The 72,089-nt window shown below is 40.8% G+C and overlaps 1 protein-coding gene across 3 annotated transcripts; it reads right to left on the bottom strand.

The window, feature by feature from the left end:
* Nucleotides 1-20,530: 20,530 nt before the first annotated feature.
* On the bottom strand, nucleotides 20,531-49,501 carry RHOBTB3 (Rho related BTB domain containing 3). 3 transcript variants are annotated; one of them, XM_014262507.2, is made up of 12 exons: nucleotides 48,978-49,501; nucleotides 48,593-48,809; nucleotides 40,404-40,596; nucleotides 38,435-38,586; nucleotides 37,537-37,648; nucleotides 36,345-36,713; nucleotides 33,527-33,639; nucleotides 31,863-31,974; nucleotides 29,216-29,389; nucleotides 27,860-28,026; nucleotides 26,624-26,720; nucleotides 20,531-24,050 (listed from the first exon to the last, which is right to left on the bottom strand). In XM_014262507.2, coding segments are annotated over exons 1-12 (1,824 nt in total). In that variant the 5' UTR covers nucleotides 48,980-49,501; the 3' UTR covers nucleotides 20,531-23,934. The 3 variants fall into 3 exon arrangements, with proteins under 3 accessions (XP_014117982.1, XP_087910647.1, XP_087910648.1); XM_088054521.1 differs by lacking the exons at nucleotides 20,531-24,050; nucleotides 26,624-26,720 and adding an exon at nucleotides 27,306-27,403; XM_088054522.1 differs by lacking the exons at nucleotides 20,531-24,050; nucleotides 26,624-26,720; nucleotides 27,860-28,026; nucleotides 29,216-29,389 and adding an exon at nucleotides 30,880-31,332.
* Between the last annotated feature and the right edge of the window lie 22,588 nt (nucleotides 49,502-72,089).

Raw genomic sequence — 72,089 nt, 5'->3', positions numbered from 1 at the left:
TTCTTCTCGTCATTCCCAATAGAGTGACAGTCTGACAGCACGGGATTTGGAGACTTTGCTAGAAGAGGCATGGAGAATTTTTAGTAATTGCAAAGAAGAGTGTAAAGAAAGGATGAGAAAATTAGTAGCAGTAGTAAAGGAAGAAGAAAAAGGGAGGCGTGGACAAGGGTCATCAAAGCAAGAACCACCCTGGCTAAGGACAGATCAGTGTGCATACTGCAAGAAAACTGGACACTGGAAAAGCCAGTGTCCAGGATGAAGAAAAAGTGATGATCAAAGAACAGAAGATCAAAAAGGGAAGGCAGTAGTTACTCATGTTAAGGAAGACTGAGGTGGACTGGAGGATCTTACCCTAGGAGACACTCTGGTTATAATGAAACTAGGGAACAAAGAAAAAGAAATTGAGTTTTTGATAGACACAAGGGCAACATATTTGGTATTAAATCAAGCTGTAATTCCAATAATAGATGATTATGTTATGGTAAAGGGAACAACTGGCCAATCTGAAAGAGCCTATTTTTGCAGGCCTTTGAAATATAAACTTGGGAAACTGGGGAATTCAAAGGTTTTTATATATGCCCAATGCACCATCAGCACTTTGGGTAGAGATATATTAGAACTATTAGAGGCAAAAATAATATTTAAAAATGGGGAGTTTACTTTGGAGGATGAACCAACAATATGTGAAATAGTTAAGCTTGATGCTGATAATGAAGCTAAAATTGAAAGTGAAAGTGGGATTTATAAAAAAATAATAGATCAGGTATTTCCTGGGGTTTGGGTTTCTAACATACCAGGAAGAGCAAAGAATGCACCCGCAGTGCAAGTAAAACTTAAGGAAGGAAAACTGCTGGTTAAAGTTGGACAATATCCCTTAAAGAAAGAAGATATAGGAGGAATTAGTCCAGTGATTGAAATTTTTTTGCAAGTAGGGTTATTAAGAGAATGTCAGTCTGAGTTCAATACTCCTATACTACTCGTTAAAAACTCTGATGGGTCATATTGAATAGTACAAGATTTAAGAGCTGTTAATAAGATACCTGAAGATTTGCACATAGTGTTTGCCAAGCCCTACACTTTGTTAACACCTGAACTAACATGGTTTACTGTTTTATATTTAAAAGGCGCTTTCTTTTGCCTTCCTCTCCATGAGGCCAGACAGAAAATTTTTGCATTTAAATGGAAAAGTCCCAAAACTGGATGGAGGACTCATCTCACATGGTGCATACTCCTGCAGGGAGTACTAAAAGAACTTATCCACGATATTTAGAGAACAATTAGCAAAAGATCTGGAATCCTAGGAAGCTCCACCAGGAGAAGGATAGATACTACAGTATGTGGATGACCTCCGGATAGCTACCAAAACTCAAGAGGCATGTGTGGAGTGGATGTAGCCGCCTAAACATTTTGGGTTTACAAGGGTATTGAGTATCCCAGAAGAAAGCCCAGATGATGAAGCAAACAGTTATTTATTTGGGCTACGAGGTTAGTGCTGGACAAAGAACCTTAGGATGGGATGGTAAAGAAGCAATATGCCAGACCCCAAAACCCCAGACAGTTAAAGAACTGAGAACTCTTTTAGGCATGACAGGGTGGTGTAGACTGTGGATTTACAATTATAGGCTGTTAGTTAGACCCCTATATGCCGTGATTACAGAAGGAAACAGAAACCTCCAATGGACAAAAGAAGCAACGTGAGCCTTTGACCAACTAAAGAAGGCCCTCATGTCAGCTCCACTCCTGGGACTTCCAGATGTGAGTAAACCGTTCCTTTTGTTCTCTCATGAAAAGCAGGGGATTGCTGTGGGAATACTAGCACAAGATATGTATTGTAGGACAATCACCTACCCCTCCAAGCAGCTGGATGCAGCAGCTAAAGGGTGGCCGGGGTGTCTCAGAGCCATTGTGGCAGTGAACATCCAAAAAAAAGAAGCATGCGAATTCACCCTAGGCCAGAAGATGACTGTGCTAGTGTCCCATGCAGTGTCAGCGGTCCTGGAGGTAAAAGGTGGACACTTGGCTTTCCCTGCTGAGATTCCTGAAATATCAAGCCATTATGGTAGAACAAGATGATGTAGAAATTGTGGTAACTAATATTGTGAAGCCAGCTTCCTTTCCTCAGTGGTAGCATGGGAGAACTGGTGATCCATGATTGCCTGGAGACCATCCAAGCCACCTACTCCGGTCACCCAGATTTCAAGGACACTGAGACCTGGTTTACTGACGGAAGCAGTTATGTCATCAGTGGAAAAAGACACCAGGGTAAGCGGTTACCACGAGCCAAGATGTAATGGAGTGTGGACTATTACCAACTGTAGCAGTCTGGGCTGTGTTAGAACAAATTTGACCATAAAGAGAAACAGTTAAGAACAAGGGCAAGGGTATCAGACCGGGAAGGTACAGTCATGGTCAGCAAAAGAACACGAAGTAAGAGCAAAACAGGATGAGAAATAGAGAAATTGAACAAGCTGTGGTCCAATATACACAAATTTAATTATCCAATAAAAATGCTTATAAGGCCGTGTGAACAGCGCATACAGCCAATTGCAGAAGAGATACTCGCATGAAGAGATTTGTATATAATATAAATGTAACCAAACTTAGAGAATAAACGAATGATTTGATCATCATATTGGTGCTGTGTTGTTCTTGTTCCTGTATGAAGAAATGAAAACCCTGCCAAAGTGGAGACCCTGTGATGTGATAAAGCATAAGACTTGCAGATTAATACCTTTTTTCCAGAGAGAAGAAGAGAGTGATCAACAGGTAAAAAGACAACATAAACTATCAAAGACAATGAAGAAAGGTGTTGAGGGTTAGGTGTCCTTTTTTTTTTTGTTTTGTTTTGTGTTCTGGCCTGCCCGGGGAATTTTTACCCATTATGTGCTGGGACAACCTAACTACCAGTACTTAGGGGTACGGACAAAGAGTGGCCGGGCCCAGGGGGGGGATGAAGGGGGCAGAAAAGGAGGGTGGGGACAGGTTTTTAGCTGGCTTTCTTCGGCTTCGGGGAAGGACGTTCGTGTGCTGGGTCACGGAGCTGCTGCGGTGGAGAGAAGGGAATTTTGCCATCACCCAGACAGAGCTGCTGCTTCTTCTCCTTCTCCCCTCTTTGTTGGCAGCCTCTCACCCCCTGTCCTGCCGGGACGTGTGGCAGCCACCACCGCGGAGCTGCTGATACACCTCATCCACCAGCCCAGGATCTCAGCTCATCCCTGCTGTTTCCAGCCGACTGTTCCTTAGAGCCCTGCAGGAGCACCGGGACTGACTGCCTGAGGGGTTTATGAAAACAAAACCTCTCCTCCATCCCATCTCAGCCGAGAAAGCTGTCCCGGGGTCCCTGGTTCTGTTTTCTTGTTATTGCTGTAGTTATTGTTTGTTTGCCTGGTTATACTAGTAAAGAACTGTTATTCCTATCCCCAGATCTCTGCCTGAAAGCCCCTTGATTTCAAATTTATGATAATTCGGAGGGAGGGGGTCTACATTCTTTCATCCCAAGGGAGGCTCCTGCTCTCCCTAGCAGACACCTGTCTTCTAGAACCAAGACAAAAGGAATTAAGCTTCAGATGGGAGTGAGAAATAAGCTGAAATATTTTTTTAATAAGCTGAAATACTCTTTTGCTAAAACTAAAGAGATGGACAATAGTGCTCTGAAAAAACTCCTTTAATTCATGAAACAGTATTTTGGGGGGAATAGAGTATTTCAAAGTGTGGATTTAAGCAAATGGTGAAGTAGTTGTAATCCTATGAGATGCTGAAACAGAAAAAGAGAAGTGATAGTTGTTGAAAATTTATGGCCCTTAAGAAGCAAAGAGAAAACTTCTGTTTCCAGAAACGATCACAGAGACAGATGAAGAGAACTTTTGCCTTTGAATAACTCATCCTTAAAATGACACCTCATCTTGACTCATTGGCCCATAACACACCTCAGAGTAATGTGAAATGAGAGGAGAGAACTGATGGTAGAATCTTCCAGGCAGCTGGCATCAGAGAAAACCATAGGAAAATGGTTTTGTTCTGAAAAACTCCATAGATTAGCAGAAGAGAACTTTTTCTCTACAAAGACTGATGAAGAGACTATAGCAAAGTTGGGACTGTTTTAACCACTAAGGGTTTTTGTCTCTATGTTGTCATGTGAACAAGAAAATAGTTGAGTAGCAGAGAAAAAAGAGTTCTGGAAGTTTTATTCTGGTTTCTTATTCTTGTAGTTTTGCTAAAAATCTTTCTTTGTTCCTTTTAAGTTTTAAGCCTGTTTTGCTCTTGTTCTAATCTGTATCTCACAGCAAAAAATTAGTAAGTTTTCTAGTGATTTTTTAGCTAATGCTTTAAAACCATGACACTAGCCGCATGGCTTATGGTGGAAGCAATGAAAGGACGGGCTTGTGTTGCTGCTGCTGCTGCTCGATTGATCACAGCAGCTGAAAAGGATAGAGAAAATGACAAGGAAGAAGAAAATTATTTATTGGAAACCAATGATACTGAAACCCTGAAAACTGTGTGTCAGTATCCAAGACAGAGTTTTGGGGAGGAAGGGATATTGACATACATTCCTGGGTGCCTCAACCCTTTCCCTTGGCACCACCATTGCCTGGAGTAGCTGGTATGCCTGCACGTCCTTTACGTTCTCAGTCCCACCTGCCCCATCAGCAGAACAAACTGATCCACCTCAAGTACCACTCTCTATGGACATTGGTAAAACCAACCTGAGACACTTTACCTGAAACCTCAGTTTGAGCAACTTGTCAGTTTGTTACAAGAACAAGAAAAGGCAATGTCTGAGCTCTTGGATCATATACAAAGACTAGATAGGGGCTCCTCAAAACAGGCCATTCAGGATGCATACTGGAAAGCCCATCGAGCTATTAAGGATGGATTAAAAGCAGTTGAGGAAAATGTTTGTGGGCCAGAAAACAAAAGGTGCCTCTAGAGGGCAGAGAGAGTCTGAAAGAAATCCTTACAAGTCTCAAGTTATTGAGGAGATGCTGCAAATTAAAGAAAGATGAGCTAGAAAAAGGATAAAACAACTGTTAGAGGCAGGAGAAATGCACCCAGACGAAGCTGATAATTATCTACACAGTAAATTTGGATGAGGTTTGACTCAAGAAGAACATCATGTTTATGGAAAATTTAAGTCAGATCATGAAAAAAGATCACAGTAGAAACAGTAGAATCATAATGATTCTACTACTGCAACTCCACTTCAGAGGTTTGGTTACAATTGATTGGTTACAAAATAAGAAGGACCAAGGAAAGACAGAGTGTCCTCATGTCCCTTTGTCATTCCTCATGTCCCTTTGTCATCAGCCAATTCATTGATGGGTCCATCTCCATCTGGACCAGTTCCTCCTCCAGGTCCTCCTCCATAAGATCTTAATTATAAAGAAGGACAAAGATGGAGGGGAGTTATCAAACATGCAGTTATCGAAGGACAAATGTTACCATCTAGTACCACTGCCATACCAGTCTACTTACACAGTGATCAATGCTTTTGATTGGAAAACTGTTAGTCAATTGCAATGGACAGCAATGGATTTTGGCTATGATAATGAACAAGTTATGACTGTAATGCAGTCCTTTTTTCGAAATCAGGACCTTATGCGTACTGATATTAGAACACTTTTAGAAATTATTCTTCCTCCTACTGCATTTATGATGCAGTATGTTTCCAGGGAGGCTCACAGAGACAGATGAAGAGAACTTTTGCCTTTGAAGAACTCATCCTTAAAAATTACATCCCTAGACTCACTGACCAATAACACACCTCAGAGTGATGTGAAATGGGAGGAGACACCTGATGACAGATTTCTGGGCAGCTGGCATCAGAGAAATACGAAACTATAACAGAAATAGTTTTCTTGTGAGAAACTCCATAGATTAGCAGAAGAAGACTTCTGTTTCTCTACAAAGACTGATGAAAAGACTCTAGCAGGAATTGGGACTGTTTTAAACACCAAAGTTCCAAAGTTTTTTTGTCTCTATGTTGTCATGTAAACAAGGGAATGGCTGGGTAGTGGGCTTTCTGGAAGTTTTATTCTGGTTTTGTTATTCTTGTAGTTTGTTAATAAACTTTCTTTATTCCTTTTAAGTTTTAAGCCTGTTTTGCTCTTGTTCTAATCCTTATCTCACAGCAAGAAATAAGTAAGTTTTCTAGTGATTTTTTAGTTACTGCTTTAAAACCATGACACCATCTCCCACAAGGGATTAGCCCCAGTTAAATGGTAGAAGCATGTTCTAGACTGCCACAACTCATTGCAGAGCAAGAGAAAGCCAATATTCATGCAAAAGCTCTTGCAGCAGCTCTGTGTCCAGCAGTGATCCAAGGAAAAGGGGATTCAGGACCTAAGAGCATTAGGAAAAAGGAAGGCTGTTTCCTGTGTGGGAAGCTTGATCATTTTAAGAAACAGTGTCCACAAGCAAAGAAGAGTGCACCAGCTATCCCATTTGCTGGTATTTGCAATCATTGTAATAAGTTTGGGAAAAGGGCAAGTGATTGTCAATCCAGATACAAGAAGGATGGAACTCCTTTATCGGGAAACTCCCCACAGAACGCCTTGACGGGGGGCGCCAAGACATCAAAATTCCCCCAAGTGGTGGTTCCCTCAATGAGCTTTCGGCAGCCACCAGAGGAAGTGCAGACCTTGATTTGGCCATGGGAATAAACATGACAATAAAAGATGATTTGGTACAGGTAATTCCTTCCAGTCACACGACCTCTGGGGCATGGGTTAAGTGCATTATTGATAGGAGGATCATCAGCTTCAAAACAAGGATTGATAATCATCCTTGGATTAATTGATTGACTATACTAGACAAATTGGAATAATGTTAAGAGTATTGAACCCTCCAGTCACATTACAAAAGGGTGACTGCATTGCTCAATTGATTCCATTTCAAGCACAGGTTTTCAAGGTTCTAAACAAAGAACGAGGAGACTGAGGGTTCGGATCCACTGATGCTATGACTGTTGCCTTTACACAAATATTTAATAACAACAAACCAATAAGGTCAATAACACTGCAAGGCTCAGATGGACTTACAATTCAATGTAATCAAGTTACGCTTGACACTGGTGCAGATGTTACTGTTATAGCTTGAGCTGCAAGGTCACCTTCTTGGCCTTTAGCTCCAGCAGCCAACATGGTTGTGGGTCTTGGTGGAGCTTCACCTACGAAACAAAGTGCGCATTTTAGTACTGTTATTGATGACAAGGAAGGACTTAGAGCACAAATTAAACCATATGTACTACACACAACTTTGTGGTTGCTTGGTCGAGATGTTTTATCCCAATGGGGATGTGTACTTCATGCACCTTTTTAGAAGTGGCCATTGTGGCGAGCAACCCATACCTGACATTAAAGCTGAAATGGCTAACTGACACCCCTGTGTGGGTTGATCAACGGCCGCTACCAGAAGAGAAGCTCACTCATTTGAAAGAATTAATGTGGAAACAATTGACTGTGGAGCATCTTGTGCCATCTACCAGCCCATGGAACATGCCTGTGTTTACCATCAAGAAAAAATCAGGAAAATGGCGATAACTGTGAAACCCGCCTGCAGTCAATGCTGTCATGCAAGATATGGGAGCATTGCAGCCTGGACTACCCAATCCAGCCATGCTCCCTCAAGATTGGGACACTGTGATCATAGACCTCAAAGATTATTTTTTTGTTGTGGTGCATTGTTGTTCATTATATTTGATTCAATTGCACTCTTTATTGTTAAGTTGTACACCCCCCCGCCCCCCCCCCCCCCCCCCCCCCCCCCCATGTTAATACTTTGGTCCCAGTTGTGCCCTCCTACCCAGTTTGCCAATCCACCCTGATATTCCCCCTCCCATAAAGTTGTCAATCCTCCCTTGTGTCAACCCCCTGCCTGGACTGCCCCCTTTGGAATTCCCCTATTCTTCCAAGCCCCATTGGCCCATGTGCCCCACTCTCCTCCCCTTGGTTTTTGTATTATGTAACCCTGCCTTGTGTTCTTCCCCTAAGTCTTCCCTATTGGTTTATTATTTGTACATTCCCCTTGCTCGTCCCCCATGTATAAGTTGCTGTACCCCTGTATCTTTTGTCTTTCTTTCCTGGAACCTTCAAGAGAATAAATCCCTTTTGGAAGCCACATGGAAGACCTCTCCCTCATCCTTGCTCCTGCCCTCGACACTGGATAGCCTGTGCCCTAGAGCATAAGCCCTAAGCTTGCCCTGCTTTCCAGGAGCAGCCCACTCTTGGCTCAGTGCCAGGAGCTGGCTGGGGAAAAAATCCAGCACCATGTCAATGCAAGATATGGGAGCACTGGAGCCTGGACTACCCAATCCAGCTATGCTCCCTCAAGATTGGGACACTGTGGTCATAGATCTCAAAGATTGTTTTTTCACTATTCCTCTTCATCTGGATGATCATGAAAAGTTCTTTTTCTGTGCCTTCCATCAAGAGAGCAGAACCTGCCCAAAGGTATCATTGGGTTGTTTTACCACAACGAATGAAGAATTCACCCACCATTTGCCAATAGTATGTGGACTTGGCACTGTGACCATGCTGAAAAACTCATCCTGAGTGCATACTATACCATTATATGGATGACTTGCTTCTGTGCCAACAAACGATCATTTCTGATGATTTAATCAGTGAGTTAACAAAAGCATTGACAGTGATGGGATTAATTGTGGTCTCCGAAAAAGTACAAAGAACTGAGCCTTGGAAATATCTGGGAATGATGTTAGGCAGACAAATGGTTAGACCACAAAAGCTTTTGATATCAAAGGAAGTTAAAACACTGAACGATGTGCAGAAATTAGCTGCAGACAATCAATGGATTCGGCATATTTGTGGTATCACCAACAGTGATATGCAACTTCTGTTTCCATTATTGCAAGGAGGTCGTGATCCCCAGGAATCAAAGACCCTGACAAGTTCTGCTTTACAAGCTTTAGAAAAAATTTCACTAAAACTAAGTACTAGGACTGCAAATCGTATTGATCCTGATCAACCGTTACAACTTTTTGTGTATAATACTGAGTTAGAAGTTGCTGCCTTTTTAGGTCAATGGTGTAAATGGCAGTCTGATCCACTCAAAATCATTGAATGGCTATTTTTATCAGCCAGAGGACATGGAACAGTAACCCTTCATATGGAGGCTGTAGCAAGAGTCATTCAAAAGGGAGTACAACCAGCAGTTGGAATTGCTGGAAAAGAACCTGACAAAGTAATCATTCCATACCCTCTGGACTTGACTCAATGTTTGAATCCTCAATGACCTTTGCATTGGTCTGTTTAAATAGATCTTATCAGATTGATAATCACTACTCTAAAGATCCATTATTCAAAACTACTTTGACTATGGAATCAGTACCTGTCATTAGTCAACAACCACTACATGCTTTGACAGTGTTTACTGATGCAAGCAGTAAAACCAAGGCAGCTGGATTTGTTTGGCAAGAAGATGGAAAATGGCAGGCAGAATGTTTTTATTGCAATACATCAGTGCAAGTTCTAGAACTTAAGGCAGTAATTGCTGTGTTGAATCAATGGAATTCTCAAGATCTAAATATTGTGACTGATTCCCTTTATGTTGCCGGGGTGGTACAGAGTATAGAAGGGGCATTGCTGGGACGTGTAAATAATTCTGTACTTTTTCAAGGCTTCTTAGATTTAAGAAATCTTGTCAATCATTGAATACATTGACTTTTTATCATGCACTTGGAAAGTCATACTGGAGACCTTGTAGAAGGTAACACTCGAGCTGATCAATTAGTGACTGTGGTGGTTGATTAAGATCAGACTTTTCAAGAGGCGTACCATTCACATGCCTTCTTTCATCAATCTGCTGCTGCTCTTTGTAAACAATTTGGAATTCCGAAAACACAAGCTTGAGCGGTGGTTGCAGCATGTCCTGAGTGTCCTATACTTACACCACTGAAAGATGGAAGAGCTAATCCTCGAGGACTCTAGCCCCGTGAGATTTGGCAAACTAATGTTACAGAATTTTCATCTTTTGGACCATTGCGTTATGTGCATGTGTCAGTGGATACTTGCTCAGCATTTGTGCGGGCTTCTGCCCATTCACCTGCTTCAGCTGCTGTGGCTTGATAACACTGGACTCAAGCTTTTGCTGTGATGGGATGCCCCAAAAAGATCAAAACTGACAATAGTCCTGCATATTGAGTGGCTTCTACTGCTAATTTTTTACAACATTGGGGTATTTAACTTCTTCATGGAGTCCCATAAAACTCATCTGGCCAAGCGATCATTGAATGCACTCATTGCACTCTTAAAGATCACCTTACTACTTTGAAAAAACAAGGGGAAATAGGGGGTTCCCCCCATAAAATATTGGCACAACCATTATTTGTTATAAACTTGTTGAATATACATGGAGGACAAGACCATCCTCCTTCAATAATACACAAGCAAACAAACAAACATGTGGAGGAAGCCCAGTCCTATGACAGGCCTCCTCTCTGGAGATATGTCTGCTAAGACAAAACTGCTTAGTCACGATGACTAAACTGTGGAGCCTGTCCTGCTTCAGGACCCCATGTTATCACCCTGTTAACTATTGGTCATCTTATGCCTGTCTCAGACCATTGGTCCGCTTCCCAATTCTTCCTTTCCCTATAAAAACTCCAGCTGGGTTAAACCATGGTTACAGAAGAATAATGACATCAGCTCTGTGTCCCGAAACATGGAAGAGACATCAACATTGAATGAACTTGGCATTGACACCATTGCTGATTGTGCTGCACCCTGACAATAAGGATGCAGTTTGTTTTTTGCCAGACCTTACCGTATTTTACGTGGCTCTTTGCATGCAATCGGTTGACAAGAGACAATTAGATGCTCTTGAATGTGTTTGTAGAGAGCACAGGCTGGACTGTCGGTCCTGGGTATTGGTGTATTGTTCTTGTGTAAACAAGGTGTAAACAAGGGAGTTGGAGAGTCACTTGGGCACGTGAAATAGAGAAGGTGTATAAGTGTCAGCCATGTATCACATGGGTTATTACCTACCCTAGAGCACAGTGGTTGACTGACTTTGTTGGTATACCTTTAGATCAGCTGCCTGGAGCAAATGCTTCAAGGGGTGCAGTCAGAGTACTGCATGAACAACAATAGTTTCTAAACACATTAGAACTGATTGAAGATTTTGTACAGAAAGTATTAGCAGATATTAGCTTTGAGCTTCTTAAACACTTAGCATTATTAAGTATTAGGCAAGACAATAAGATAGTGAACAGAAAGTGTGGACTGGGTGTTGGCAAGTTTGTAGTAGTGGATGGGACAAGGCAGAAAGACGCAGGCAATGTGCACGCCCATGGTGATATGAATGTTTATTTTCTGGGGATTATCATTGTATGGTGAGAGGGTGTTTCTTGAAAAACCACAAACAAATGTTTGGGTAACCTGACACTAATGCGTCTGGTATTTAGGATTTTTGTCTCAGTTTACAGCATGTCGATGACCCTTTTCAAACTCCCTTAATTGGCATTCCCCTTCAGGAAAACGAAACAGACTTTTCCGGTTGGTGGAACCCTAAGATAGTAAATTTAACAAGTGGCAAAAGTGATGACTGCCTAAGTCCAAAGGGACAGTATACTTGGCCTTCTATGCGTAATGCAGCCTGGCAGAAAACAGTAATTGAAAATTTGAACCAATCATTTCCTATTCCATTTCAAGAATTAGATTTGTTAGCCAGTGTTTTCCCAACCTTGGATGTTAATGTTACTGTTTTGCATGGTTGTGACAGTATGACCCCACCATGGCAACCAGTTAATGGTACAGGAGTAGTTTGCTTTAGAGATCCCTGGTTTAGTTGCTTACAAAAGCAAGGAGAAAAAATATTTGAACATTATCAAAATGTTGCAGGACAATCTCCATGGAACAGATTAAAAACAGGGGATCTGACAGTAAAAACTTCTGGAAGGTGGGAACTCCCACTGGGAATATTTTTGATTTGTGGGAACTGAGCATTGCCTGGCATTCCAAGTATGGACTGAGCCAAGACAGCAAATGGACTTTTGGAAATGAAATGCTCACACCAAAGCGTACAACTTGTACTGAACATACTGTGACTACTGGTATTTCTGTCTAGTTCTATTACCATTTTGACACTTCTTTCTATACTTCTGCTACACCATGTAATAATTTTAACACTAATATCAAAAAAGGTGAAAGCAAGTGAAACATCACATGACAGCTCTTTCCTCAAGACTTAAAGCTCAGGTAGCGTAAAGACTGGCAAGAGTGGCTGAGTTTTAACACGACTACTGTGTGTATACAATGGCAATGGAAGCTAATAAGGAATATAAAGGATTGTGCGGTTTTTAAGCTTGCCACAAAAACCCCAAATGGAAAGCAGAGAGAGATTACCAAGATCCTCAGCGTTCCTTCCTGTTTCAGCTGACTTTTCCTTATGGCAGCTCTTTTTATTATCGTAATTCTTCAACATTTCTTCAGGAAGAGGGCATTGAGTTTATGTGTGCAGTGCTTCCAAAATGCCTTTGAAAAGAGTCAAAGAGCAATTTAAAAGTGCAGAGTTCTTTCCAACCCAACCTTGCTGTGTTAATGAGGAGCATTCAGTTTTGACTGCAGGTTATTTGAGCCTTAGTGCCGCTAACACCATAGAATGGAATTGGCTTTCCTTCTGACAAGAGTGCAGAAACTCATTCAAACTTTGGGCCTCTGGTAGTGGATGTAAAGTGGGGATAAAAACATGACATGAGAAGAACTTCAGCTTTCTTCTTTATTTCTTGTTAGAACCTCAACACTGATGTCTCTCTTTCTCCATCTGTCTCTCTCAAGCTGTTGTCTTTTGTGAAGCTCCATCTGTTGCTGCATGACTTAAATGGCTGTGCAGATGCCACCTCATGCCTTCAAATAAGAAAAGCTGAGGTGGGGCTAACACTGTGGTAATGCAGAACCTGAAGAACAAAAGAATAAAGTGGCCATACTCTCCTTCTAAACCCTGGGACTGGCTACTGTGGAGAAGGTCACATGTGCCCTATGATAAAATGTTGTAGCTTTTTCTGAGTAATTTGCTGTGAGAAGGAAGCTCTAAAATTACTTTTTCAAGCCCATACAGTGGGTATTTCTTGGATATCTAAAGATCTTATAATCAAGATTCTGCTGTAATAAATTGAATTGATTTGTGCTAACCAAATTGTAACTAATTGGAAAGTTATTAGTTATTAATTATTATTATTATTTAAAGTTGAAGTTATTATTATTATTAGAAATTATCAAGATTATTGTAACAAGGCAGATGTACCCCTTTACAGATGTTACATGTCAAAATTAAGGTACAGAATGTAGTTTGAAAAATAAGTGGTGTCTCAAGACAAAAACTGCCTTGAGATGGACAAAATCAGAACCACTTTAGGCATAGGGCCTGAAATTCAGTAAATATCAGACTAATTAATAGACTTACATAATACAACACTTAGTACACATGCGCAAACCTGTAAGGCATCCAAAGGACAACAAGGAAGAGAAGGCTTCGCCAAAAGACCACCAAAAGAAGACTGAAGACCCTCTAACAACAAGTGAGGCATGCACCATGAAGAAAAATGACGTAAAATCAGAAAAATCGGAAATAGGAAACTTATGGGAAACATTAATGAACATGTGTAAGCATATAGTATACAAGTTTAGCTTGAAGTGCTTTGTTTTGTATTTAAGGTAAGGTAACAAACCCTCCCCGTACACTGGTTGGTTTTGCTTATGTCTTAAACACACTCAATTACTGGTCAACTATATTCATATATATATATCTGAATATATTTACTAAATATTTACTAATACAATTTACTAAATTGTACTCTTTTACTAAATCGTATTGCTTTCTATATCACATTGTTATTTACTATTTTTGTATCCAATTAATTAAAGTGTACTATCAATTAACTAGACCTAGTTGTCTGAAATTTGAAAGTCATTTATAACACTGCTTTTCTGCAGGAGAAAGAAAAGATACTTTCATTGCCCCTACATGTTCTGCAACAGCCAACCAACCAGACTACTTGAGGTGAGTAAAAGTGCAATTAACTCCCGCCACTCTCAGAGGGTTCAGTGTCAAGCTGTTTCCTGTGTGGAAAAGGTAAGTCTGAGAAGGTTTTTCTGGGCCTCCAAGGCTCAGAGATGATCACCGAGGTGGGTTAGGCCTGGAAAGGCCCTTCCTTCCTGCAGGGCAGTTGCACAGGGTCAGCTGCAGCCGTGGTGCTGCATCCCCTCATGGTATTTGCAGTGCAGGAGGGGAGGGGGAAGTGTGTGTGTGGTATAAAGCACTGGAAATAATTGCTCTCGGCTTCTCTCAGAGCTGTGATGTTGGCAAGGGCAGTCAGGCCTCCTGCAGCCCTTGGGCTCTGGGGCAGCCGCTGCGGCCTTCGGAGCAGGCATGGCAGGGCCCTGGCTCATATTGGATACAGCCAGGGATGCTCCGTGGGAAGGCTGAGGGCAAATCGGGCCCTGCAGGGGAGCAGTTGAGGGAGGCCAGTGGTGGGGCTCTTGCTAGGGGTTGTCACTGGGCAAAAGTCAGTAGTCCAGGCTATTGTTTCTCTGGTACCTCCCAAAATGTTGAAAGGCATCTGCAGTTTTCTTTTCAAAACCATGCAGCACACCAGTCAGGTGCATCTGGCCTGGGACTCATCATTGGCACAAGCCTTTGTCTGTCTTGGTACTGAATTTCAAGTTGTTAAAGATTTACTGCTTGTAAATATTAATCTCAGATGCTTTGAAAGATTCATTAGCATATGGAGGGAGAGCTTGTCATCCAAAAAGAAGCTGACCTTCAGGCTCAGAGGAGCAGAAGCACTGATGTGGCAATGTTGAGATGTGGCATCTATTATTCTCATTGCCACTTCATCTTGGATTTATGTCATGAGTTTGATAAAACTGCACTTGTGGTGATTTGAGGGGGAAGGGAATGAAGATTTTACTCCTATCAGTGGCTTCAAGCATTAATGAGTTTGGCCCTCCTTAAGACCTGATGGGGTTTGCTGTTCAGTTGTGGTTTCATGCTGTGGCAAGGTTTGTTAGTGTATTAGCAATGTTAGAAACTTTTAATTTTTTTTGGCTGTTGGCTCGGGGCGTTTTCTTCCCCGACCCCTCCCCCCCCCCCCCCCCCCCCCGCAGCCACACCGATGTTCATCGGGGCTTTTTTCTCTCTACCCCTCCGCTCCCTACCGGGGGCTGTGTTTACCGTTCTTCCCAGGGTTTTCCCCCGCCCCCCGGCCCCTTTGCCTGAGTCCCTGCCGGCGCCGGGGCTGCGCCGGCCTGTTTCCCCCTCTGCACCGCCGCGCTGATGCCGCGGGCAGCCCGAGGGGGCGGGTGGGAAGCGCCACCACCCTTACCAGCAGTCGAGGTCGCCTCGCGTTTCTCCGGCCCCGACCTGGAGCCCTCGTTACCGCCCGGCTTGTGGCGGAGTGCCGCGGTTCGCTCCGTGTCCCAGCATGGGCTGCCGCCGCCACCGCAGAGATTTAATTCTTGTTGCCGCGGCGGGTGGGCCCCGATCCCGGAGCGCACGGGAAACTCATCTCTTTGTTTTCCCCATCACAGCGCGGGGTGGCAGCCGCTTGTGCCCGGGCATTTCCGGTTCCCTGTGTCCCATCTAAAAGAGGTCGGGCAAGTGCCTTCGCCGTCTCGTCTTTTCCCTGTGCTCCCGGGTCCACCCCGCGCCCCTTCCGCTGTTTCACTCCCTAATGCTTGGCATTTGAAGATACCCATGTCTGTTATTTCTTATCTTAGCTTGTCTATCCCTGATTTGTAGAAAGTTTGTGAGTTGGCCAGCCGTGAATAGTAACTGGCCCCTTCTAAACTCCCAACTTACGAAAGAGCCCCCGTTAAAAGAAGCAGCCCGACCTCTGAATCCTTTGTCTCATCCTCCTGGAGTTTCGCTTTGTAGGAACAAACTGTGAAATATAACCCAGAAGAAGAGTCCCCTCTGCTCCTTCACTCGTTCGATGGACTTGTGCTCAAGGTGAGTCGGTGAGCTCAAATCCTGGTCCAAACCCAGACAGAAGTTCTGGCCAGGACCCCTCCTGGCCCCGATCCGGAGAGAAAAGAAAACATATATTTGAGCCAGCCGAGAAGCTCTGGCCCGGGTCAGTTTCAGACTAGTCTGGAGTTCGTTCTTGTGCCTGTAATACAAGTTCCTCAGTTCAATGGTCAGTGATGTAACTGCTGCTCACTAGAAAAATAAAATTTTATCCTTAATTCTGCTTTGCCATTATACAGACAAAAATGTAGCTCAAAAGTGCAACTCCACACCCAACTCAATATAAATGCAGTCCCTGCCAAAATAGTATTGTAGATGTATTTTCAAAAGTAAATGTAAATTAAAAGGTTTTCCTACCCAGAAAGATAAAATTGGGCAATGTTTCTTCTCTCCCTGAAGCCGCTGTGTTTGTTGGTCCTTTGACATTTGAAAACAGTGCCAATATTTTCTATGTGATCCACTTGCTAATGAAGAAAACCTCTAGAATGTAAAACATTAGTAACTAAGTGTCATAGAAATGTGGCAGATTTTTAGAGTTACCCAACTTCATTCTCTTGAAGCACATGAGCTTGCATGTAGAAACATTCAGTCCCGGAGTGACTGACTCAGAGTTTGGGGGTCTGTGTTTGACAGTCACCACGTGCTTGGTGTAACAGTGCACATGTGCTTCATGGAATAGAAACAAATCAGAATGTTCTCTTAGTGTACACTCATAGAAAAATGGTCTAATTTTTCCATTAGAAAATATGTAGTGATAGTCTCCTTGGACTAACGCCAGTGCTACCACAATGACTTCAATGCAGAGTATGAGGAATACCAAAATTTATATATGCATATTAACAAGCTCAAAGAGCACTTCACACAGCTTCAGGAACAATGGAAGACTCTGACTCCAGGCTCCGAAGCCTATCAGGTAAAGAAGGATAAACCTGTGAAGACTGTGCTTCATCACAGCAGTCTTTTGGATCTCCTGGAGCTGCTCAGTGAGATGCAGGGATACTGTGGAATTGGCATTTATGCTCAGACACTGCTTGGACTGGGTCTGATTTTTGCAAGACCTGGCCCATAAAACCCTGTTTGAGCTGTCTGAGAGCAAACTGAGTAGAGTGAGAGGTGTCCCAAGCAGAGTTTTAGAGCATATGCTCCTTCTAGTGCCTGTTGAGAGGCTTCATTGCAGATCTTGGGTGATGCTGGGAGTTGGGGATTTGTTTTTCAAACCTTCCAGAAGAGTGGTGGCTCACAGAGAAGAAAATCTCAGGAGTCAAACTGAGTGCACTGTAGTGTTTTAGCAAAGTTTGCATTTTATGGTGGTAGTAAACATTTTTTGTGTTTTTGTTTTTTTTTTTCTTTAAGATGCTGCTTCATCAAATCCTAGCAGATTATCAGCAGATACAATAGGTATGTTTGACACTAGATCTGCAGGGCATGTACTGCTGAGTCTGGCTCAAGGCTTTTTTAAAGCAAAGCATGTCTTCTAAACTCTGCAGAAATATTTGCATGTCCTAATTTTCTTTTGATTTCTCCTTCATAGGGTAGCCCCAGCTATTTTGAAATGAAGAACAGCTGCCTTGTTCTCCACAACAAGCTGTCAGATATTCAGAGCTGCATATCTGAATTTTACAAGCAGTAAGCGGAGTCCTGGCACCAGGCATCTGCTTCAGCCTGAAATATCTATGAACTCTGGATATTTATTTGTAACAGAAGATTAGGCTTTTAGGATTTTTGAAGTTAGTATTGAACAGTAGGTTGTGTTAGCACTGAGCAGTAGATTACTGCAAGTTTATAGCTGGGGAACAAAGTAGGAGCATCCCTGAAGACCAGAAGGCTGCTGGAAACTGCTGGGAGTGGGGCAGGGCACAGTGTCCTTGGCAGAGGAATGTGATGGAGGGTTGGCACCCTGCTGGCTTTCCCAGAAGCCTGTCACTACTCCTCTGTCCTATGCCTGCTCACAGCTGGGATAAGCCCTGGTGCAAAACAGATTTGGGCATCCCAGCTTGCAGTGCTTGTGAAGCTGCACCTGTGCATGGGGTGGTCCCCACCTGTTGCAGGCGAGAAGATTTTGGTGAAGGAAAGAGCAGAACTCATCAGGTTAATGAATAAAGAGGTGCCCCGGTCTTTAGAAAGTCTTTGTATGCAGCGGCGGGGTTGATGACAGTGGTTCTGCAACTACCCTGAAGAAGCTGTTCTGAAAAGGACTGCCCAGGGGCATGGGCACATCTTCTGCCCAGCAAATGATTTCAGCTCAGCGGCAGCATGCAGGCGATGCGGAGAGAGAGACTAGAGAGCTGTATGGCATTCCTCTGAGAAATAGCCTTTATTATAGCAGAGCCCTCAGTGAAGGGAGCCAGTGACAGCAGCTCCCTCAACTGGGGAAAATCCGGGGTATTTATAGGGAAGGAGAGGGGCGGGGGAAACTTGGATACATGTATCGGGGTGGAATGTTAGGCAGGGAAACCAATGGGGTGTAACAAATTAACATGTTCAACTCAAAGGCCTCTGGGAGTGACACTTTTTCTCTTCATGACATAAGTGTCACTCCTAGGGAGAAGCTCTCCAGGGGAGAGCCACGCACTTGAGGTTGGCTGGTTCTTTGGCCTCCATGTTTGTATATGAAGAAGAGTCCTTGGCGTTCTAAAAGGATGGACCTGTCCTGGCCCAGGGTGGTGCAGCTGATTTCTCTTACTAACTGAGCCTGGCTGATCATATAAAAGAACGTAGGTAGTTGTTGACTGTGCATTTAGAGCCTATAGCCAGTCCCCAGATCTTTCTGTTTTTGAGCAAAGAATAGTGAAAATTTAATGTCTTCAGCTTGGAGTTCCCTGGTGAATCTCCAGGTAACGTGGAAAATCTTTTGGGTTAAAAACCTTAAAACACAGTCTTCACCCTGACAGCCACAAAAGGCAGAATCAGGGCTGGCTTTCCTCTGACCAAGTCTGCCTCCCTGACACACAAAGAACTTGGCCAGCAGCCTGCACAAGATGAAGATTGATAGAGTGATATTCTTTTAGGGCTCATTCATTGTTTTCAGTTGTCCTTGAAGGAGAGGCTGGGAGGAGAGCAGAACTGTGAAAAGGGATGGATATCAGTACTGAAGATTTGTGGGATTTTTCCCCACCACTTGACATAAACCTCCCCTTCCTTTCCAAATGTGAAAGCCATATATACAGGCGAAGAATGGCTTCAAAATTTAATGAGATACATATTTCAAAATAGCCATTTTCTTAATAATAACACTAAATACAAAATATATGCAGTAAAAACATTCTGTGAGTACATCACTTTGCTGGTAAGTCAGAAGTACAGACCTGGAGAGGAGGAATAACTGCAAACCTTTTAAAAATAAAACTTTACCAGAATTCACCCTTCTACCCCAAACCACCCTCTGTACTTGAGTGAAGTGTTGCTGCCTTAGGTGTTTGACTTCCCTGTCTTCAGCCTGAGACTTCTGGACCAGACCTTGATTGGCTGCTATCTGTGTCTTCGTACTGACACCACTTTTTGCAGTGTTTTCTAAGAGACACTGTGGCCTTACAAGGACAGCAAATACTGTGTTACTTGCTCTCCAGCAGCAGAGTTTCCCCTAATACCACTGCAGGGAGATGGGCACAAACCATCACTGGCTACCATGCCACAACCCTGGAAACAAGACACCATCTACAGCAAAGTTAGTGCCAATCCTCTGCATGAAATCTAATTGTCCACCCATCCATCCCTTCCCACAGGAAATTTCTTGCAGTTCTGCATTTGCCACAAGATGGCAAAAACTTCACTAGACGAGCTTTTAGGAAAAAGATGAGGAGACTCCCACAGGTTTACAGTAGTGTCATGGAGGATGGGATAGGAGTCTTAATGGCATCCTTGTTGCCTCTTGTTTTCAGAACCACTGGAAAAGTCTGACAGGGCTGTAGGGGGGCTACATGTCCTTACCTATAAAAAGGTACCCCCAGAGGGCCTGGGTGGGGAACTCACAATACTCTGGACCTTTGGCTAGATCAATACTGGATCCAACACTGGTGATCCTCTCCTATGGGATCTCTTCTTCCTTTTTCTTCCCTCTTTCTTCAATGCTTCATAAAGCAAAGCCTTCCTCCCAAATTCTCCCCGAACACACTCTGGCTTTTGGGACAGTGCCTGCAGTTTCCAGCATTGCTCAGTGCTGCTGTTGTGGCTCAGTGGGTGCTCAGTTGAGGAGCTGAGTGTCCAAGGTGAGGCTGGGGATCTGACCAACCTGGTCTAGTGGAAGGTGTCTCTTCCCATGGCAAGAGTGTTGGGACAAGAGGATCTTTATGTCCCTTGCAACCCAAGCCATGGCTCTACCCAAACCAGTATGGTTCTATGACTGTAATATGCTACAAAAAGTATCTCCAGTGTAACACTCAAGTATGCTAATAGATATCCATAAGTATAGGCATTATACATATATTACATATGAGACAGATTAGAGATTTTTTTTTAATTTTATATCAAAATTTTACATATTCAGTCTACAAAATGCATAGTTTAGTCAAGGTACACTAGAAGAAAAACATACAAGTGTTTCAGGACATGCCTAATAAAATAGTTATTATTTTTTCTAACTTCTATTTTTTTCTAACTTTCTTTTTTCTTTTCTAACTTTCTAAATTTTCTAACTTTTCATTTTCTATTTCCTGCAGTTTTTTTTCAAATCAAACATACCGTGGCCTAAAGACAATAACAAAACTTTTCTGCCCATTATGTGGAATACCTTACTAGTGCAGACAGCTTTTTTTTTTTTAGTCTGTAGAAAGCTTAGTGCTAGTTTGGGACAAGAACACACATATATAGGACAACAAGAATTGGGGGTGTAAGCCATTATTCAAAAAAATATTTTCTAAAAGTTAATTTTGAGAGTTAGCTCTAGTGAAAGACTCAGGAGCTGCATCTCTACTTAAACTTAAGGCTAAAGATATAATTTCAAATGCTATAGGTTCTGCCTAGGGGCATACAAATTCACCACTGACCTCTTTCTTTGATCCCAATGCTGCCAGTGCTAGGGGAGTTTGGGAGGTGTTGGAACCAGTGGAAGCATTCCTGAAAGATTTTTTTTTTTTTCAAAACCACATCCTTAAATAAGTTTTTATTTTTCAAATTGGTTCCTGATTTTTACTTTCTACCACAGTATCAGGTGGGGGGTTTATATAGCAGTTCTTACTTTATGCCATACACAGTTATAAACACCTAACTCCTGACTATCTGTGCTGGATGCATCACAGCCTCCACTAAAACCAGCTAAGAATAGCAACTCACAAAACATCATTATCTACTTTCAGACATGTTTCTAAATGCTAAAAGTACCAGGTTTAAAAATAATTTTAAGATGCATACATTTCTACATAAAATCATCTTAGAGAATGAAAATAAGAATTTATAGCAAGATTTCTTTCTAAAATTAAAATTTATCAGATCATCTATGTCTGCAAGTACAGCACATCTGCACCTGATAGAGGCAGCATTATGGGGATACCCAGTAAAATGGAAATGTAGTTTATTGTCTGAATAGTAGTAAGCATTAATCTCTGAATAAATAATTAACATCTCTATACTGCCTGACTTCTCTGTATAAAAACTGTCTCAAATGCATACTACTAAAGTATTTCTCTGGTTTTGATATAAACCATTTTTATTTCCATTAAGCCTATTTTTAAATATCTATAAAACAGTTAAAGAAAATTAAAACCAGTACTTATTTATGTGTTGTATATACACAAATCATTGGCAACAGACTAACTCCTAGTAAAGAAACTGGGAAAGCTTCTAAAATATTGAAAATGCAGGACTACAGGAAGCTTAGACTGACATTCACAGAACTTTTGTGTCACTTTTGCACAGGATGTCAGTGTGAAGTATTTAATCCCCACTTTTGGTAATTGAGCTGGCTTCTGTTAGAAACATCCAAGGATGCTATAAAATGTCTAGACAAGCTGTAGTTTAGCTGTATGCACAAATTTTTCTATTACTTCAAGCTTCAAAAAGCTTAGTTTTATTCATATCTATCCAGTAATTTAATTTTTGCTTAAATTTTTGATAACTATATAGTGATAAAAACTACTCTTTCCACATGTAAGTTCCATCACTATTACTTTCCTACAATGTTTTTTTTGTTTAATAATTTCAGTTTTCTTTCATGATCTTGAAAAAGCAATGTAATGCTCTATATTTTAGACTCCCTATATGCAAGACATAGGTAAGCCTATTCATCTTTCAAAGAACTTCAGGATCTGCAGATGCAAATATTTTTTTTAAAAATCAATCATTCTTGCATAAAACTAACCTTCAAATTTTGAGTCTCCAGCAGCCAGGTGAGTCATAAACTCTTTTTTGTGTGTGTGTGTGTATACAAAAATAGGGAAGGAAACATCCTCTCAAGCTCTGCAATGTATCACCAGAAAAATAAAAAAAATCTCTATGACTCTAGAATGGAATTTGAAAAGAACAATTTACCTATAAAACTATATTGACAAATATAACAATTTTTATACCTTATTTTAAAAAAAAAAATCTAAATCATCTCCATCAATTTGTCTTTCTATCTTCTTCTCACAAGTGCAGTTTCCAGGTACATTTGATGTGGCAGAAATGCCACAGTCTCAGGCTACGTAACAAATTACAAAGGCAGATGAAAAAGCAGAATTGGAAGTACAAGAGTGATCATGAGGAATTTTGTTCCTTCATTAGATTTTGCTTCTAGAAGAGCACCTATGCTCAGGTAAAGGCTGGGTTCATTTTAGCATTAGCACATACTGTGTACACATAAGTCAGCAGCATGACAAATTTTGGTCAATAAAATGCTAAATAGCATCTGCACGGATCATGCCAGTCATAATATTCTGGGATTTACTCTTGTATCTCAGAAAGGATCCACAGCTAGGTTCATCTCATGTGGTGTAACTTATGAGAACATGATGGTAACTAAGATTGAACTGAGTCGCCGCTGGGGAGGTTTGAGATCAAAGCTCCACCACGAAAGTCAATATCCCAGGCAGCACTAGCAAATCTGTGAGGGTCATGTCTTCCATGACCAGCACATCTAAGATTTTTGTTGCCAGGTATTGTGGAGACCTATGATTACAAGACACACTTTTCCCAAAAAAGTCACTTCTGCTAGTGAGTTTTTTTCCTCAAACCCCATGAAAGGCTGTTGACTGCTCTGCCTTTCTCCCTTGTCCATGAGACATGCTCTATTTCCCTCTCTTTATTCCTCATGGGGAAAAATACAATATGACCACACCAACAAAGGTGTTCTGGAAATTGTTAAAACAGGCTTTTTTCTCCTACTTATTGGCAGGAAAAATGATGTCATTCTTTAGATATTTGGGAGGCACTAAAGAATGTAGTGATGCATTCCTCTGGAATGAAAATATCTATTCATAGAGTTGTAACAGAGCTACAGGCTTTCTCTGAAGTAATAAATTAACAATAACTGCAATGTTTCTTAAGCCTACCCTTTATATTGTGAACTAACAAATGCTGCAGAAAATCTTTGCATCCTGAAGTATATGAAGAACTTATGACCTGGCTTCTCAGCTTCCCGCTGCACTGGTACTGTACTCCTATGCTTCTATTACGCACAGATTTACAAAACCAGTCTGTTCTCAACAGATGCAGTTTAGCAGCCAAAAATAACCATGAAAAACAATAAAATAAACAAAAAGGAAATTAGAAGGGAGAACAGATGCCAGTCATGACGGCAGTGTCCTGTAATACATATAACACCCGTGAATATGAAGTCCTTCTGCTTAAAAGAAATCTTCAACATACATTCTCAATGCTTCAAGATAAAAATCAGATAAATTTGCTAGCAAAACAAAGAATGTCTGTAATTTCCAGAGGAGGTCAGCATCAGGTTTCACTCTTGACATGGTTTTTATATTCTATATAATCCCCAATCTGAAATTTTGCAGTTCAAATGCACTTTGTATGTATTCAGTCTCTTTACATTACTGTGCAGTGGCATTTCTGAGAGTGGATATAGTTCCTGTAATCAGCAAGCTGCTTCAGGTACAAGTTTGAAGGCCATCGGTGCATCTCTACAAAATTGCGCTCTTCCACTAGAAAAAGAAATAAATTAAATGTATTAAATGTAAGAAATAGATTAAATGTAATATATAGAGCACATGTGCACAGGCTTAAAATGTCTCTAAAATAGATTTTAAAACATTAAAGATATAAATACACCTACAATAGTAAAGATGAATGCTGCCTGTTTTGCATTGAGTTTTGCTAGGGCACAGATGTAAGAGTTACCACACAACATTTCCTTGTTATTAAGTTAGTAACAAACCAGTTGTTTTGAAAAAATGAATACAATACTCTAAGGAGAGCAGAGAGATATTCTTAAAGATGAGCATAATTTATCCCTAGAGCATAGCCATATGTGGTATGCAATGATTTTTCTATGCTGCAGAAATACAAAGCAAAATAGATCAATTCCTGTGCCAGTAGTTTGTCTCAAGATCAGTAGAGAAAGCAAGGAGGAGTGCAGCTAAGAATTCAGGAAGACGTTAATCTCTGGTTGCATGTGGTTTTTATCACTGACAAAGTTACAGAAGAGTCTTTTACCTGTATTATTCAGATTAATCCCTTTTGCTTTTGCAGAAAGACGCATTTTTAACCCCCTAAGCCCAGACCTTCCAGAGTCAGCTTGCAGCCATTTTTCCTCATTCCTTGAGACCAAGGCACAGCAGAGAGGCCCACAGCCTGGGGAGCCTGAGGGCAGGCAAACTGCACTCAGCTGGACACAAGGGAGGGCTTCATTCTTCAGGAGAATATCCTGCTCATCAAATCTGATTTCCTCTATGGCAAGGTAACCCACCTAGTTGATCAAGGGAAGCCAGTTGAACTAATGGTTTTGGATGTCAGTAAAGCTTTTGACACTGTTTTTCACAGGATCCTTGTGAACAAAATGTCCAGCCCACAGGTGGATAAACACATCATGTGAAGGGTGAGCAACTGTCTCACAGGTCAGGCACAGAGCTACAGTGACTGGGGTGACATCAGATTGGTGACCTGTCACTAGCGGGGTTCCAAAGGCCTCCACCCTTGGCCCTGTGCTCTTCAGCATCTTCAGAAATTACCTGGATGGAGGACTGAAAAGGACACTGAGCAAGATTGCAGATGCTACAAATCCGGGACAAGTGGTTGACTTCCTCCTGCAGGGAGACGCTGCAGAGAAGCCTCCACGCATTATAAAGTCAGAAAGGGAAAATGCTGGACTCTGCACCTGGGATGGGGAAACCCTGGATGTATTGACAGACTGATGAATGAGATGATGGAGAGCAGTGCCCTGGAAAGGGATCTGGGGGTCCTGGTCAAGGGCAAATTGAACATGAGTCAGCAGTGTCCTGGCAGCCAGGAGGGACATCCCTGTTGTGGGGGCACCAGGCCCAGCATTACCAACCAGGCAAGGAATGGGATTGTCCTGCTCTGCACTGGGATGGCCCTGCCTTAAGTCCCGGGGCAGATTTGGGCACTACATCATAAGAATGATATTAAACTATTAGAAAGTGTCCTAAGGAAGACAGTAAAGGGCCTTGAGTGGAAGCTGTGTGAGGAGTGTTTGAGGGCACTTGATCTGCTCAGCCTGGAGGAGACTAAGGGAGACCTCAGAGGGGTCTGCAACTTCCTTTTGAGGGGAAGAAGAGGCACAGAGGGGAAAAGGAGGGGCAGACACTGATCTTTTCTTGGTGTGACCAGTGACAGGATAAACAGGTAAGGACTGAACTTGTGTTGGGGAGGTTTAGGCTGCATTAGAAAAAGGTTCTTCCCCCAGTGTATGTTTGGGCACTGGAACAATCTCCCCAGGGCAGTGGTCTCAGCACCAGCCTGACAGAGTTCATGAAAATTTTGGACAATACTCTCATGGTGCGACTCTTGGGCATGGTGCTGTGTAGGGCCAGGAGTTGCACTCAGCAATTCCTTGTGTGTTCTTCCAACTCAGCTGATTCTGTGATTCTGTGAAGGTCTCAGGTCTTGGAAAGCCATTGGAGAGCCACTGCCTGTTGCTGTGTTGCTGTCCTGAACCTCAAGGTGATGAGGTGTCATGGGTCAAAGAGGCGTATCCAAGTCAAAGAGATGCACCCCTCATCAGGGTGAAGGAAAATCACACAGGCAATGAACAAAACTTTCCTAGTTATGCCACCAGAAGCAAATACAAATGCTTGGAAAAAATAAATATCATGACCCTGGAAGAGGTTGGATTTATTTACTTGAATGAACCATAGTTTTTTCATTTTATGATATCTGCTGGAGTGTACTGTAAGAATACTGTTTTCTTCAAGGAAAACCCTAGCACTTTAAGAAGTATCAAAAATTACCCATTACCTTGATTTAAATTATCAAGATAAAATTAAGGGGTTGGCATACAATGACCAAACTCATTCCAGCAAATTTAGTTATGGGTGGCAACCTGTCCATCCCAATAGGAACCAAAAGAATGGTGATACAGTTCTGGCTATGTCATGTTGTGTGCTGATTCCACAGGAGGGTGGTAAAACATTCTGATGGAATAGCCTAAAGAAACACTAACTATTTTCTCATGCAAAAAAGGTATTGTCCAGACCATCACTTTTCACCTCAGCAAAACAGAAAACCATTTTTCTCTTCAAAATTAATAGAAAAATACCTGATAATTCTTGAAATTCGGGCTTTTGACTGAATATGAGGTAGTTAGTGGCAATAAAATGAAGAAGCCAAGTTGAAAGGCAATCAGAATTGTGAAACTGTGGGAAGAAAGAAAAGACAAAAAAAACCACTTAACGCTATCATGTCTAAAATATAACCACATCTTACATGTCAAAATATTTCAGGTTTCCATTGTTAAGCTATTTATTAAATAAAGTTTTGACTGTGGAAGATAATACAGGAAAAGTCATTTAATGGTAATATGTAAACAGGTGGACACCAAAGAAAAAATTATGAAAGACCCTCTCCCAGAGGTAGAAAAAAACCCTGAGGAATCATGAATCTTGGAAATTTTGTCATGTACACAGAGAAAGAGCTTCACAGAAATGGAGGGAAGGAATGTGGCATGTTGGTTTTATTATCTCCTCTTTCTGCAGAAAATCCTATTTGATTAAGCCAATATCCTGCAATCTAGTTTTTGTTTTACTCTTCTGTTTTCCAACCATGTTGTTATTGTCTCTCTTTTTTTCAGCCTCTAATGTTTCCTCTGCATGCTTTTATGCATTCCTGTCTATATTTTGTCCAGCTGGAACTTATCACCTGCATACCACATAATTTTCTTTTTTGACTAAAAGTGGAACAAATACATCTTTACTTGCCTAAAACATATCTTTTCTGGAGGAAGCTGTAGTTAAGCTGAATTACTGCAGTCTATCCATGACTAGAGGGTCTGGAGCCCAGATCTTATGGGGAGCAGCTGAAGGAGGTGGGGCTTTTTATCCTGGAAAAAAAAAAAAAAAAAAAAAAAAGAGGGTCTGGGGGACCTTATCATTCTCTACAGCTCCCTGAAAGGAGATTGTGGGCAGGTGGGGGTTGGTCTCTGCTCCCAGATAAAAAGTGACAGGACAAGAGGAAATGGCCTCAGGTTGTGCCAAGGAGATTTAGGTTGAATAGTAGTAAAAATTTCTTTGTGGCAAAGGTTGGCAAACTCTGGAGCAGGCTTCCTGCGGTACAATGGTAGAGGCAATGCTCTGATTCTGTGACTGCACATTCGGCAATTAAAGCTGAAGGATTTCTGCTGGTCAGCCTTATGTCACTAGTTATCCCTAATAAACACGTTTTATACCAACATGTTTCCTTGGGAACAGGAATTCTGTAAAGATTTTTAAAATCTTAAAAAGCAAACAACTTATTAAAGTCAACATGTATGTTCTCATTTGGTATATAGAATAAGTACCTTAGCTTTTTTGAGCAAGCTAACAATACTGAGGCTTGTGGAAGCCAGTTCCCTGCTAGGCATGCTCTGAAGCTGCGTGATGATGTAAAGTTCACAAATATGCCGGAGTCTCATTACTTGGTACATCTCTGCACAGATCAGTAGAGACATTGCTTGGAGAATACTGGCTGAAAAACAAGAAGACACAAGTTACATGTATTTTACTTTCTTGACAAGATGATCAAAGCTACTTTTCACCAAGTTGTCTTTTAAATACCTAAGAACAAACACAAAATCAGACTGCTGTGATCACCTTTTCATTATTATAAATTTTTGTTTGCTGTATCATCTTATTTTTCCAGAAAAGCTATTCGAATTAGAAGAAAAACTTGTTTAGAACTTTTTGGTAGGTGGGTGTAAAGAATTGCTGTCAATATTGAAGATCTTCTTGAAGATAATGAGTCAAGTGCTGCTGATCTATTTAGAGTAAGTGATAATTAATAAGTGGATTTAGCTAGGTTCTCTTTCAGAAAAGCACTTTTATGATATAATACAGCCAAAAAGTCCAAAGACAAAAAAAAGGGTCACCTTTTTTCCTAAAACACAGCATGGTGGTTGCATTTTTAAACTGATAAACAAGGAAAAGTTAAGTGGAGTGAAAAAAGAAACATGGAATATCTAACGATAAGGTAGAATAATTATTTCAAAAGAAAACAAAAGCAAAAATACATATGACATCATTTATTCATTATATCAAGGAAAAATTAGCTGTGCTTAAATCATGTTTTAGATTTAGTATGCAGATTTTCTTCTCATAAAAAAATGTGGATACATAAAGAATATTTTATATTTTAATTTAAAGAATATTTTAGCTCAATTTTTCTTGCCAAACACTCCTGTTGACATATTTTTTCTGGGTTTACACACACATAAGGTAACCATGTGTATAAATAAGGTATTCCTGCATTTTAACCTTTTTTATAATAAATTCAGCGGTATGGGTGTTAAAGAAATGACAACTTTTGAACGAAACACAGAATCCAGATTAGAAAGCAGTATTACTGTAATGTAAAAAGAAAATTCCAAATATTATAATGGATCAGAAATTAAATTGCAACTTCTTTGAGTCTTGTCTTCTTTATGAGCACAAAGCAAATACGTAATTTTATTAGAAATATTGCTTCTATTTTACTTGTATAAGACAAATTTCTTTTTTTGTTGCACAATACAAAAAAAAAAATCCTCTTTCTCGAGACACTGCACATTCAAATATTAGTATTTTTCAATTAAATAGATGCTGCTACATTACACCCTATCAGTGGGCTGCTGTGGAAAAATGAGTCACAGATATAGAATTGTATTTTACAGATTCCTTACCTGGGCAGCAGGAGTCAGTGTAAAGGTACTCTAGGAAGGACAGGAAAGTGTCTTTGGAAACCCCGTACACCGGAACCAGAATGCTATTTGCTTCTAGATAATTACCATTAAACATAGCTGCCATAACCTCACAACGGGCTACCAGAACTGCCCTGTGGGCTGGTACAGTTGCATCTGCAGGATGCAAGATAAAAATAAATATACAATGACTTGATATAACACAGAAAGATCTTCATTTTAAAGCTCATTTCTTCTTAAGAGGTGTTTACTCCACTGAACGTGGTTTACGTTTTGACAATGGTTTAAGTGTTGACAATAACTAATACAGTCACTGCATACCAGTTAAGATGAATAATGAATAGTAAAATAAAGCAAAATCAAGAAACAAAGAATTAATTAAACCAAAATGAAATAGACTAAACCAACAGAGAATAGACAGAATCAATCTGTTCACACTAACTGAACCTCCAGCCCACTGCATAAATATTCAGTGCTATGAATTGTTATGCAAATGGTTAATGATTGGACTTGATGATCTTAGGCGTCTTTTCCAATCTGAATGATTCTATGAAGAGTCATTTATATTCATCAATAACCCTACTGGTAATTAATATTTGGAACAGAACAACCACACAAAGCAGAGAAAGGCAAATTTTTCCAGATGAAATTCTATTAAGCTCAGTAACTAAACATAAATTTAACTAGATGAAATATTGTGCCTAAGTGAATTTCCTGAATGGTTGTCTTATGAAAAAAACACTGATGATTTCTTCCAGATATGTATTAATTTTCTATTATATACAAGTGAATCCTTTGCTTTACTCTAGCATTTGGAAGACCTGGAGAGGCCAACAGCTCAGGGTAGAGGCCTTTCAGGCTGCAGCATCCAGCTGGACTAAGCAGTCCAGTTCTGTGTGCAAGGAAATGCCAAGCAAATTCCAGTCAGGACAGCAACCAAACCCAAAATGAGCATTTAGAGTTGCATGTAAATATTTTAATCAAAATTATAGTAAACAGATCAACTGACATACAAGATAAATATACTGTATATACTCACAAGGAAGTTACTGTTTTAATTACAATATTGGCACCTGAGTAATTCTTTGAAGCCTTCTGGCATTTTTTGTCTTTTGATCTATTCCTACCCCCTGTACTTCTACTTTCAAAATGTCTAAGCTGCATGCCATATATCCTGTATGTACTTGTGAATGGACATTTATCTACTAATTAAGAAGTTCAGTCACGTTCTGTATCTTTACACAGAGATGGGTAAATGGGCTCCTTTTTCATGGCTCTTGTACTTCTATAAGCTAGAAAGCTCAAAGCAATGCTAAGCATCCAAGGAATTGCTCAAAAACTTAAAAATTTGTTTGTCTGGTTAAGATTAGGGCCTTCAATTTCTCTTAGTAGTTATTTTTGATACAGTTATTCTGACTGATGAATTAGAGAAAAAGGTTTGAAAGATGTATAAATTATTAGGAAAAACAGTTCATGTTTTATTAGTGGATAAGCATGTTTTTTTTAAAATACTTGTCAACCCATTCAGAGATTTGGGTTTTATTTCTGTAGAATATATAGTGTTCTGATTTCATCAGATTCCAACAAAGATTCTCTCAGCAGTGGGACACTGAGGTAAATCGTACATGTCATCAAACTCAAATCCTATCCTTTCCAAAGGTATTTTTGTGGAATTTTTTTCTGTGTATTAAACAGAACATGTAGAAAGAGTCTGCTTGTCCTTCTGAGCTTATGTTTGAGGAGTTAATGCTTCATGTTTGTCCCTCTGAAAAGAATTAAACAACTATCTAATTCTAGAAGGCCTTTTCAGCATGAAGGCTGAGTATGGACAAATTTAGCTTTTAAAAACCATCTCATTCTTATTCTTACAAAAGCATGCAACACGTTTCTCCCACTGCATCTTTTATTGCAAGGATGAACACATTTAATTTCTGAACAAAAAACTGAATCCTGACACTGCAGCACATGAGGCAGTAAAATGTGGCAGGTGTCAGTGGCACCAGATCTGCAGGTCGCCAAACCCTGGTGGCAAGGACAGCGAAGACAGTCCCTGTCAGCTTCTGGGGAACAAGATGGGTGCTTCCACAGCCAGCACCTGCCTGAGAGGGACAAAATGATGTTAGCCAGGAGTCAATAACCACCATCTTTCATCTTTTCACTGAGGCCAATAAGCACAGAGGTGAAGCCCATGCCTCTCCAAGGTATGATGTTGGGCAGATGCCTTAAGTATGCACTACTGCTTGTGCAGCTGGGAAAAGGAGTGAGATTAAAATACAATACAATACAATGTAATAAAACAAAGTAAAACAAAATGAAAGAATGCAAAATAAAATGGAGTAAACCAAAATAGAATAAAATAGAATAAAAAATAGTATCAATCAGGGAGACACAGTGGGCTATGACAGGGAGAGGCAATTCCTATAGGCGCAGCTCAGACAAACCATGCTGGGAGTGGACACTGCTACATAGCATCCACAGGGACAAGCCTTTCCTGTTTTCCACAGTGGCAGCAAAGCACTCATATTTTCCTAGTTTTGATGCCATAGAACATGGCCACCTCTATATCCCACATTCCTGAAGAAGGGAAAACGGATAAAGGCTGGAGGCCGAGGGAGCAGATGTACAGTACCTTGTATTTTGAAGATTACATCAGCCAGCACAGGTGTGTTAAAGAACAGCCTGAGAGAAGTATTATAGAGCAGTTTTATCTGGTGAGACTTGCAGTCCTTTACAGTGTTTAGCTGAAAAACAAATTGGTAATAAAGCACTGTCATGTGCGACTGCCCACAGAACTAAATATTATGGGAGACCTTTTATATAGGAAAATAAACAACAGCTTCTTGTGTATGCATTCATCTGCAATCATCTTTTATCTGCTAATTTCCTATTCCCTACAGTGCAGCATCTCTGAGGGGTCTCTTGTCACACTTTAGCTCTCTCCTTGGTATTCTTGACCTTCCATGAAACTCCCCCATCCAGTGCTGACAGGCAGGTTGGGCTTCATCAGTTTTCTGTAGTCCAAACTTTTTCATAAATTCCCTGTCCAGACCCAATGCTGCAGCAAAATGAGGTTTGAGGGTTCTGGGGGGAGCAGGGGTGGCACATACATCCATCCCCCACTGCGATGCCGTGTACAGAGGCAAGGCAGCTGAAAATTGTGCGTTTCTTTATACTGCCCTGGAACTGCTTCCATAGAGGCAGGGGGAGCTCACAGACTGAAGCACAGACTCCTCTTACAATAACTTTGTAGTGTCAAGACCCTCCAAAACCCAGTACTCCCAGTTAGTTTTCAGTTTTGGTTTTCTTACCTTAAAAATGTACTCTAAAGCTGCCAAAAGGAGCAACATCAAAATCATGTTGCTAGATTGTGATAAGTGAAATTCAGATTAAGTTGAATTTATGGTTAAAATCTTAAATTTATAAATTTTTTAGTTTTATTATGAAAAATATCAGTTCTTTCTTTTTGGCCTCCAAAGAAAAATTCTTAAATGGGAAATAAGAGTACCCTGAAGGCACAAAAAAAGAATAAAAGAAATGTCAACAGCTCAGGCTCACTATCTTAGAAGTCTTCACGCTCTCCAAGGCCAAATGTAGAAATATTTTAGCTGTGGGTAAGCCAGAGCAGTCAAAAGCTGAAAACATCTAAATAACTTAGTGATCTCTATATTGTATTGTTCAAAGAGAATCTGAGAGGTTTTCCCATCTAAATCAACAGAAATAATTAGAGCAAGTTCTGTATTATCAGGGAATTTATAAGCTCCAAGAGCATATGTCTATAAAAACTAATTCTATGTTTGAACTAATTCTACATTGTGACTTTTTATTAACTTAATAATATGATATACATTACATTTTTTTATTCGGTGTTTTACTTAATTAAATATATTGAGTTCCAGACAACTTTCCACATCACAACATTTCTAGGAGAAATCCAACCCTCTGGATCTACTGCAGAAGCCCTGCTTTTGCCATATGTTCAGGAACAAATCTTTCCTGGGCAGCCTCTATTACATGGGAATTAGCAATCCATAATCATATTGCCAGACAATGTTCAAAGCTGTGAATATGAGTAATCCTTTTAGAATACTTGCTTATGTGATTTTTACCAATTACATTAATTCTGCATGTTACATCCAATCTCTGTGTACATGTCTACAAACTAAAAACATGAAAAAGTGCAGGCTGTGTAAGCCAAAATGACTTTAAAAGAAAGACTGACTAGAAAACTTTGCCTACAAAGCAATTTCTCAGAAACTTAAGTAATTAATGGTGACCCAAGTGAGATAGATGTACCTTCCCTGGAGTTTTCAGGATGCATTTAACTTTCTCAAGCACATGTTCTGTTTTATCTGGATCTTTCAACTTCTTTTTTATGTCCTCTTCCAATCTTTCCCACTGGAAAGCACCTATCACAAAACCAGGGGAGATGGATTATAAATCAGCAAGGCACAGGCCTCAGCATGCAGAGGAAAGATGACATCAACACAAAACACATCCTGCAGAAATGGTAGGGAGTTTGTACATAAATCAGCCAGATCTTTGCTTTTAAGAAGGGCAAGATACAATTTTTGCACATTAAATTTTCATTGTAGTTTTTATGGTGCAACCAAGTACCGATAGACTAGAGAATCTCACTTGCTTTCACACTCAATCTATGAATTCCTCCCTGTTCAGTCACTACATATTACAGGCAGAGATTATATAAAAAAAAAAAAAATCCTTAATGCTTCAACATGTCTGGAAAATTTTTAGCTTATGCCCATGCTGCTGGCTGCATTGTTCAGTAGATGTCTGAACTACAAAAACTTCATGCACAGTTACATTCTCATCCAGTCCTCATAGCTAAAACCAGCACAAAATTTGCAATAGAATTTCTGTTATTCTTGTTTTCTCTGTAAAATTCTGTTATTATTGTTTTTGCACCCATGACTTCACTGATGTGTCTCAAGAGTTTTCTTGGAAAAAATAAGAGAGTAAATACAAGACAGTTTATCTTCATGCACTTTGCTGCAGTCTCAGAGGCACCACAGGGCTTTGTGGTAACTTTCAGTTCTAACCCAGGACAAGAAGGAGACAAAGATAGATCAAGCTCAGTGACAAGCCCAACTCAACACAGCCCCGGAGATTCTCTGCTGTTGAGAGGCTGAATCAGCACCTACAGCACACAGCATCCTCAGCTCAATTAGCTTCCATCTATATCACACTGGCTAAGCATTTATAACCTCATGGGCATTGTGTCACAGTCCTGAAAAGCTGAAAACTTATAATTTGTTCTCTTCTCAGCCTGTACCTCCAGCACCTTCAAGAGACAATGGTCACCTCTCAGAGGCACCAGAAGGCACAATGAGTTTTGCAATGACCCTCAGGCTAGGAGCCTCAGCTGGGACCTAAGCAGAGCTCTGCCTGCAGCTACAGAGTTTCACAGATCCTTGGCTGACATAAAGGAAAGTAAAAAAGGAAAATTAGTGCAGACAAGGCAGTAGACATAAGCTGTAGATGGTAACAGATGAAGATGTTTACAAAGACTGCAAGAAAGGAGGCTCAGGGGTGAACTTGCCTCCCTCTTCAACTGCCAAGAAAGTTGTAGCCAGTTTGGAGACAGTCTCTTCTCCCAGGCAATAAATGACAGAACAAGAGGAAACAGCCTCAAGTTGCACCAGAGGAGGTTTAGATTCAGTATCAGGAAAATTTCTTTGCCTAAAGGGTTGTCAAGCACTGGAACAAGGTGCCCAAGGCAGTGGTGGGATCACCATCCCTGGAGGCACTTCAAAGATATGGTACTTGGGGACAGTTTAAGTGATGGGCTTGGCAGTGATGGGTTAGTGCTTGGATTTGATAATCTTAAAGGTATTTTTCAACCCAAATTACTAAATTATTATACGAATTAAAAATACTGAATTTTTCCATCACCTGATGAAAATCCAGTTTTAATCCCCTATTCTTGTCTCCAATAAATAAGAAAAAAAAATCCATTCAGTGATTTTTTTCAGTGAAAAACTTCATCTGCTCTTTATGTTTGTCCCTATTTTGGAAAGAACTGCCTTTGATGTACAAACTCCAACTGAAAGCTGAAAGATTCTCTGACGGTTGAAAAATATTTTATAAAGAACAAATAGGAATTGGCTACTTCCACAAAAAGACCCCAAATCTTTCTGCTGAGAATTTCTAAGCAACATCTGAAAAGTTAAAAAAGTATCAGTGCCATTTTAATAGCTGGCATTAGATAGTTGGTGTCAGCTGAGGTACAGTCTGTACCAACTGGTAGCAAAACTCATGCAACACCTCAGAGATCTCCACACTCCACTTATCACTGTTTTCTCTTCAGCTGCACTGTTGTAATGCAGTTAGGAAAAATGGTATGACCCAAAAAATGTACACCCAAAAATGTAGAATTGTAAGTTTATTTCCCTTATCTTGTTCTCCCCAGTTCCCCTTATTGGTTGTGTGAATTCCCCCACCCCTTTCCCCCTGTCTTCAAAAAGGAGTGCTTATTGATACCTCTTCTTCTTTCCCTCTTGTAACCTCACCCCGAAGGATCCCAAGAAATAAAGCTGTAACTGCCATCTCAGCAAAGGGAAAGAGCTCGTTTTTAGGCTCTTCTTTGACAAGCTAATTCTATCTCCCCTGTCTCCCTGGCTGCTGCGGGGTGGACAGTGGTAACAGCGAGGCAGGGGACATTAGAAATTAGAGCACTGCACCATACTCAGAATAAAATTACTAGAGTTTTCTTAAGTAACTGCACTCTTGCCCTTGTGTTTAGAACAAGCAACCATTTACAATATTTTAAAAACCTAGGATCTGAAACTTACTCAAACTCCAAATCTTTTGGGGGAAAATTTTGCATGTTATTAATGTTAGCCTATGGACTAATTTAATTTAGGTCCATTAAGTCTGGAATGCAAACTAATTTAGTTTTTGCTAAATACAGATGATGACCTTTTTTCACTGTGCGTAGTAATCACAAGGGATAAAATAGGTGTGGAAAGATGGTGAGACATCATCTCACAACAGCAAAGCCACATTCCTTAGGGTGATGCACATATTCCTTCATCAGACAATAGGAAATGAGCAGCCAGATCTGATATGAATTGAATGAGATACCAGCAGGTACCTGAATAAATGAAGTGGAGGATATCTGGGAGACAAGAGCAGAAGAGAGAATCTTTCACCACCACCCTGACTGGTGGGGCACAGGGTGGGACACCATGGGGATACGAGGGTAAGGGATCCCCCTCCTCCACTGCAAAGAGACTCTGTGCCAGCTGCACAAGGGAGGTGTCATGGGCATCGGATGGGCTCTTCACTCCAAACAGCAGCATGAAGAGGTGGCTGACAGAGCAGAGGATGATCTTGTGAGCCTCCACTGCTATGCTGAGGTCCTCAGGGTAGAAGGCCACATCTACACACTGGCAGCAGCAGAGCAGGTTGTGCAGGTCTGCGTTGTAGTGTGAGGTTTCACCCTTCAGGATCGGCATCTTTTCTGCAAAACAAGTCAGGCTGTAACTTAGGCAAGTGCTAACTACAGGGCAACTGACTTTATCAGGTCAGTTTAATTTTCAGAAGACGTATTCAATAAGAATATTTCTTACATACTGTTTTAATATCTTGAGTAAAATACTCTAAAAATGGAAATACTTAGTACAGTAAATTAAGAAATTCTTAGTTTAATAGTAAGTGTCTGTCCTTTCATGAACCCTCTATAGAAAGTTACACTATAAAGAGACTTTGACTATGTATTCCAAATCTAAGAAGAGGTCTTCTGAGCAAATTCTTAGAACATTAAGAAGAGTGTTCTAAGAAGAGGAAGAAGACACAACTACAGATTTAGAGGTAACTACTTCTCAGTAATTTTTTCACTGAACAAATGCATCAGATGCTCAGAAATCATGAGGTGTGTACTTCTCTCCCTTGCTTTATCTGCAGAAAACAAAAACATTACTTGATGATACTGTAGAATAACAATTCATGCTCTAACAACTTTCTTTTGTAATCTCTCTGTTAAGATTTTATATAAAGCTTTTTTCATGTTTTCATTATTTCATCAGTCCACCAGAAAATCACTCCTATTAGTTATATCTAAAATAAACTAGAAATCCATTGCACTGTTATTTATTGCCATACAATTTTCCCCAAGTAAATTTAACCGTTGCTAAATGACGATGCAACATAACCAGAAGAGCTGACAGTAGATAGCACAGCTCACAGTAAAAATTGTTAGTAAAAAATGTAGCAAAAAATATTAATTGTGCAAAGAAAATGACACACATAAGGAATTATACTAGTGACCAGATATCAATGAGCACCTGGCTGTTCAAGTTGAGGTGGTTGGACTCGATGGCACTTCAGCATCTTTTTCCTTTCCTTCATTTTTTTGGATGACTTCTGATTCAAACTTTGGATCATAAAATATTCCAACTAAGACAAGAAACATATTTTTTTAAAAAAACTTGTTATTTAATAACAACCTAGGCATCAAATTAAGGGGGTATGAAAGGTTCTGTATGCAGGACTAAAGTTACTGACACTATTACCAGTCATCCAAGAGTCCCAAAACTCCTTTATGAGAAGCTCCCATATTTAGATAAAACTAGCACAATTTAAAAGACTATTTATTCAAATGAATGTGGTTAATTCTTGTATATTTAATCTTCCTAGAATTGACAGACATAAGGATATTCAATTTATCAACCTCTTTAGATGCTAATTGGATCTTGGGGTCTCATTCAGCAAGATAAAAGGACAAGAATACAAGTGGAACACTTACTGCAGTTTGTCAGATGGCTTCCCTAAATCTTCCAGCTTAAAACCAGAGCAACCTTGGTACTGCTAATTCTGATAGTATCATAGAACCCTAGAATGGTTTGGTTTGGAAAGTACCTTGGCCACTGAATTCCAATCCCCCTGCCATGGGCAGGGATACTTTCCACTAGACCAGGTGCTCCAAGCCCCATCCAACCCAGCCAAGAAGACTACCAAGGATGGGGCGCTCACAGCTTTCCTGACCATTCTGTTCCAGTGTCTTACCACCCTCACAATGAAGAATTTCTTTCTAATATCTAACTTGAATCATACATTGGTGGCAACTTGACACTTGGTGGAAGGGCCCATAGTGTGCCTCCTCTAGCTCTCTGAAGCCTTCACATCAGTCATGAATCTCCTACATGTTCCATCCTGCTTCCAAAACAGCAGATACTTGCTCACCACTCCTCCAAAGTATTTCTGTACGTAGAAGTCATTAAGAGTGTGCAGTTCAAGGTAAGTGGCTCCAAGTTCCTTAGCAAGCTGAACTCCTTCAGAGGTTGTGACACAGCTCCTCCTGTCTGAAGTGCACAGGGGACAGGTGCAAGGCACTCCTGGGGTAAAAAGTGATGTAAAAAAAACATTTTGACCAAATAATGCAGAATTCTTAGCTTCCTAAATAGTTTTAAAGATGCCTTACTTAGAGGAGAACAAAGAGGGAAATAAACACATAGCAATTTTATTGTAAGAAATCTGTAATTACAAAAGAAACCCAACTTCTTATTAATCAATTCAAAATACTAGTCACTCTACAAATGTCTGCATACATTACATTAGCATTACTTTATTGGTTTTGATAAGGTGGAAAAGTCCATCCAGGTTTCTGGATGCCAGATTCGGCTTTGGCTCAATATCTTTGCTTGCCCAGGTTCTAGCCTGCAAGTGTTATCATTTATGAATGTCACCCTTAAACCTGTTGAATTATTGTGGCCAGTCCATACAGGTAATGGAAGCATACACAGTAATGAAAGAAGAAAATTTCTACTCCAAACCAACCTTTGATAGGTTGTACTTACTGCAGGATCTGATTCATTTACATGTATTTTAGATATATTTTTTTAAAAAAATAGGTACTTTAATATTATGCCATTTAAAAGTTTAAAATCTTTTAGCCACACTGGGTCAGCTTTGCTTATTAACAGTAAGAACCTGCCAGCCATGGATGTGCTTTTAAATGTTCTGTGCATGCTCCATGTTAATGTCCTCTGCCTAGACCTATGGATAATGTAACTAAACAGCTTTTCTGGGTTTTTTTAATAATTTGTTTTGGCAGCAACATCTAGCACTACAGAGGATTGAGATCATAGTAATCTGTATAAGCAAACTGCTGTGCTCACAAATACCACCTAGAAACAAAAAGGTCTCTGCCTCAGCAAGCTAAAAACTAACAGCGTATGTGTGAACTGCAGTTTGCTCTGACAGGTCTAAACCCAGAGGTCCAGCCTGATGTCTCCCATAGACACATTATTTAGGGAGGAAAACAGAAAAAAAAATAAGTGGAAAAGAGAAAAAAACCAAAACACTAGAGGAGTCACTCAGTTTGGTGATATCCTTTTCTTAAATACAAAGTGTAAGAAAATGCTTGGGCAAGACAAATTACCAAGATCTTGCCTTTAGAATGGTAGATTTATTAATCCTGTATAAGTCACAGCATAAAAGCTTTTGGTCATGATCAGTGAATTACTAAATGAAAGAAAATAAATATTCAAGTGTTATGGAGGTCTTTAACTGTCCTTTATCAGTCACTGAGCTAAGAGATTTATAAGTAGAACCTTGGCAATACTGAGCATTCTATCCATAGAGGATATACTTCATATGGATTAATATTTCCATGTACATTACAAAATAAATGTTTACATCTACACCCATCATTACTCATTAAAAGGAGGGATGCTCAGAAACACTTGTTACAGTTAAGTGTCATGAAGTAAAAGACAAGTCAGGGTTGTGTTTTTCATTCATTGTCCTAGGAAAAAAGTCCCAGAGAATTTCAAGTCTTTTCACACCCACTCTCCAGTGTTTTCAGACTGTTGGATGTAATTGTAATCTCATACACTAGAGATACTTTATACCCAAATATATGTTGCTTAATCCAAATTACTGGATTTAATCCCCATGTATGATGACAAGAAGAGTCATTGCAGAGGTCAAAGAAGGATAAATTGCCTTTCATCACTGGGGTTAATTAAAACAATGTTCTTGCCAGTACATCAGCCTAGAGAGACCAAATACATGTGCATATTATTGTCATCCTGACAGACTAATTGTTTCTGTTTGCAGCATGGAAAAACATCAAGCTTCTACTGAAATCACACTATACCAAACTTCCATTTGAGATTTTATCTGTCATTACAGGAGGCTGGTTACATACCGTTTTTTCTTGCACCAATAGCAGAAATTATTACTGGAACTGAGCAGTGACTTAGTGCTTTTTTTACTGTTGGCACATAGTTGTCCTTTAGTTCTTGAAATGAAGTCTTGTCATTGACAGAGTATTTAATCACAATAATATCAGCTCCTCCAATGAGCCTGCAGGAAGTGTACCAGTCACTGTCAAATATATCCTAAAAAGAAAAAAAAAAAAAAACTAATCAAGAATTTACTGTCTATAAAGAAAAAGATAAAATATTCTATATTCTTAATGCAAAACTTTACATAAGTGTTTTTGTTTGCTTAGATCTTATTTGAAAACATGCAACAATGAGCAGACTTCCTGCTTTGTAATTTCCTTGTTTGGAGAGCAGTTGTTTGTTGTAATAAATCATAAATATTTTCCATGAATTCAGGGATTCTTCCAGAAGAATTAAAAATAGGATTTATCAGGGAATATTCTTTTCAGGAAGAAACTTTGCTGATTTAATTACTTAACTTTAAAATAGTTTCCTTTAGAAAATAAAAGCACCTTCAGTGGTAGAGGTTTTCAGCAATTCATACAAAAACATTATTAATCACACCATTTTAGGGAAATGGTTACACAAAACTGTCCTATGTATCTATGAACTTTTAAATACAAACTTAATAATTCAGTGTGATTTTTATCTGCCTCACAAGAGCTTCCACATAACTTTACCAGGTTATAATATCTTCAGGATAAGGACTTGAATCGCATAGATAAACCTTCTTTTTCAACTTCACATTCAAATTTTCATTGCTCTGTGCTGAGGACTTAACCTTTAAAATTGTTTGATATTTTGTTAATTTACAGCTGTGCTGTATCCACATGCAGTATACAGTTATTACTTGTGTATTTTTCATTGAACTGTATTTCTGCACAATTTCTGTTTTGCCTGGAGGTATCTCATAAATACCAGGGGAAACCTTGGCTTTGAATGTATGCTGAATTGAAAACTTGAGAAAAGTCTGGAACTGGTCCAGAGAACTGGAAAAAAGCTCTGATAACCCTAACTACTATCACCTCTGTCCTGGTTTAGGGCAAATTTGGGAGAGAACCAACAAATGGGGTCCCTCCAGAAAGCAAATTCTAGTGGCCCCTCCCCCAGCTGGTTCAAGAAAAAGATTTCCTTGGAGAAAAGTGGAAAAAACCCGTTTATTTAACAAAAACTGAATAATATTAAACAATAAAACCTCTCTGTTTGATGAGATAGCAAATCCAGAAAAGTTCTTTTCATGTGGTGTAGCTCAGCTCGCTCATTCTCTTATCAGTCCCTCCGGCGCTGGAAAGTGCCAAGGCCCAGGCCCCAGTGGGCCACAGGTGTGAGCTCCAGGGATTTGTCTGGGTTTTCAGTCTGGAGCAGGTTTGAACAGATCCAAGAAAAAGGGAAAAAAACAGTCCAGGGAACTTCTCTGCCTCAGCTAGCTAAAAACTAACAGCAAAGGAGAGCTCTGTCCCGCTGTCTGTACATGCTGCAGACAACACAGTCCACGAGTAGGATGTGGGGGAGTGAGGGCTCTTTCTGAACACAAACTGTGGCTTCTTCTTCACCCTCTTCACTCTCAGAGCCAGTCTTAGAGGTGCAGAACTTAATGTGTAACATAAACAAGGTGACTGGAGATACAAGCATCATAAAATCACCCCAGGACAATCTCTTAGAATAGAGACTTTTTTAGCCCTTTATGTACTTAAAAGGGACTTATAAGAAAGATGGGAACAAACTCTTTGGCAGGGCTTGTTGTAATAGGACAAGGGACAATGGTTTCAAATAAAAGAGGGTAGATTTAGGCTGGATATAAGGCAGACAATTTTTACACAGAGAACGGTGAGGCCCTGGCACAGTTTGCCCTAAGCTGAGGGTGACCCATCCCTGGAAGTGTTTAGGGCCAAGTTGGATGAGACTCTGATCAATCTGGTCTAGTGGAAGGTGTTTCTGCCATGGCAGGAAAGAAAAAACAATTCTCAAGCACATGTTTGAGCAACCCCCCCATGGCAGGGGAATTGGAATGAGATGATCTCCAAGGTTCCTTCCAATCCAAATCATTCAGGGGTTCTGTGATTCTATGGCAGCCCTGCACAGCATGATGCAAAACTAGAAGAACTTGGGATCCTGAGGGAAAAAAAGGGAAATTAGCAGTAATGAAATAAAGACAATGTGAAAACAGGAATAAATGAGCACAGCAGAAGTGACAAACAGGCAGAACTCAAAGTTTGGGCTGGGAGGGATGAAAGTGAGTTTGGAAGAGCAAGTCTCAGAAATAAGAATATCACAAATGGGAGTCAAGTACATAAAAAATTAGTAATATCAACAAGTGGTGTGGTTACATTGTAAACATAACTATTTTTGATCACTTCAAAAGGGTTATTGTTTCAAATCTGGTCTGCAATGCTCTTAACTACAAGAAGTAGCATGACCTTGATGGAAGTCAAAATCAGCAAGTATTTGCCTAAACTGTCAGTGCACATCATTCCCAATATAGGTCTTGACCTTACAAAGAAATAAGTCAGGAAATAAATTATAGTAGGTGTTCCCATTGAACACTACTTTCTTCTGTAATAGAAGCTTTTGTTCTGCAATAAGTAAACCACAATGAACAATTTACCAGGAATAGCTCTTACGTGATTAACCATGTTGAGAAAAAGAGAGGAGGTCAAATGTACTGTTCTAGATATTTGTTTTTTTTTTTTGAAACAACTCACTTAGAGGCTATTCTAATCCCAAACTAAGGACAGTCTCAATTAGCACTTAATACAATCCTTTAGGGCCAATTAATAATATAACATTTACACCTAAATGCACATTTAGCACATCTAGCAGTAAGACTACCAGCTGCAGTGCTTCGAAACAGCCATCTAGATGGATATTTGGAGAACTTGATCACACAAGCAGGCAAAAATTGAGAATTTTCAAGGGACAGCTTTTGTACACTTTAGTTGATGAAGATCTCAGTGGAGAATTTTTAATAGAGGTATATTTAACACAACAAAAGTATAAAGGAAAAATATAATACAAGCCCAAAAATAACATGGAATATTTATCTGTTCTGTTCTGTTGGCAGACAGTACATCTGCTACTTTGCAATTTCTGCCCAGCTGACTGTCTTCAAGATCAACCCAGAATTGCACCTGCCCATCTCTACAAGACTGGAGACAATGGTGGTAACATAATCAAAGTGTAGAGCACAGGTGCACAGCTTTAAGCATGAACAATAAAAAATACTTATGGAAAATTCTTATGGAATTTAATAGCGTATTTGTATATTAATTTTGTGATATGTTTGTATATTGTTTTTCACTCACTCCAGTGTACAACAGAGCTAAATCTCATGTGCCAGGAAAATCCTCCAGAAGTGTCTTCGACAATGGGTTATTTGCACAAGACATCCCTGAGGCAGCATCTAGAGCCTCCTTCATTATTGCTTTTAGAGAACCTTTCATGCAAAAATGACAGAGGTAATTTCTTCAGATGATGAACAGCTGTTCAGATTCAGGAATAACCTTAATTTCAGGTTCCATCTATGAAATTTTTGAACAGCTACTCCTAATCATACTTGCTGCTCCATTTCACAAGTCAACGGTTGGTAAAGGGAAGAAGTATCTGCACAGCTAAGGTTATTTTAACATGACCTTATTAATTATACTTCTGATGATGTGTAGCTCAGGACATCTTCATTCTTTCCTTGTATGCCTTCATTCTAAGTGTCTCGTAACATATTCTTGCCATTAGTAAATTATACTTCTCAATAGTCAATATTGAAAATAAAGCTTTCAGAGGCATTGAAGATATGATTTTCCTAGAAAATCACATGACCCCACAAGACAACAATACTTGCTTTGTTAAAAATGATTTATGAATGCCTTTCTCAATGGCAGTGAAATTCTTCACACAAATGCTCTTGCAATGCCCATGCTCTTTCTGGAAGTTGCTCATAAGTGTCCCCATGTCCAACCAGCCCAGCCCTGGATCTGAGGCAGCAATGCCAGCCACTCTTTGTGGGGAAGAGGGTGCCAGGACATCCTGTAGGAATGTTGCCCTGGGATTTCCCCAAAATCCAAGAGCACTGCATTTGGAATATTGGAGAGTTATCCCTCTCTATGATCCATTTACAGACCTGGTCTCCACTACCAAAACCTTCTTCAAGCTGATGTTCTCTACACCACATACCAGAGCCTTCCCTGCTTTTTTTTTTGAGATTCCTCTGCAATTTCTTATCAGGTCTGCAGCAAATTTTATGGGTGTACTCTGCATAATTTACTAGTCCCCTGAACTTACTCAGGTAAGTAATCTGCAGTACAGATGGAAGGATCTCCTTTAGAAATCCCCCTAAACATCCCCCCCACAAAACAAAGAAAGGTCATATTGGCCTGTGCCATCCTCTCAGAACTTAATTTAATAGTATTTTTTACCAGGATATAATAATAACATATTTACAACATTTATTGTTGTAAATTTCCACTTCAGGCATTCCAGCTTAAAAACGAGAAGGGATGGCATAATGAAAAATGAAGTTACAAGCTGTCATTTTTTACTGAAACAGCAATATGTCTAGATTTCTAAAAATGGTAAATAAAATCTAAAGGTGGTTCAGATTCCTTTATCTTTAGACATGATAAGGGCTGGCCAGCCTTGGCAGCACAAGAGCACAAGAATTTTGATAAAGAGGAAAAAGCCAGAGAACTACACTATGGATAATACTGTTTGCATAAGAAAGCTTGAGGGACTACTCCTGTTTGTGCAGTAAATAACTAAGAAAAAATACAAAAAGACTCAGGGAATGAAATTGTTGTAAGGGAGAATTAGAAAAAAATCACAGAACAACTTCTCAAAATTGTAGTCAATATATTTAAGTTGCAGTTAATATATTTTTGTACTCGTGAGCCCCATGGAGGTCTGCAACTCTGTGCAAGGCTCTGAGCAGACACAGTGGAGCATTCATGCCTCTGCAAGTATCTAATCCTGCACAAGGCAATCTCCAAAACCCAGCTGCTCTATCTTTCCCTTTTGTAACATTTTTTTACTTGATGATATGAATAATTCTCTACAAAGTGAGCAGTTCTTATAAAAAAGGCGAGAGCAAAAAAAATGTTGGGATTTTGTTTCCCATGAGGAAAAGTAAACCCAAACAAACAAAAAAAAAGCCACAAAAAAACCCAAACAACCAAAACCAGGTGGCTCTTAGTAAAAGAATTTTAAAAAAGCAGCAAGACCCCTCAGGCCTGGAGAGAAACACTCTCACATCCTCAGGTTATTGCTCCAAGTAAGAGAGGGGAGAACAAGAGTTACTTCAAGTACGGAACACTTACAAAGGACTTTTTATTACTTTTTATTTTGCCATTTATTGTCCAGCACTGCAATGAAATGAATCAAAACATGAATTACAGCTTCTGTGCTATGCTTAATTCTGTACTTGAGGAAGATCCACTTGCCATTAGATATTAAAAATTCTGCCTGCATTTTTTCTGCAGAAGCATGAAAAAATTCTGAGTGAAGTGGAATTGCAAAATACATGCAAGTCAAAAAAATGGCATCTCAGACTGTCAAATCCAACACAGAGTTTAATTAAAGCAGTCTTTTCCAAAGCAAATCTTAAAATTCATCTTGCAAATTATTCTTTATGAGTTACTAGCTCCACACAGAATTTTACCCCTCCAAAATTAGAAAAACTGACACATTCTTATTCAATATGCCTTATTATAGAGCAGCTTAAGGATGCATTAGAAACTGATCAGCTATAAAAATCACAATATTCAGGAGAGGTGTTAGCACATGTGTATTTTCCCTAATTCTTTATGCCTTCTCTTATCCTAGGTTTGCATTTTTTGAGAAAATATTTAGAAGCCACATGATTTATAAGGATGTGGGTGTATTGTGCATGTCCCCTGCATACAGCACACAACTCTGCCCAAGCAGTGCCACACACAGCAAGCCACAGTGGTACACCCAGACAGTGGCACACAAATAGCAACCTGTCCTTGGAAACTCTGACATTTTTTTCCCAGATCTTGAAAAGTGTAGTGTTCCACTATGTCTCTAAAGCCTTCTGATTTTGCGTGAATTATAAGGGGACCCAAAATCAGCATTTCCATCTTGCACCCTGCAACTGCCAGGGGAAGGATAGCTCCTCACAAATTGCAAGTTTGCACATTGGCAAACATGAATTCATTTTTGTTGACCTGCTGACCCTCCTGCAGACTCAAAAGGCTGAGCAGTGTCCTGGGCTGACAGACAGGTGCAGCAGCAGACTGAAACTCAGGAAAATTAAACTGCACAATCTGCCATGCAAAAGGATCCCTCCACTCACTGTGGAGCTCTATTTATTCAACACTGCTTTTGCAATCAGATTGCTGTGGACGACAAAGAGCAGCTGGGCACCCTTGAATTTTGAGACTCACGATTATCGGTGTACTCAGTTGCCATGTTCATGTTCAGGACTGTCTTGCCTTAATCATATGGGTTTCATCTAGATGAGGTACAAATCCCACGTAAAACACAAATATGCCTTGGGCTCAGATGGTAGAGGCTGAAATACTGCAAGGCTCACCATACCATAACCTCTGTGTGGTAACATGAGACAGGGATCCTTTTCCATGCAGAATATAACTTGAGGCAACATCTGTCAACATTTTGAATTGTTCTGTGCTGTTTCTGCAGGCTAGCAGAGGCACAGCCATAAATGAGCCACTGTGACATAGTAAACCTCAAGCACCCAGACTGTGGAAAATAGTCCTGTCCTACCTTACCCTAGCAAGGACACTGCTTTATGCATGACAAATAACCTCCTGCAGAGTCCAGTCCTGCTAACTGTAATGTCTTCTATGAAGAAAAAAATGCTAATTTGTCTTCAACATTCTTAGTAATGTATCTCCTGCTTCCTTTAACTGATGGAGGGAAAAAAACTTGAGGCTTCAGAAATGCAATGGCTCAGACTAGCTTTTGAATGGCAGAAATTATAAGGTCTCCAGAACTGAACAACTTTGTTTTGCAGAAGGCTAAATACAACTACAGCAACATAAAACCACATCAACTCTGTCTCAAATTCATGTCCTTCATTCCCCTTCTCCAGCTACCCTCACTAGCCTTCCCACATCTCCTACCATTCTCCATCCCTCTGAAACAGCCTTTGGAGTCCCACAGACTTCATTTATATTCAGGAGATTTTACTCTTTGCTGCACTTCTGTGACTCCAGTAAGCTGCACGTGCAGGTCACATGCAGCTTCACAGACTAGAAACAGGATCCCCCAGTCCATCTGAACTGGTGTCTGTAAGCGCAACTGGCAAAAAGAAATAAAGAACAGAAGGACGGCTAAACTGGATTGTTTAGTTTTAAGATTGTCATCTTCTGGTCACTTACTTCATGGAGCTGTTTTGGTTCCTGCAGATTCTCCAAAAAGTTTCCCTTACAGGAGTACAAAAATCACCAAAAATAATAGAATTGTGGAGCTGACACTGATTATTGTTTTAATTTCTAAAAGCTAGTAAGTTGAGGGTTCTTTTTAAAACTAGTAAGTAGTCATTAATGTTTTAATTTAGATTATCAGTATAATTTCTTGCATAATCATTGATCTGCTCACACTCAAAAGTAAGTTTTCTCACTTACTAACAAAAGTGCTGACAACTTGCAACAGTGCCAAAATTTTTGTTATTTACATCAGATAAAGATAATAATGTTAAGATGTGATTTTTCTTTCTAGAAGGAGTAAAAATACTCCCTACATTGTATTTTGCAAGTTATCAGATCTTTTAATCTGTCATTTTTCACAGCTGGAAAACTTACTGCCTTTTTTTTTTTACAGAAAAATAAAATTTCGTTTTATAGTTGACACTTATTTGGAGACAGAGCTTATGATGCAGTGTCACAAAGAAGGCATTCTTGTCTACCTCTGGATTATCTTTCACAAAATTTCCACTAAGCAACGCAGTTGAAATTAACATCTTCTTACAGGGGAGGCCAGCAGGGGCTTGTTTATACGAACCTTTTTGTAGCACCTTTGAGACTTCCCAGCATTTGCCTGGTTACATTTTATAAGTTTTTACTATATTCAAAAATAGAACTACTAATAAAATCCCACAACAATGAAAACCTTTTAAAATTAAGATATGTTTTCATTTTACTAGAACAGCTCACACTGTTAAGTGCTGTTAAAAAGACTGAGATGGATCTCTTACCCAGACAGCACAGTCGTATACCACCAGTCTGACATTTCCAAATACGCAAGCTTGATACTCAGCAAAAACTGGGTTCCCAACTTGACTGGCAGAGAAGCTGCTGTCGATCTGAGAAATGAGAGCACTTCTCCCGAGATAGCTCCAGATCAGGCTGGGCTGCTGACTGTCCTCAGAAAAACCATCTCTTTCATTGCCAAAAGCTACAATATTAACCGACCTAAAAGAAAAATAATAAAGATGAAGTTGTGTTAACAAAAATGAAGGGCGTGAATAAAGGGAAAGAAAATAAAATCCCCTTAAATCAAAACTAAAATATTAATCTTTCTGAATCCTCTTCCCTCCCTAGATTTTAACACCCTCCTGTAATCAACAGCAGAACACATACATGATCTCAAATCCAACAGCAGGGTGGGAGCAAAGCGGAAAAGAAACCTCGAAAGGTTGCTTGCATTGTAAATCCCCAGCGGATTTGGCTTGTTATTCCACGCTCAGCCTCGCTGCGGTGACCTCGGGGACTCTTGCCGCATTCCTTTGGCTGTGGCCAGGCTGGATAACTTCGTGTTGGCTGTTCCAGACGATGGACTGCAGCCGCACGCCAGAGTTGCCGCAGCAGAAGCAGCCGCAGTTGCAATAACAGCAGCAGCGGCAGCGGCAGGATCAGGATCTGCAGCAGCATCAGGATCGGCAGCAGCAGGATGAGGAGCAGCAGCCAGCAGGACAAGCAGCAATGGCAGCAGCCCGGCGTTGTTCCCCCGCTGTCGGTGAAGGCCAAGCAGCATCCGGCCGGGCGGTCACGGCCATCGCATCCTGACGTCAGAGAGCACAGCGGACGCGATGGGCAGAGCGAGGGGACGTTCCGAGAGCAGCCAGGTGAGCAGGGGCAGGGAAAGGCACTGCAGCACAGCCGTGTCCTACTCCGCACGGCTTCTGCTGCCGCCCCGCAGAAACAGGACCAACATTCCCACCCTAGGGGACGGTGCCACCACTTGTCTGCTCGAGGGGGGGAACCTGGGACTGCCACAGCCAAAGGAGAGAGCAGTGTAAACATCCTCGTTTAAAGTATTTAATTTTTAAAAATAACTATTTAAATAATAGCCATCTTTTCAATATTAGGCTGATAATTTCTTAAATGCCATGTAGGCTTTTTAGCTTTCATGTCATGTTTAAAGCACAATTTTCCAAAAGGATGCTCTCGCATTACATTAAAATAAACACAAATCACAGAATAATTTAGGTTGAAAGGGACCTGTGAACATCACCTGTTGTAATCCTCTCTCGAGGGGACCCCTCTGTCCCACCCCCTGTGGTGAGAGCCCCGCGCCTCACGAGACACAGGCGGCGGAGGGGGTCTTGGAGTGGATACAACACGGACTCAAAGTATCTAGACACAGGAGGCCCAAACTTGCACGGCATAATCCTGGGTTTATTGTATGTCATCCAACCGGGGCAAGAAAGAGACCGAAATGCCTTGGGTCTTACCTCTTATACTAGGGGGCGGGGGTGATCGGGGGACACAGGGAAGTCACAGCCAATGGGATGGGGGGAAGGGAAAAGGTTCTCAGGTAGGAACTAACATTACACAAACCAGAGGTGAGTTTTACCCTTGGGAGATACCAAGATTTTTAGATGGCACTACAACACCTCACCCTTTTCTGTTATACAAAAATGAGAAAGAAAGAAAGCTCTAGCTCATTTTGTCTTTTACCGTGAGCTTGCCCACCACTCACGATTGGTGGGCCGATTAGGTTTGTTTCCATCAGCTAGTTCCATGTGGTTAGCTTCTGAGGTAGTAAAAATTACACTACTAAGGGCCTTTAAAATTAAACAACGGACAATTCCAAATGCTAACACAATCAAAAACAAAACAACAAAAAACAAGATTGTTTTGATTATTGAAGTCCACCATCCTGTGAGTCCCCAGCCTTTGAACAGCTTACTAAACCAGTCCTCAGCTTCTTGTTTCACTTGTCCAATCAAGTTTTTCATCTCTTGGAGGACTCCATGGACGTTGGGAGCTTTCGAGGTCAAGTTCAAACAGCAAAGTCCTTCAAACTCCTGGTATTCATGTCCAAGCAAAAGAAAATCTATAGCCACCCTGCTCTGGAGGGTAGCTTGTCTGGTAATTTCTTCATCTTCGAGGAGGGAGCTGAGGGCAGTGGATGTTAAGTTGGCCTGTTTCACTGCCCAGCATTCTAACTGTCCCAATTCACCTAATGCCTGGGCAGCTGCAATGCATGGAAGAAATATGGATACAGCAATTCTTTTTGATTTTGCCCAATGAAAAATGTCAGAGTCACAATTTGGATCTAAAATGTCAGTGTTCTTTTTGTAAATTTTGTGGGTTGAATTTTCTTTTCGAATCCATTTTTTAATTTGGGTTTGGTTAGGTGCCAACAGGGACAGCCTCACAAAGGTACACGGTCCTCCTCGAAGGCAAGATGGGATCCCTGCCCTCGCTCTATCTCCGCAAATCAGAAATATGCTTTTAGGGAGGGTTCTTGGATGTGAACAGAGAGGATCATCTGCTGTGACGTGATTCCGCACACTACACCATTGCCTTGCCTTAAATTTGTTTCGATACTGTACTACGTGGTGATACAATTTAGGGTCTGTCAGTGTGTTATACATAAGGTGGATACAAAAGGGTTCAGGAGCAGAACCTAATAGCTCTAATTCTTGGGGTTCTTTTTCTGCTCTGGGCAATTTTGGTAGCCACTCTTCTACAGGGTTTTTAACTGTTACCATTCTCTGCTTACAGTTTTCGAGTGGCTGGGTGCTATGTGTTTTGGGATCTGTATTAAACTTGGGATCACTAAAATAGATGCACTACAACAATCACCTAGTCCAACCTCCAATGCAGGGTCACCTACAGAAGTTACACCAAATATATACCAAATATACCAAATCCATTCTAAAAATACCATTTGCTGATACATACCACTGTATACACTAAAATTAAAAAAACCCAAAAAAACAAAAAAAAACCAGAATAAAAATATTTTAGACATACTAGATGATACACAATACTCTGTTATGTGAACACATGCTGCTGTTAATCCCACAGACAAGAATTCATTTAAAACAGGACTTGATACGATTATCAACAGAATAATGAATGGAGCTTTGCTTGCAACAATCCATAGTTTGTGAAAAGTACTATTCCACTATTTGCAAACACAGGAGATGACATTTGATGTCACTACTGAAGTTTGATACCCATACAGTGCTGAATGGCAAGTCCATTTTAATAAAACCTAAGTACTATTACCTGATAATGAATGCTAATAATTATTTTTATTATAAATTCTACAGGGACTACTGAAAAAGGAAAAACCCAAAGAACAAAACAGCAGATAATTTACCAACCTGTTTGTTTTCACACATTTTATCCCATTCTAGCTTCTGCTTTTCAATCTAGTTTTTCTCTAGAAAACGAAAAGACAAATTACAAGTGGAGGTTGTTGTTTTGTTTCCTCCTGCAAAAAAAAAATAGTGAGAATACATGTTTCAGGTAAGCTTTAAAACGTATCACAGGAAACCACTGGTTGTTCTCCAGATGATCCTCTGACTGTGATGTATCACCCTCTACATCCAAAGCCTCAGTGGTGTCTAAACACTGGGTATATGATGTTGTGAGTCAACAAAGCACTCAAAAATTTGCAACCATGACTATTCATGCAGTTTTTAAAGGTCACTGAAGAGCCTTTGGAATTCTTAAATTTCCACTTGTAGCAACCTACCCACTGAAAATGAGGAAACCTGTGGGAGAAAAGTTCTTTACATCACTAAGGAGCCTGATCTGGTATAGCTAAATGCATAAATAGCTAAATACATAAATAAATGTGGACATGCACATACAGACACAAATACGAATACACAGATTTATATAAGCATATGTTTAAAATACGTGCATGCATATTATAAATACAACACACACATGCAGATATGGACACACATATAGATGTAACACCAAGAAAAAACAGACAAATAAATAAGGCAGTAATAAGGCAGGAATGATCAATTTACCCAAACTCTAATTAACATAGCTTATTCATTGTTGCAGACCTAGTCTTGCCCAGGGGTGCCAAGGGTAGAAGTACCAACTGAGATGGAGGGTGACAGAGAACACTCGTTTTCCTCTCACTTCTTCCTTCAACCACCTAGGGAACTACTTGGGACTGACGGAAGTATCAGCTTTGGTAAAGTGTGCAGATGGTGGATGGAAGGTTCATCTTAGCTGATGAAAAGCACTTAAAGATTACATACTAAAATACAATGAACTGTTTTAGTAACTTTTCCAGCAATCAGAAGACTGAAAACAATATTTTAAAAGCAAGCATTAAAATTGGATGAGAATGCCATCTGTTCTCATGTCAAAGTAGTTCCATAACCCCATTTTTACTTGCATTGCTCAGGGATTGTGCAATGCATTTCAAATAAACAGACAAACAAAACAGGAAAGGAAAGTAGTTCACTTTGGCAGGATAAACAGACAAACAAAACAGGAAAGGAAAGTAGTTCACTTTGGCAGGATAATACATACTACAAATAGGGAAATTGTTTGGCACCCCTACTATAGATGCATTCTGCAAGTTAAATGGGCACTGCAAGGGAAAGCTGTCAAAGATTGTTTAACTGAGAGGATTACAGAGGATTGCTTGACTGTTCTCTGGAAATCGGAAAGTTGAATAACCTGTGATCAGCAAACCTTTCAGCCAGCAGGCATTTGCCATTGCTGATGACAAACAACGACTAAACTGCAGAAAAGGGAGTCTTTGTCAGGGTCCAGGAAGCAATCACACATTTGGTTCTGTGTAGCTTGTGGTGGAACATTGTTTTTTATTTTCAAACCATTTCCATTGTAGCTTTTGTGAAAAACAAGATTCACTTAATAGATTATAAAAAGTTTAATATAAACAAAAAGACAATTAGGAGACAAAGGAAATAAAGCAAAGGGTTAAAACGGCCAGGTGCCCTGGCACCTTGCCAGGAACACATCTGGTATCTTGGGAACATCCTTTTTATCCCCTCCTGCTGTGAGGGAGGGTTTAATGCATATTCAAACTTTTTCAAGAAGTATTTAGCATGTCCCCTCCCTGGTTCCGCCTATTTAGAACATGATCTGTATGGTTTTTATTTTTGTTGATCATCATTATTTTTGCTGATCATCATTTTTGCTGATCATCATTATTTTTAAGTTTGGTTTCCTTTCTTCTGCAAATGGTCAGTGTTGATAACAGTCCAGGCTTCTCATCCTTCTTCTGAGGGCAGCTGGGCTTCATATCGTTCCCCTGTTGCCAACGGCCTGGTCCTGGCTGCTGATAACAGCTTGGTCTCTATTTCCTGCTGCTGATAACAGCCTGGTCTCCACTGTCTTTCCGCTGAAAACAGCTTGCTCCTCCCATTGTCTTGCCTGTTGGAGTTGTCTTGCCTTGTACTACGAAATTCCTTTAAGCTTAAAACTTGTTAGCAAGAGGAAAAGTACATACATAGCCCAAAAGGATTTAACATATAATATTCATCTTAATACTTGCGAAAGCCAATATCACAACACAGATTTATAACACTTTCCAGTGTGTACCTCAGATAAAGCATGGAAAACAAATGCAAAGTCATTAATAACAAGGGGGAATTATATTTCCCAGTGCAAGGAGATAAGTGCAGGCAAATCAAGGAGGAGGATTTTTCCCTTGTGGAAGCTGTAGCCTTACATGCATTGATCCATGCAGAATTATTCAGCCTATATTTTCAGGACAGTGAGGAGATTTAATGTACTTGAAATCAAAGTCGTTGCCAAACCTGCTCATTAGCTGAATCTGCACACTGCAGAAATCTACTGCTGCTGTTGCTGCTGCTGGTGTAGTCAGCTTCAGGTGCAAGAGAAAACATGTTCTTCTAGGAGAGGTAAATTTCCAGGTGTTTTGTTTTGTTGTTTTTTTTCCAAAGATAGAGTACATTTCCAAATAACAGTAATACACTTTACTGTATAGAGCTGTTTCCTCCTAATACTGCAAAAAAATATACTGTGATAGACTTGACTTTATTGGTGCTTGTCCAGACTAGACACAGCTGCTGCAGAATCTGCCAGCCAGGACACCCTACTAGGACAAAGCACCAGCAAATGAAAATGAAGCTTTCTGTTGTTGTAGCCATCTGCCACATGCCCACCAACAAAAGCCATCTGTGTGTGAGAAATGAATGGAGGGATAGTGTTCAGGACCAGTAGTATTTTTCAGCATAACCATGCCAAAAAATCATGTAATGTTTCTCAAACTTGGAAGGAATTTATTTTCAATTTCCACACACAAACCACAGAACCGTTTGAGTTGAAAGGATCTTAAGGACCAGTCTGTTTCAGGGATGGCACAGGCACTCACAGCCAGAGCTGTGTCTCTCCAGCCCAACAGGTTTCACTGCTGACTCCTTTCTAGAGGTCACAGGTGGAGGCATCAAGTAAAAATGGCTTAAATTCTGAGGCCTTTGTATCAAGTTATAGAATGGCCATCCTTGGACATATTCAAGTTTCACGGAAGAAGTCCTTGCATAACCTTAGTCTTTTAGACATGCTTGGAGAGGAGGCTGGGTTAGATGACCTCCAGAGGTCCTTCTGACCTGAATTATCCCCTGACTGCATAAATCTCCTACTTCCTGGAGAGTGACCACTAAGTCCTGTCTCTCACTTCCTCTTCTTATACCAGCTTTCAACTCCAAAACCAACCTCTCATCCAATATTGTGGCAACTTATTGTCATTATAAAGTTTAATAAGCTTTGCAAAAAGCTTCTCAAAGGCTATTTGAAAATGAAAGAGGATTATTATGCCCACACGACCCACTTTATTGGCATACTTACCACCCTTCCTTCAGAAGCCAGTGATGTTGGACTTCACTGGAGCCTCTTCAACAGCTTCCCAACAGACTGTGTTCATCCCTGGATCTCATTTTCTGTCACAGACTGTGTCATCTCACCAGGAGTGGTGGCTTCTCCCATTGCTTTGGCATTAGCCAGGCCCTGCTGAAAGAGTTTTTGAATATATTTTTGGTCTCCTATGATACACAGACCCCAGATATAATTCTTTTTTTTTTTTCTTACCACAGTTTCTGATAACTGTCCTCAAAAATTTTATCTAATCCTGTCCATTTATTAATATCTACTTTTACTACTTTTTTTTTCTAGTCTTAGTGAAGTAATACCAGTGCTGATGCCCTGATGATTTTATGCCTTTTATGTACCTTTTATGAATTCTCAGTGCCCTTAGCATGCATACTTGCAATTCCTTAAGTCTGATAACTTAGCATAGTCCTGGTATTGTTAGGCCAGAAGACCAAACATCCTAAAGGCCTCGAAGTTGAAGGCCAGAAAGTCCTACACTATCTTGGGAAACTATCAAGGTACTTTCTAGAATACATCCTGTAAGCTAGGATTAGAACCATCTAAGGGGGAATACTTCAGGATAAAGAGATATCATGCTTTCATTCAAACTTCTTATTAGAGCATCTTTGTTAGATGTGCTAATTTGCAAGGTCTATAAAATTGTATATGAAATCTAACGTGGGTGTGCATTTCAGCATATTCCACCTTGGCAAGGTGTTGCACTGTAAAAATCCTTATTAAATACTTAAGTGAAAACTCCTGATCCCTTAACCATGTCTGGTTCTTTAGGACCAAGGAAAAGGCATTAGTGCAATATTGAAACAAAAATATGAAGAGGGTGAGAAATCATCTGATGAGGGGAGAAGGAAAAAGAAAAATGTCACTTTCAAATTTAAAACCAGATCCCATTTGTGGCAGAACAGAGCTGTTCAAGCAACTAGCAAGCTATGGAAAGCTTCTGTCCCTGTGAAGGTGAGATGTGGAAAACAAGAGCCAGGTCTGCAGCTGCAGATGTCCCACACAAGAACTGCCCAACAATGTTGCTGCCTTTGGCAGTGAAAGAAACAAGGTCCTGTGCCATGAGCAAGGGATATGTCTGGTGCCTAAATGCCCCAACCTGTTCCAGAGGTGAAGGGCTAAAAGCACAACATGCTGCAAAAGAAGAAAACCCGCTCACAGGGGTGAAAATCCCCAATTGCAGATGCGGAGTTGCACTCTGCAATTCTCATGTCATAGTTTAACAAGTGTTACAAATTGCATTAGAATGAAGGTCAAAGGATCCAAAAAAGTAGTTTATATGTTGTTTCTGCTGTTTTAGAAAGGGAAGACATTGCCACAAATGGACAAAGACCATTATGTCATGCAGAGGAGCATCACCCTCACTCCAGCTTGCCCTGGTTCCCCTCCCCAAGGCTTGTTAACTTGGACTTGTGCTGAGGGTGAACTGCAGGGAGAGGTGAGCATGAAGCAAGCACCACAAAGAATGGGGAAGCGGCATGTGATCCCCACTAGAGGGCAGGAAAAGATCCCTTCTGGGACTCCCTGGCCACACATACTGATCAAACCTCTTCAGCAAATCTCTCCCGCCTGGGTGTCCTCTCCCACAAGGCACTCAGAAAAGTACCACCCTGGCCAGAGAATCTGCTATTTGGGGCCAGGGAAGGGATGGCATACACTTGGCATGTTTTGAAAGTTCTGAACTATTTCATTCCACCTTATTCCCAGATAAGCGATGAAGACTCAGTGACCCAGCATGTGAATTTTACAGAGAGAAGTGCTTCAAACTACATAACATGCTTCTGTAGAAGCTCGGCCCTTTGCCTGCCCACACTTTTTTCAGTAATGTATAAGTTTCTATTTTTTCTTAATAAAATCATGTTTCCAATTTTCTTACTAAAAACATACAACAGGAGTGCAGATAATGTTCATTAGCTATGGTAAATTAAAATTATCTAATAATGTCAGCAAAACATATGAGTTAATATCCATTTTAAGGAGAGAAAATTAAAGAACATAAGATTATACCTAGATACACAAATATCTGCTGTTGGAATCCAAAATAAAAGTCTCCCTGACTCCTTCAGGGAGAAAAAAAAGAATTAAAATATATTAAACCACATAGACATGAAGTAAGAATGTAGTTTTTAGTTTTAAGTAAGTTCTAATATAGCTTAAGTGCCTTAAGAGTCTGTTACCTAGTGAAAAGCCTTATTACCCAATTTAAAGTTCAGTGATACCCTTCACAGATTCAACTTAGCCCTAGACACAATATAAATTAGAGTAAGAATATGCCTTAGACTTCTAGATAGAACAGCTAGAACTGTACATGTAAACGTATAGTACCATATGTAAGATTTAGGTAAAGAGAACACTGCTTTTGCATGTTAGATTAAGCTCAGATTGGTGTAGAAATTTTTTGTTTTAGAATTGTGTTTTCAGCTGATTGGTAATTTATTAATTTAGTCCCCTGTAGTGAAACTGTGATACATAGCATGAATAAATCCATGCTGAAGTTATAATCTTGTCTGACAAGAATCCTAACATATTTCCAGGAAACCTTGCATGGAGGCCAGCATGAATATTCATCTGCAAGGGGCATATTTCTAAGAAAACTCCATCTGGTAAGATGATAACAATATGCAGCATGAATATTTGTCTGCAAGAAGTGTATTTCCAAGAAGCCCAACAAGATTACAACACATACACCCAAAACAGCATGAATATTCATCTGCAAGCAGTGTATTCCAAGGGACCCTTGAAAAGCCTGAAAACATATAAAAAGCACCCTGGAACAGGCGCAGTTTGTGAAGCATGGTGAAGTGATGCTAGAGAACCCCTCCTTGTCTCACCCAACACCATTTGCCTGGTTCAGTGCCGATCTGACTTTTGCTTGTGGCTTTTTATGATTTTGATTATAGAATAAATTCCTTTTATTAATCAAATTGGCTACTCATTTATAACAGATTGGTGATCCCAACGTGATGCAGCTTCTGGTTTTGTGACTCTTCCTCTCCAATTGTGGGGTGCCCCACTATTTATTAGTGGCCTGACAGTGTGGGAGACCAGCAACCTCTTTGCACTCAAATATTGAATTAAAGTAGAAGCCATAAGCAAAAGAGAGAAATGAGCTCAGTGCTGCCAGGGACCCACAGAGGACCGAAAGAGTGGTCCTCGGAACTGCGGTATATTCTACTTGTAATTCTATGTGCACATAAACCCACGTGGAAAACAAGAGTAGGTGTGACTGAATGTATGAGTGAGACATGACAAGAGTCACGGAGCGAGAGTGGACTCCTGATGAACCGCAGTTCCTATATCCCTTGAGGGGTTAGGTTGGTGAAAGGGGGACTTTGAAGAGGCTCATTGCAAACTTAAAATCCAAACTTCGGGAGAAGGAGTTTGGACATCAGTTATGGAGGGGGAGTTAAAAAGGAAAGATACGCTCCCAGGAACTCGGGAGACAGGTAAGTCTTTTAGTCTAGGACCGGGAGGTCCAGGGGAGAGAGGGAGAAAATAAAAAGAGAGCACATTACCAATCAGAACTCTGTGGGATGGTCCCCCACTGGCTGAGAGATTGGCAAAAACAGAAATGGAACTGACTGGGTACATTTGAATTGAAATTGAAAATCAGTACATGTGACTGAATAAGACGCAACAGAAACTGCAGAGTAATTGCAAACCATACCCTACAAGCGTGTTTTTGTTTTGTTTTTTTCTTTTCTTCGATCCTGCTAAGGACCTGGGCATTGAGAAGGGGAAGGGATTGAGAATTAGACTGAGACATTTAATAAAATGGGACAGAAAAAATGCAAAACACAGAGAGGATTCCAAGAAATGTCCTCAGGAGAAAGGAGGAGAGAAATCCCAGAAATTCCACCAGATAGCCCACTGGGGTTTTTGTTAAAAAAGTAGGAAGACTGGCCCTCAAAAGAAGGGAGATCTAAAGAGAAGGTGATTCTTTATTGCCTGGAAGTTTGGGGTGGGGGGGAGGGCAGAAGAGATTAGAAACCATTTGATCTGGCCCATCTTCCAGTCCTTTGAAGGCTGGGTCTGTCAAGCTCTAGATATGTATGTAAATAGTGAAGAACCCTCAGATCAGGAGGAGAGAGACTATGCAAAGACATGGGTAAGATCAGCAGCTAGGTTATTTACCGTCAAGACCAAAAAGACAGCTAAGACCGAGGACGAGGCTTAGGATCTACTTAACAACCTTAGCCTGTAATATATGTTGGTATTATTCGCGTTTTATTGTACATGTATAGAATCAGGTATAAAGCATTTTTTTCATGTATAAAACACAAACGACTCGGGATTGCAAAAGCTGCTGCCGGGAACCCAGGAAGGAGGAGTAATTTGCAACAGAACAAAGACAGCACTAAGAGAAGATGAGTCCACCTAGGCAAGATGGGCCTACTAATGACCCAGTGATTAATGCCTGATACCGATTTAGTTTAATTCCTCAGGACCATGCATCTTAATGTCCAGTTCCCAAAAATCTACTCAAACTCTCTTCCCTTCGGAAATCTCATCAACAGACTGGCAGCAGAAATATGAATATGTAACAACACAAGAAGGACAAAAAAACTGGAGCTGCGTAGCCTCAGGCCAAAAAAACTGTGTAAAATTCAGCTCTCCAAGGGACAGTTTGCGAACTTTGGGGGAACCAATGTGATAGAGGCTGGTTTGGAGTTCAGCCAGCGCCGACCCCATGCTCAACGCTGACTTTGATTGTGGCTGTTCCGAAATTAAATTTTGCAAATTTTTCAATAAAATCCTTATTGATAAAATTTGGCTGATTTAATGATTTAAAGATGGCCCCTGAAGCCCTGTAAGATCAGTACAGAACCACGGAAGCCAAAAGAAGTAGTCTGTCCCACAAAAAGGGACATCAGAGAGTCCTCGGAACAGACGTCCTGGATGCTATTACTGTAAGAAAAAAGGATATCTAAAAAAGAATTGTAGAAAAGGAACGCAAGATGAAAAGATCTTTCAAGAAGACTTGGGGGGTCAGGGGCTCTTTATTTTGGGGTCCAAACCACCACCTGAGCCCTTGATAAAATTAAAAATAGGACCCCGTAAGGAGGAGATATCTTTTCTGATTGATACAGAGGGTGAACAGAGTACTGTCCAGAAATTGCCAAAAGGAGTAAAGGAGTTGTGATAAATGTAGCATTGGATAAAAATTCGTGAAGGAGAATAAAGAAATATGTGTTATATTTACAATAATGTAAAGATATAAAATGTAGTATGATCTAAAGGTTCCTTCCCGAGTCAGGCGGTAACGATCCACAGCGATGCTTATCCACAGCCCAAGATAAAGAGCAGGACACAGGCAATCAAGCCAGACAATGAGAGTAGCCCGGCTGAGATATCCATCTGCTTCGCACCCGACCTGGACACTCCACCCCTGGAGTCCAACCAAAAGATGCAATCAGAAGGCACCCAGAACCTTTCTCATGTGAAAGGACTCTGCCCAGTTGACTATTGACTCAGCTCGAGAGATCCGGGAAATCTATTCAACCGCACATCTAGACTCTTTGTTGGACTGTGCCCACTCCGGGTTTTGCCTCAGGATACGAAAATCCTTATAAAAACCCCGGACTGCAGTCCCTCCTTCGTGGATTTGGGAAAATCTGTACCTCTGGGTGCAGACCCCTATCCACCCGGTGATGTGCTGATTTATTTTATTGTGGTTTTTTTTTCTGGTTGCTTATGATTGAAACTGTTTTATAATAAATTGCTTTTTATATTAACCTTATTTTGCTATTACGTTTATAACAGAGTGAAGATACAATGACAGTAGTGGGGGCAAAAGGAGAACCCTTTAGAAATAGAGTCAGAAACTAAGATTTGTTTAGGAAATACGTTGCTAATTGAGGAGACAGATTATAAATTATTAGGAAGAGATCTGATTGTAGCTCTGGGAATAAGCTTGACAGTACAAGAAAAAACCTTGTAGTAAGTCTGTACAGACTAACTCAAGAGGATGAGAGTAAAATCAATCCTCAGGTCTGGCAAACACAAGGAAAAGTTGGAAGGTTAGAAATGGAACCAATTTCCATTGAAATACGAAGGCCAGAAGACCCAATTAGGGTTGAAAGGAATGACAGGTTTGTCTTTACAAACAAGCTGTTCGTCCGCTGATAAGATGCGGCTATCAGTGAGAGACAACAGAAACAATGGGATGGATTCCACTAAAAGATCAAAGAGGCACTGAAAGAGCACCATCAATTCCACAAAAGTTAAGAATTAAGAAGGGATTATGCATTGGGGGTGGGGGGAAGGTACCGCAGGTATGAGGCGTTCTGGGAAGTATGTACCTCTCAGGTACCTCAGCCTATAGGGAAAGAGAGAAGGGACAAGTGGCCGTGAATTAGGATAAAAAGGAGGCTGCGCCCTCCAAAAATTTGAGAGACCCCAGGGGAATGCCCCATGGCCTCTCCCTTTATTCGAATAAAGAAAAAGGACTCCTCTGTCTCCTTTTTGGACATAAACCTCTGGCGTTTGTGGATTAATTTTCCTGACAGGGTCAAATAATATCCCATTTCAATGGAAAAAGAAAGGGATTAAAACCTGTAATAGATGAATTAATAAAAAGGGGGACTCTAGAACCTTGCATGTCAAGGCACAACACCCCCACCTTACCAGTACAGAAAACTGATGGAACCTATAGGTTAGTTCAAGGTCTGAGAGCAGTCAACCAAAGGACAAAAACATGTTTTCCAGTGGTTGCAAACCCATACACCCTTCTGAACCAAATTTCTCTGGAAGACACCTGGTATAGTATGTTAGATCTGAAAGATGCCTTCTGAACTTGTCCATTAGCAAAAAATAGTCAGGATTATTTTGCTTTTCAATGGGAGAACCCCAACACAAAAAGAAAACAACAGTTTAGATGGACAGTGCTCCCTAGGGGTTTGTTGATTCTCCCAATTTATTTGGACAAGCACTGGAGCAGCTACTAGGTCAGTTTGTGCCAATGGAAGGAATCAAGCTCTAGCAGTATGTTGATGACTTATTAATAGCTGGTCAGAAGGAAGAAGTCAGGGCAAACACAATAGCATTGTTAAATTTCTTAGGGAAGAAAGGGTTAAAGGTATCAAAATTGAAGTTACAATTTGTAAGGTACCTAGGGCACTAGATTACAAAAGGGAAAAAGAAATTAGACCCTGAAAGAGTAGCTAGAATTGTTGCATTACTACCCCTGTGGACAAAAAGAGACGTTAGACAACTATTGGAACTTTTAGAGTATTGCAGGCAGTGGATTGAAAAGTATAGTGAGAAAGTAAAATTCTTATATGAGAAATTGACTATTGAGAGAGTAAAATGGACAGAGCAAGATGAAAGAGGATTTAGAAAATTAAAGGAGGCTCTTATAACAGCTCCAGTATTAAGCCTTCCTGATGTAAAGAGGCAGTTTCAACTGTTTGTAGATGTTAACAACCATATTGCTCATGGAGTATTAACACAAGATTGGGCCAGAACTAAAAAACCTGTGGGGTATATGTTGAAGCTTTTAGACCCTGAAAGCTGAGGCTGGCCCACTTGCCTACAAGCAATAGTAGCAGTGGCATTATTAGTATAAGAGGCCAGAAAGATCACCTTTGGAGCCTCACTAATAGTATATACCCCCCACAATGTAAGAAGCATTTTACAACAGAAAGCAAACAAATGGCTCACAGATGCTAGGCTTTTAAAATATGAGGCTATACTAATTCATTCACCTGACCTGGAATTGTTATAACTACTGCTCAGAATCCAGCACAGTTCCTATCTGGTGAGCTGTTGGAGGTATATAATCATAATTGTGCAGAAGTGGTGGAATTACAAAAAAATACCAGATTTAGAAGAAGAAGAACTAGAAGAAGGATAGAAGTGGTTTGTGGATGGGTCCTCTAGAGTCATAGAAGGGAAAAGACAATCAGGATATGCAATAATAGACAGAATGTCAGGAGAAGTTGTAGTATCAGGACCCTTAAGTGCTAGTTGGTCAGCACAAGCTTGTGAACTGTATGCAGTTTTACAAGCACTTAAGAGGTTAAAAGAAAAGAAAGGGACAATTTTTATGGACTCCAAATATGCCTTCGGGGTAGTCCACACCTTTGAGAAAGTTTGGGAAGAAAGAGGTTTAACTAGTACCTGAGGGCGGGGATTGATTCATGAAGAATTAATAAAACAAATCCTAAAAGCTATTAGGGGACTGAAAGCAATTTCTATGTCCATGTTAAGAGCCACCAGATGGGGATGCAATTCAGGACTAGAGGCAGTAATTTAGCAGATACGGAAGTTAAGAAAGCAGCACTATTATTAATAAATATTCCGGAAATTAAAAAAGATGAATTTCAGGAATATCCCTCCTGTCCCACCTGGAAAGAAATTGAAGAATATAAAAAGATGGGGAAAAAAAACCAAAAGGAGACTTCCTGATGGAAGGGAATTGCATCTAGAGATTATACAAAGAAGGTTTTGAGTAGGTTATATCAACAGACTCACTGGGGGCACAAGCACTTGCAGAGCAGTTTCTGAATATTTTTGGGTGTAAAGGAATCTATGAGCTAGCCAAACAAGAAGTGTTAGGGTGTATGACATGTCAGGAGATAATTAAGAAAAGGATGCAGCAGACTCCATTAAGAGTATGCTCTTTAGCATATTGACCATTTGAAAGAATCCAAATAGATTTTACTGAACTACCCAAACAGGGGAGGTATAAATATCTATTAGTAATGGAATGATCAAATTGAACTATGTTGGCACAAAAACCCTGGAGCTAATCCTTACCAATCCTTAAAAGGCTTAAAGAGTTACTGGGAGAAACCAGAAACTGTAAATGACCGATGGAAAGCATCTGATGGAATATACTGGATATGTGGGGAAAAGGCATACAGTGAATTACCCCGCAGGTGGAAACAATCCTGCATTCTGGGAATGATTTGACCCTCCTTCTTTGTGCTACCAAAGTCTAAAAGTAAGCTGTTGGGAGCACCCTTATATGAGACCCTAGACAGAGAAAAGAGAGTGCTGAATCTTGTGTTTCCAAAAGCAGTAAGGAATCAGAAGTGGGGAGAATATGAGTGGCCTGCAGAAAGAATAATAGCTTACTACAGCCCAGCAACTTGGGCTCAAGACAGGAGCTGGGCTATAGGACCCCAATTTACCTATTGAACGCCTAATAAGCCTTCAAGCTGTGGTAGAAATTGTATCAAATCATACTTCTGATGCTCTTGAGTTATTGGCTAAACAACATTCACAAAAGTGAGCATTTGTGTTATCAAAACCGAATCACTTTGGACTACTTGTTAGCAGAAGGAGGAGTCTGCAGAAAGTTCAGTGAATCGAATGCTGTGTAGAAATAGATGACTATGGAGAAATTATAAGGAACCTTGCAGCAGAAATTAAGAAAGTGGCACATGTAGCAGTTCAAAAATGGAATTCTATCCTTCAAGCTTCTTGGTGGGATCAATTGTTTGGAGGGGGAGCTTGGTGGAAAAAAATAGGATTTTTAATATTATATTCAAGAATGGGGCTATTATTTCTGCCTTGTCTCATACCATGTTTTATGTGACTAATCCATTCTGCTGTCCAAAGCATGCAAATAGCAGCAATGCCCATCGATCCTGAGTTAGCTACAATGAAAACTGGTCAATCTGAGAGAACATCCAAAATATCTAAGATAATGGAATTGAAAGAAAATAGAAAGAGCAGAGCTGCTGAAGCTCTGGCCAGATTTGAAGCTCAAACATGATTAAAATGAATTTTAACAGACAACATGAAAAAGCAGGGGAAAGGTATTTTACAAGTAGCATTAAGCTACTGTGCAGTCAAAATATAACTCAGGCTACAATAGGCATTTGCATTGATATATAATTGAGCATCCAAATAAAAATCAAAGACTAGAAAAAAATTATTCATTTTATACACAGAGTAGCAGTATACAAAAAGTAGTTCTTTAGTCTTATAAATACTGATTATGAAACTAAAAGAATAAGTGAGCTTTATCAAAACCTGTCCTATAAGCACGAATCAATGAATTAATAAAAGAAAAAGGGGGGACTGTGATACATAGCATGAATAAATTCATGCTGAAGTTATAATCTTGTCTGACAAGAATCCTAACATATTTCCAGGAAACCTTGCATGGAGGCCAGCATGAATATTCATCTGCAAGGGGCATATTTCTAAGAAAACTCCATCTGATTATAACAATATGCAGCATGAATATTCGTCTGCAAGAACTGTATTTCCAAGAAGCCCAACAAGATTACAACATATGCACCCAAAACGGCACGAATATTCATCTGCAAGAAGTGTATTCCAAGGGACCCTTGAAAAGCCTGAAAACATATAAAAAGCACCCTGGAACAGGTGCAGTTTTTGAAGCATGGTGAAGCATGCCCTCCTTGGGGCATCCCTCACCCGATGTTGTTCGCCCAGTACAGCATCAAACTGACTTTTGCTTGTGGCTTTTTTACGATTGTATTTTTTTAATAAATTCCTTTTATTAATCAAATTGGCTACTCATTTATAACAGGTAGATGCTAGTGTATGCTTGTGAGTGAAAGGCTGTGCATGAATAACCCATTTACAAAAGCACCTTTATTTATGTCCTTTTAGCAGAAGGTATTTTTCACACCACACAGTGAATTATGATACAGCAAAGGCTCTAAACACCTCTGAGAGAGGGCTGCCCCTCTGGAGTAAGTAATATGAGGGTGCAGGATAATGCTTTTCAAAGGTCCCTTGGAATACACTTCTTGCAGACAAATATTCATGCTGTTTTGGGTGTATATGTCATAATTTTGTCAAGTTTCTTGGAAATGCACTTCTTGCAGACGAATATTTATGAGTGAATATCGTTACAATCTTATGGGATGGAGGTTTCTTTGAAATATGCCCCTTGCAGATGAATATTCATGTTGGCCTTGCTGCATATCACTATAATCTCGTCAGGGAAAGTTTCCTAGAAATATGCTAGGATTCTTGTCAGACAAGATTATAACTTCAGCACAAATTTAATCATGCCCTTCTCCACAGGGCTGCTCCCAAGGATTTCTTCTCCAGGTCTGTGCTCACATCTGAGATTGCCTTGACCCAGGTGCAGCACCAGAACCCGGCCTTTTTGAACTTCAGGAGGTTGTCATGGGCCCAATTCTTAAGTTTGTCCAGGTGCCTCTGGATGGATCCCATCCTTCTGTTGTGTCAACTGCACCAACAAGCTTGTGGTCATCTGCAAAAGTGCTGAGGGTCTGTGGCAACACACTACAACCAGGTCCCTAAGGCTGCTTGTCTGTCCAGGTCTGAGGCACGATGCCACTAGAAACCTGACAAGGAAGGATGTCGTCGGGATGGGTTCTTGTTTGGGTAACCAAAGCTTTATTGCCTCTAAGGATGTCCAGAAACAAGAACAAAACTGGGTGGAGGGACCAGAGTTGTATATGGGTAAGAGGGGGCAGATTGGAGAATCAGTGTCCAATGGGAACAGGTAAACATGGTGCAGAGGTGGAGTTAGGGACAGGAACAACCAATGGGAAAACAGGGGTGGGGAGTGCACCAAAATAGGGCCAGTGGGATCCAGGGAAGCGAGAACATTCTAGGAGATGTACATAATTGGTAAATGGGGGTTGAACAATGTAACATAAACTTGGTGAACCAATGGGGGAACAAACTTAACAATACATTAACATATAACTGCAAAGATCTGTGGGAGAGAGGCCTTCTCTCACCCCAATCTCAGGAGGTGTTATTTGTTGCCTCCTTTCCAGGATTGAGGTATGGGGATTTTAGTCATAGGCCCTTGGGTCTCCACAAGGGTCCATTAAATCCCACTGTCTGTGTCATCAATTAAACAGTAAAGAGCAGTGGCCCCAAGACAGAGCCCTGAGGAGCATCACTTCATCAGCCTCCACCTGGACACTGTGCCACTTGACTACAACTCTTCTTCTGCATCTACCCAGCCAATTCCTTATCCATCAAGCAGTCCACCTTCAGTTGCATGTCTCCCTAATCTGGACATGAAATGCCATGTGGGACCGTGTCAAATACCTTACAGAGGTTTAGGTAGATGGCACCAGTCATTCTTTTGTCAGTCGTGCAGTCACTACATCACAGAAGGCCACCAGATTGGTCAGCAGTCCCCTGGGTCTTCCTTTGTCCCTTTTTTTAAAATGGGAGTGATGCTGTCACTTTTACAGTCACTGGGGACTTTGCCTGATTGCTGTGACTTTACAAGTATCACAAGAGTGTCCTGGCAGTCATATCATTCCTCAGGGCGCTGGGATGCACGTTACCAGGTCCAATAGGCTTGTCTCCATTCAGTTCCATCAGATGCTCTTGAACCTGATCTTCACTGACACTGGGAGTGATTTCACTTGCCCAACCCCCACCTGCAGCCTCAAGGAATCAAGACACGTCAGGAAACCTGATGGCCACTGAAGAGGATAAGAACTCACCAAGTACCTCAGCCTTCTCCGTATCTGCTGTCGACAGTTCTCTCTTCTCATTTATTGGAGGTATACTGTCCCTAGCTGTAGAGGCTAGGGCCTGGCGGCTCAGAAGATATCGGGATGTAACGGAAAGATAGTAACCCCCCCCTTCCTCTTTAGTATGGTAATGATCCCTGCAATTAGCCAATAGCACCTAGCTGTGATGAAAGCAGATGGGAGTAACACAGTGGACCTAGGTTATAAAATATCAAATTCTCCAGCAATAAATGCCATTTTGCCATCCATCACATCGATACTTGTGTTTGCAAATGGACCGAGTGGCCTGAGCACGGCCACCGTGCTGTTCCTGAACCAGGGTGTCTGCCTTGCTAAAGGCAACACTTAGCCTTTTGTTCCAACTGATGTCCTTATAGAATCCCTTCTTGTTACTCTTCATACCCCTTTCCAAGTCCTGTTTCATTTTTGTCTTGGCTTTCTTGATCCCATCCTTACATATCCAAACAGCATCCCTTAACTGTCCCCAGGTCACCAATCCCTGCTCCCACTGGCAGAGTGTGCCTCTTATTCCTCAGTTTCAGGAGCAGATCCCTGCTTATCTGTGGTGGTTTTTTGTCTGCCTTACTTGGTTCCTTACACATCAGCTTGGAAAGGTCTTCTGCTCCAAGAAAAGTCTTTTTAAAGTTTCCAGTTCTGATCAGGTCATCTGTTCCTAAGGACATATCCCAGCAGATCTCACTCACTAATTCTTTGTACACCTAGAAGTTAATTCTGCTGAAGTTTAGGGTCCTGACCCAGCTTATCACCAGGCAAGTGTTCTTCCAGTTCAGGAGCTCACCCAGGGCAGGATCACTATCCTAGCCCAGAAGAGAACTAGTGCTGGCTTTGGTGACAGGATGTCTCCAGCACCTTCTCCCTGTGGGTGATGCCCATAGAGCCCTGTGTACGTGCACAGCTGTTTGGGGCCCCTGTGCCACACAGCAGGACTCATGGTGGTGGGTGAGGGGGCCATGAAGTTCTTTCCACATTCTGCACAGTGCTGTTCTTCACTGGCCCTTGCCAGCAATTTGGGCCAAATTAGAATCATAAAACATCCTGAGATGGAAGGGACCCATCAGGACCTCAAACTCCAGCTCCTGGCCCTGAACAGCCCAGCTTCATGAATCCCACCATGTCCACACACTTCTTGAACCCTGTCAGTCTTGGTGCCATGACCACTTCCCTGGGGAGCTTGTTCCAGTGCTCAACCAATCCCTGGATGAAAAAACTTTTCCTGATACCAGCCTAAACCCTCTGACACAGCTACATATTTTTCTGATTTAGAGCAGCATTTGGAATTGGGAAAGATGGGCACCAGAGATGGGCACCTGGACTTCTTGACCTGCTGGATCCTCCTGCATTTTTTCTGTCTACTTCTTCTCTCTTGCTCCTTTCCTTGCCAACATTCCATCTCATTTTCCCTGGCCTCCAATCTTTTTGTTTGTCTTTGATTTTCTTCTTCCTGGAGGGACCCTGAGAACCTGTCAACCCGCAGTGCAATTAGGCAGGGAAAGCCAGTATTCACTGGAGTCAGTTCTTGTTTTTAACTGAAGAGAGCTCCATTAACTTCCTTTCCTCTGAAATGCCCATCTGCTATTCCACACTTACCAGGGATTCTGCCACATTCTCAGGGGTGTTTGGAACCAAAGCTGGAGGTGCCTAAATTAGGCAGTGCTAGTTTTACGTTTAGCTAAACTAGTGCTAACACTGGGCAGAAGACAGCCTGGAGGTGTAAGTGACCAGTTGCCAAATCATCACCTCAGTTCTTTAGAGAAGATGCTTGTTTTCATCATTCACATCTTGCACAGTCCACCCACCCCAAAACAGGCTGGATAAAGCTGTGATGAACTAGGTAGGACCTGAGCAAAAACCCTCTGAAGCTGGCAGCTACTCATTCTGTTTTTCCGGAGAAAATTTTGGAATTTGGTTATACACATTAAATACATTTGATAAAAAACTCCCGTTTTGGGTTACAGTGTATTATTGCAGTGGCAGGAGGAATCCTATAATCACAAGAGATGGGCTGCTGTCAGGAGGCACAGCAGAAAGTACCTCAATGCCCAAGGCACCTTATTATAGAATTTATGGAGCTGACATACACTTGCCTTTTGGATTACACCCCTGTGTCTTCCCCATCTTCTTTGAGGATGTCTGGCAGAGGGGAATGCATCCATCCAGGCTTTTGTGTGGTAATCCCATCTATTCTGCTGTTCTGCTTCATTATTCCAAATGCTTGTCTGCAAAGCACGTGTGCGTGCAGCAATGTCTTCTTGGAAGTCAAGAACACCTTGGAAGTCAAGAAGCAAAACCCACCCAGAGCCCTTCCCCTGTTGTATGCTTGACTTTGAGGTTTCTAGAATCCCAAGCCTCAGGCTGTAACAAGACTCTAGTTCCTCCTTGTACCTGTCACTGACCATGGGGGTCTCCTCAGCTGATGGACAGGAGAGGCCAGCCATCACCTCCCTGCATAATTTTCAACCACAAATTCCACCAGCACCTTCACCTGCACACATCAAAACCTTGATCTCAGCCCAAATGCCTGAAAAGTTGTGAAGCTGCCCCCTGCACAGAAGGCTGTGAATGTGGAGCAGCTCTTCCAGAAGCTTTCCCACTGGCATTTGTTGGAGAGAAGAAGCTGCCAGGGACTATTGAGCACCCAAACTCTGGTGGGACAGGAAGGCTGCAGCTGGTTGGTCCAGACACACCTTCTCCATCAACTCCATCATGGCTTTCAGTAGAAGGCCTCATCCTGCTGGCTGAGCTCAGCAGGTTTGGCCCCATACAGATGGCTGGGTTGCTGGAGATGTCCCTGCTGGTGTCTGTATTGGGGCCAGTGTGTGGACAAGGGCTGGCAGCCCTTGAGAAGGAGGAGATTGGCCACAAGCAACTCCCCAGCCACCTGGAGGGAAAAGGAACACAGAGTTCAACAAGACAGAATTTGCCCATGGGCAACTGCCTATTCAAAAGTGGCATGAGGCAGGGGGAGGCAGCAGCTCTGCTGCACTACCAATTTACAGGTGCTACAATACACCTAATTCTAAGGCTTCTATTTTTTCTGTTGGAACCTAGATTATCAAGCTCTGAAAAGGCTGAACATCTGAATGAAGACAGAATCTCACAGATACCTCATTTGCAATTCACCATTTGCTGCCTCTTGTCAGACAGAGCTTTGTTTACTCAGAAACCTTACCTAATTTGCATATATATGCATAATCACGTACCATAGCTCCCCTTAATCCCAAATAAAATAAACCTGTGACTAGGATGCATTCCCAAGTACCACAGAGTGTCATGCCAAGATCCCATCTCAACAGTACACATCACACATGCCCACACTCAGCACGATGGGACACAGCTGCAGTCAGCTCAGATGTGCAAGTTGTCAGGAGCTGCTGGGCTAGAAAAGATCTTACAAGAAGTGAAGGAAGCTTGTTTTGGAAACTCAATTCCTCCCCTTTGAAATAAAGGCCTGAATTCTACTGATTGTCGGGCAACTTGCCCTCCATTGTTCCATTTCCCTGTCTGCAAGGAAACTTGGAGATGGGTGATAGGTGAAAGATCTTGACAGCGACTTTTGTTAGCAATATGCATTCTTAACTAATGTTTATGTTGCAGTGTGCTTATTTAATTTTGTCAGAATTGATAGGCTCAAATTGTTTGTTGAATGTATTGGTTTTTAGCTGTTGTTATCCCTCCCACATCCCATCCATCAAAGCAAACCCCTCCCTTCCGTCTTGAAAGTTCCTTGTCTGTCACCCCAGCCCTGCCCCTACTCCCTTGTCCATCATTGTAAACCCCACCATGTCTTCCAAATCCTTCCCTGTCAATCATTTGTCCCTCGAGGCCCCACTGGTTAGTGCATCTTGCTCCCTCCCTCTGTTTATATTCCTATTGGCTCTGAACTTGTGATCCCCTCCCCTTACTCCTCCCCTCAGGATTCCCTATTGGTCCACTGTTTGTACCCTCCCCTGGAGCTCGGACTTTACTTAACCCCCTGCACAGTAGGGATTTGGGCTCTGTCAGATCTGGCCCGTTCCAGTGTGGATCTGTTGTTTTCCCGTCCTAATAAGCTGTTGCTGGGAACTCTACTCTGGAGAGACTCCTCTGCTTTATTACTTCCGTCCCTGATGTCGGGATGATGATGTTGGGG

This window comes from Pseudopodoces humilis, chromosome 4, assembly GCF_049639895.1.
Source record: "Pseudopodoces humilis isolate 2021_Gansu_Grassland_sample_001 chromosome 4, ASM4963989v1, whole genome shotgun sequence".
Classification (NCBI taxonomy): domain Eukaryota; kingdom Metazoa; phylum Chordata; class Aves; order Passeriformes; family Paridae; genus Pseudopodoces; species Pseudopodoces humilis.
Note: the sequence above shows the minus strand (reverse complement) of the source record. Positions and strands in the feature narration are given on the sequence as shown.

Coding starts and splice junctions, on each gene's coding strand:
- RHOBTB3 (XM_014262507.2), bottom strand. Junction 40,597..48,592: donor TATACGACTGTGCTGTCTGG/GTAAGAGATCCA, acceptor TTTTCTTTTTAG/GATATATTTGACAGTGACTG. Junction 29,390..31,862: donor TGTAATCTTCAAAATACAAG/GTACTGTACATC, acceptor TGCATCCTGCAG/ATGCAACTGTACCAGCCCAC.